This window comes from Hibiscus syriacus, unplaced genomic scaffold (assembly GCF_006381635.1).
Source record: "Hibiscus syriacus cultivar Baekdansim isolate YM2019G1 unplaced genomic scaffold, ASM638163v2 tig00110445_pilon, whole genome shotgun sequence".
Taxonomy (NCBI): domain Eukaryota; kingdom Viridiplantae; phylum Streptophyta; class Magnoliopsida; order Malvales; family Malvaceae; genus Hibiscus; species Hibiscus syriacus.
In genome coordinates this window covers 3-72,091 of record NW_024062740.1, presented here as the reverse complement: position 1 = coordinate 72,091, position 72,089 = coordinate 3, and the positions used below count along the sequence as shown (strand labels likewise).

The 72,089-nt window shown below is 34.7% G+C and overlaps 4 protein-coding genes, 3 long non-coding RNA genes and 2 pseudogenes across 7 annotated transcripts in view; 2 read left to right on the top strand and 7 right to left on the bottom strand.

The window, feature by feature from the left end:
* LOC120125847 (receptor-like protein 9DC3) overlaps nt 1-398 on the bottom strand; it is a 2,285-nt gene extending 1,887 nt beyond the window's left edge. Inside the window, exon 1 of the mRNA XM_039144182.1 lies at nt 1-398. This exon is cut by the window's left edge and continues 606 nt beyond it. Coding sequence (XP_039000113.1) covers nt 1-398 — 398 coding nt within the window.
* A 5,274-nt stretch (nt 399-5,672) lies between these two features.
* LOC120125846 (leucine-rich repeat receptor-like serine/threonine-protein kinase BAM2) lies at nt 5,673-6,367 on the bottom strand. The gene has a single exon (XM_039144180.1). It carries the CDS (start codon nt 6,348-6,350, stop codon nt 5,673-5,675), a length of 678 nt encoding a protein of 225 aa, XP_039000111.1. The 5' UTR covers nt 6,351-6,367.
* A 13,599-nt stretch (nt 6,368-19,966) lies between these two features.
* LOC120125836 lies at nt 19,967-21,425 on the bottom strand. The gene is made up of 5 exons (XR_005516403.1): nt 21,283-21,425; nt 21,100-21,166; nt 20,866-21,024; nt 20,341-20,402; nt 19,967-20,253 (listed from the first exon to the last, which is right to left on the bottom strand). It is a non-coding gene; the product is annotated as an uncharacterized LOC120125836 (long non-coding RNA).
* Nucleotides 21,424-22,934, bottom strand: LOC120125845 (annotated as a pseudogene).
* Nucleotides 22,935-27,793: 4,859 nt separating this feature from the next.
* On the top strand, nt 27,794-28,423 carry LOC120125844 (rust resistance kinase Lr10-like). Its single transcript, XM_039144179.1, has one exon. It carries the CDS (start codon nt 27,794-27,796, stop codon nt 28,421-28,423), a length of 630 nt encoding a protein of 209 aa, XP_039000110.1.
* Nucleotides 28,424-31,325: 2,902 nt separating this feature from the next.
* On the bottom strand, nt 31,326-31,733 carry LOC120125843 (receptor-like protein 43). Its single transcript, XM_039144178.1, has one exon. It carries the CDS (start codon nt 31,731-31,733, stop codon nt 31,326-31,328), a length of 408 nt encoding a protein of 135 aa, XP_039000109.1.
* Nucleotides 31,734-41,487: 9,754 nt separating this feature from the next.
* Nucleotides 41,488-42,274, bottom strand: LOC120125841. Its single transcript, XR_005516404.1, has 2 exons — nt 42,234-42,274; nt 41,488-41,644 (listed from the first exon to the last, which is right to left on the bottom strand). It is a non-coding gene; the product is annotated as an uncharacterized LOC120125841 (long non-coding RNA).
* A 1,153-nt stretch (nt 42,275-43,427) lies between these two features.
* Nucleotides 43,428-45,211, bottom strand: LOC120125842 (annotated as a pseudogene).
* A 973-nt stretch (nt 45,212-46,184) lies between these two features.
* On the top strand, nt 46,185-47,141 carry LOC120125865. Its single transcript, XR_005516405.1, has 3 exons — nt 46,185-46,255; nt 46,942-47,003; nt 47,091-47,141. It is a non-coding gene; the product is annotated as an uncharacterized LOC120125865 (long non-coding RNA).
* Nucleotides 47,142-72,089: the final 24,948 nt, after the last annotated feature.

The following is a 72,089-nucleotide window of genomic DNA, read 5'->3' as shown; positions in this document are numbered from 1 at the left end:
CCACCGAAGTTATTATGAGAGAGATCAATGACACGTAAACGAGTGAAGGTAACATCAGAGCTATCCAACTTACCATAGAATCTATTTTCTCTCAAGTCTAGCACTTGTAACTGATCCAAATTTCCTAACCAATTTGGGAAAGTGTCACTTAAATAGTTGTTCCCAACATCAAGAAACTCCAGTTCTTTACAGTTACCCAAAGATCGTGGCAGTGACCCTTCGAATTGGTTGTTGCTGATTAGAAAACTTTTTAAGCTGCAACCTTCAACAAAATTTTCAGGTATTTTACCATGAAAATTATTCATCCGTAGGTCAAGGGATAAAAGGGAAGAACTCAAGTTTCCAATGCACTCTGGAATTGTTCCATCCAAACCATTATTCCCCAAAGTGAGATCCATAAGGGAACTCAAATTGCATAATGAGGAATGTTTGTTAATTTACTTAACAACATCAGGCCTTTCTTACAATACCATTTATGGAGCCTGAATTGTAGTGAATATATAACTGTTTTTAAAACGATTTTAAATATTCTTCTCATTAAACAAAAAGATGACAATTGCAAATCGATACACTTTCCAATAGTTAGGAAATATCACATCACACGCAAAAAATTACCAAATTTTGGAAATATCAAGGAAATTTGGTTTAGTTCATTTCGAGTTGAAAAAACAAGATATTTTAAATTTAAATCATGGATTTATTTGAATTTAATATTTAAATGATTTATTTTTTAATACAAAAGGACACGTTAAATGAAAAAAATTCTTATAAATAATTAATAAATATATAACAAAATAACAACAAAAAGATGAAGGAAAATTATATTATACCTGTCAAGTTGTTATTCGAAAAATCAATAACTTCTAGATAAATTATATTTTCGATAACCGATGGAATTGTACCTGAAATGTAAAATTAAATTTGTCAAAATAATTTGACGAAATAACTATATTATGTCTATAGTAGTGTGATTGAGTATCTTTATGTTTATAATTTTGAATTTAGGTAATTTTAGAAATATGTACAATTGGTTTAGTGATCTGCACATCCAATTACAAGACATGAATGCGTTTTATTATTTTCATCAATTCAAGACATTATATATGTTGCACAAGTTAGGCCTAATAAAAAGTTAAAAGATGTACTATTTTTGTTTTATTTATTCTAAATTAACCCCTGTTTTGTTGTCATTTTAATTTGGTCACTGATTTATGCATTTTATATTTCGAATTAACTACTAACTTTCATCTAATGAAAATAAAAGAGAAAGGAATGCAAATGAGAAATTTTTTACCTTTGAAGTTATTGCGACCAAGATACAACTGTTCCAGCATAGTCAAATTTCCGATTCCTATAGGTATACTTCCTTCCATAGAGTTGTTCCACAGTGATAAATACCTCAACTCTTTGCACTTGTATAAACTACTGGGAATGATACCAGAAATTTGATTCTCGGTCAAGCTTAATGCTTGTAATTTAGACATGTTATCAAATATTTTCGACTCTAGATGGCCTGCGGTGAAATTGTTAGTTATATAAATCTTTTAACTAATGAAATATATTCAATATCGAGAAAGATATAAAACCTAAAAAACATGATATTATATCTTTAAAGTTGTTAAAAGAAAGACTAATATTCTCAAGATAAGTAAAGTTTGTAATAACTTATGGAATTTCACGTCAAACATATAAGTAAACCGATCAAAATTTATTAATAAATTTTCTAACAAACCCCTAATTTCTATGTTGAGCACTAGAGGCATTTGTTCTCCATTTCTTTCCCTTTTTATTTTCTTAAACTTGAAAATTTTATTCAAATTTTTTTCACTGCTTAAGAAAGCTGCAAATAGTTGAAAATATTCAATCCAAACACATCTTTACCCAAGAAATCGTTATTAGAAAATTTTATGTACGCGAGAGAATTCAAATTTTCATTTACCGATGAAATTTATCTAAAATATATAATTAAATCTGTCAAAAACTATTAATATTTTTTTATAGAAGATCCTTATATTTTTGTTGAGCGCTTTAGTTATATGTTCTGTATTTATTTCCCGTTTTAAAAATAAAAATAAAAATAAAAATTTGTTAAATTGTTTTAGTACTTTTGAAAGCTCCAAATAGTTGGAAGTACAGGTCCAAAAATAAATCAAACAGTAAACATGAAAATATTACATACAATTTTTTATGTATCATATTCAAGTAGTTAGAAGTATGAAATGTAAAACTAATTTATTTTTTCATAGCCAGAAGTATTACTATATTAAGAGACTAAAAATTTTAAAAACTACAGAAATATAAAAATAGTTCTAAGGTATTTGATTCAGAGAAGACTAATGATACAACTTATTTCAATATGTAGGTTATAACTTATTCATTTAGTCTGCCCTAATTTAATATTAAATAATTGGTTGATGGTTCAATTGTATATAAAAATTAGATAACAAAAAATGAAGAAAAAAATTGGAATTGTTCAAGTGAGAGTAGATGGCCTGCAATGACAACGTTAGTTATAAAATAAACTTTTTACTACTGAAAATAAAGTCATGATTGAGAAAAATATGGAACCTGAAAGAGAATTATGACCCAGAGATAACCATTCCAAGTTTGAAAAGTTTCCGATAACCGATGGAATTGTACCTGAAATGTAAAATTAAATTTGTTAAAATAATTTGACGAAAAAAATAAGATATTTTAAATTTAAATCATTTTAGAATAGATTTATCTGAGTTTAATATTTAAATGATTTATGTTTGAATACAAAAGGACAAGTCAAATGACAAAAATTCTCATAACTAATTAATAAATATATAACAAAATAACAAAAAAAAGAGGAAGAAAAGTTATATTATACATGTCAAGTTGTTATTCGAAAAATAAATAATTTTTAGAGATATTATATTTCCGATAACCGGTAGAATTGTACCTAAAAAGTAAAATTAAAATTTTCAAAATAATTTGTCAAAATAACTTCTGAAAAGTAAAATTAAATTTGATATTAAATAATTGGTTGATGGTTCAATTGTATATAAAAATTAGATAACAAAAAATGAAGAAAAAAATTGGAATTGTTCAAGTGAGAGTAGATGGCATGCAATGCAACGTTATAAAATAATTTTTTACTAGTAAAAATAAAGTCATGATTGAAAAAAGTGTAATACCTTAATTTTATCCGAAAATTAAAATTGGATTCAAGACACTTGAGAATTAGTTTGAAGATGGTCGTCCATCGATTAACTCAAGTGCCACTGATGACATGAACGAAAAAGAATTCGTGAAATTCTACATTTAAGGTGTGTAGAGACTTTGACCATGAATTTTTAGCAAATATTTAAGTTGCTTTAGTGGCCATATATTTATTCAAGGAATTTAAAAATTCCAAATTGTAAATTTGGTGATGACTAAGAACCAAACTCTTATTTGTACTATTTGTAATTTTGAGAGGGGTATAAAATCCAAACAAAAGCAACCCCCGTTTTGGTATGCTAAAAAAGGCTTGGTCTTTCCTTCAATGGGTTTTCTACTTTCTTTATTTCTCAAACCATATAGAAGTAAAGTTAATAAGAGGGCAGGATGTTTGCCTTGGTTGGTGGTCGGTCGCCGTGTGTCAGGAAGGAGCGTGAGTAGTTGTTGGTCGCCGGTTTAGGTTGGTTCAAACGGTGATCGAGCCATTTTGGAGCTCTCGGTCTAGTGAATAGAAAAGGGGTTCTTTATTTTGGCTTAGGTATAAGGCCCGATGGGGTGGCTTTGGGTTGAGGTTTTGTTGAAGATAGGAGAAAGTTAAGAACTTGAGTTGGTTTAGGTCTTTACCCGGCCGTTGTATAGCCGAGTTACATCGAATACGGTGGTTAAGTGGCGGTTGAGCGGGGCCGGCAACATTTGGGTTGGATGCTTGGAGGAGCGCCGCACGCTGAAGAAGAAGAAAGGAAGCTGGTAACATTTCACGTGTTTTTCTGTTTAGTTTAGGTGGGGTTGTCTATTTTAAAATTTTGGATTAACCACGCGTCAAGTCCCCTAGTATTACATGTTATCACTTTTGGTAGCTATTTTAGGGGCTAATCACCTATAGTTCCCTCCATTTCTGTCGTATTTTTGCACTATGGTCACTATAAATTTTTTTTATTTATTCTAAATTAACCCCCTATTCGCTGTCATTTTAATTTGATCACTGATTTATACATTTTATAATTCGAATTAACTACTAACTTTCATCTAATAAAAATAAAAGAGAAAGGAATGCAAATGAGGAATTTTTTACCTTTGAAGTTGTTGTAACCAAGAATCAAAGATTGGAGCATAGTCAAATTTCCGATTTCTATAGGTATACTTCCTTCCATAGAGTTGTTCTACAGTGATAAATACCTCAACTCTTTGCACTTGTATAAACTATTGGGAATGCTACCAGAAATATGGTTCCCATCCAAGCTTAATTCTTGCAATTTAGAAAGGTTATAAAATATTCTCGACTCTAGATGACCTGCGGTGAGATTGTTAGTTATAAAACAGCTTTAAACTATTGAAAATATATTCAAGATCGAGAAAGATATAAAATCTAAAAAACATGATATTATATCTTTAAAGTTGTTAAAAGAAAGACTAATATTCTCAAGATAAGTAAAGTTTGTAATAACTAATGGAATTTCACCACAAACATATAAGTAAACCGATCAAAATTTATTAATAAATTTTCTAACAAACCCATATCTTCTATGTTGAGCACTAGAGGCATTTGTTCTCCATTTCTTTCCCTTTTTATTTTCTTAAACTTGAAAATTTTGTTCAAATTTTTTTCACTGCTTAAGAAAGCTGCAAATAGTTGAAAATATTCAATCCAAACACATCTTTACCCAAGAAATCGTTATTAGAAAAAAATTATGTACGCGAGAGAATTCAAATTTTCATTCACTAGTGAAATTTTATCTAAAATATATAATAAATCTGTAAAAAAAATATTAATATTTTAATAGAAGATCCTTATATTTTTGTTGAGCCCTATATGTATAAGTTTTGCATTTCTTTCCCGTTTTAAAAATAAAATAAATTTTTTGGTAAATTGTTTTAGTACTTATGAAAGCACCAAATAATTGGAAGTATCAGGTCCAAAAAAACTGAAGCATCCAAAAAAAATAAATCAAGTAGTAAATGTGACAATATTACATACAATTTTTTAAGTAACATATTCAAGTAGTAGAAGTATGAAATGTGAAACTAATTTATTTTTTCATAGCCAAAAGTATTTCTATATTAAGAGATTAAAAATTTTAAAAACTACAGAAATATAAAAATAGTTCTAAGGTATTTGATCAAGAGAAGACTAACAATACAACTTATTTCAATATGTAGGTTATAACTTATTCATTTAGTCTGACCTAATTTGATATTAAATAATTGGTTGATGGTTCAATTGTATATAAAAATTAGGTATCAAAAAATGAAGAAAAAAATTGGAATTGTTCAAGTGAGAGTAGATGGCCTGCAATGACAACGTTAGTTATAAAATAATTGGTATTAAATAATTGGAATATGTAGGTTATAACTTATTCATTTAATATGCCATAATTTGATAGTAAATAATTGGTTGATGATTCAATTGTATATAAAAATTAGATAACAAAAAATGAAGAAAAAATTGAAATTGTTCAAGTGAGAGTAGATGGCTTTCAATGACAACGTCAGTTATAAAATAAACTTTTTAATAGTGAAAATAAAGTTATGGTTGAGAAAAGTATGGGACCTGAAAGAGAATTATCTTCCAGATATAACCATTCCAAGTTTGAAAGGTTTCCCAGAGTCATGGGGATTTGCCCTTGGAGGCTGTTGTTAAACAAGCTCAACTTTCCAAGTTTTGACAAATTTCCAAGAGTGGACGGGATAACACCAGTGAAGTTGTTCATGTACAAAAACAAGCCTTGAAGTTTAGCAAAAGAACCAAACCATGATGGGATTTCTCCACTGAAGCTGTTGTTACCAAAGTTCAAATATTTCAGACGATGCAAATTAGTTAACTCAATAGGTAAAGAGCCATGGAAACTATTATGACAAATGCTGAGGGAGGCGAGGAAAGATAAATTTCCCAATTGAGATGGGATGGTGCCTGTAAGATCCATGCTTGACAAATTCAGAGCAGTGACTCTGTGGTGTCTGGATCCACAGGTGACACCAATCCAATCACAAAGAGAGGTAGAAGTGGACCAGTTGGTTGCTAGAAGATTGTGCGGATCGTGCGTGATATGGGATTTTAAGGCTAAAAGGGTAGATTGATCAGTGGTGATGTTGGCAGAGAAAGTAGCACTAAAGGTTGCAAATAGCAGCAGAAACATAAGAGGAGGGAGGAAGGGAGTTTTTTCCATAAGGTTGGGTGTGGGTATAATGCTTCTCTATTGTTAGTTCATTGTCTTTAAATAACATGGATTTAGGCAGGGTATCCTTTGAGTCATAATTTGGAAAAGAATTAACATGCAAGACTTAGTCTCAAGTTGAAGAGCAGAACTAATATACTTGTTTTAAGACTTCATGTCTGGACCAATATTTCACGATTCAATGACTTTTTCTCTATATCGTTTTCTACTTCATGTCGTATGTAACTTACCATCTTAATTTTTATTTTGTTATTCCAATTATTCAAACCATGTACTACAAACCTTGTTTCTTAACGTATTATTTGAGTAATTTGAATATTTAAATTATTACAAGAATTAGATTTAAATACTTTAATATGCAATACGAATAGTTTATGATTTTTTAATATATACTTTATTATTTTCAATTAGTTCTAAGAAAATCTCAATTCAAATTATAAATTGAATTTGATCATAATAATCTAACTTGAAATTGATTTTCTCTTTTTCTATCTTTTTCCTCAACCGTAAGCCGTCGTTAGTTTCTTTTCTTCTTCATCTTTGCGTTGACACTAATCTTGGTATTGGGTGTCGACCGTCGGTATTCATTATTTTTCTTTTGCCTTTTTAATTTCTTTGTTTTATTCTTAATAATTCTGCCTTTTTGGCTCATATTCTTTTTCCTTTATGGCATGTTTTTCACTGCCTTTATGGCATGTTTTCTGTTGCTTGGCTGTTGTTTTTTTTCAGGGTTGGATATGACATCATCACAACTGATCAATGTGACACTTATTTGTTATCATGGTGATCTTCCATACTTTGGACCATCAAATTTAATTTGGATATATGATTTGCGTTTGTGAATAGCATTTTCACATAGCATGATTTTGATTTACGATTTATTGTTGGTCTTTCAATAGTTTTATTCTCTTTTGTGGTTCGTTTGTCGATGCGGTCAGATCTGTTAGTATTTTCCTCTTGTTCGAGTTTATTTGGTTAGGTTTTTAACATTTTCCTTATATGGTCCTTGTGTGATCTTAAGTGGCTAGTTTTCTTGTGTTTAATAAAACATTCTTATTATATGTTTAGTTTACGATTGTGGTTTACAAACTTTTATTATAATTTAGATATTTTCTATTTTTAATAAAATTAGAGGACTCTATAAAAAACCCCTTAGAAACCGCTTTTACTAAATAAACAAGCTACGGGATAACATTAAAATTGTTTTGTTTTCTTAATCAATAAAAGCAAATTCTACCCAAGTCCGCGTTAAGAGTCTTCGCATACCGTGGAAAGCAAGTCATATTCAAATGAAAATACAATAACTTTTAATCTAAGATTTCTTATAGCCCCGCCAAATGTGAGGATACATCCAAGTACAACATAAAGAAAAAGCCAAAATACAATGGAATACGAAAAAGAGACAGCAGAAGAGGGTTAAGACACTAAACAACAAGTATTTGGAAATTATTGAAGACAAATTTTACATAAAACAACCATCGAGAAGGACCTGCCAACCATCGTACAATGAAGTCTTCTGTTCTGTCCACCGCTTGTTTTGCAACAAAAATCTGTCGAAGAGACCGCTTCTCTACCATTTTGCAAATCTTTGTTCAACTCTCGCGTAGATCCTAACGAACCACTATGGTTTCCCAATTGTGAATACGATGTATGTTGGAAAAGAGTGAATTTCATTGATAGATTTAATATCTAAATTAAACTCATGTTCCTTTTGAATATTACAAATTAAAAGATATTTTTAATTTGAATATTAGTAAGATAATTATTCTTTGAATATGTCAAATTAAAAGTTATTTGTTACCTATTTAACTTTGAATATGAAAGATTATTATATCCTTTAGAATATTTCAAATTAAAATAATATTTATTTACGTTTGAATAGTAAAAGTTGACTTTAACCAATCTTTAGCCAAGGCGGCTAAAGAGAAAGGGAAAGCTCTCAATTTAATTTGATCTTCGGTAACTCCATGTGGTTTCATGCTAGTGCAAACCATGTGGAATTCTAGTAAGTGTTTGTGCGGATTTTCATTGGGAAGGTCGTGGAAAGTGCTAAAAAGATGAATAAGTCTCGTCTTTAACTAAAATAGAGTCTCGCCATTAGGAAAATTGATGCATAATGACATCTGAGTGACAGGAGTTGCGACTAGCTCTCGGATCATTTTTTCTTCTTCTATTGGCATCAGGATTTAATCTTCGTTATATGTGTCTGCTTCAAAGTCTGTCTACGAATTTGATTCCGTTTTTGAACTATGCTCTTGTTCTTCTTGTCTTTTTGTTTTTTCCTGAAGAGTTTGTACGTGGATTCTTCGTGCTCGTTCTTCGATCTCCAGGTCAAGATCTACTAATTATCTCGGGTTTCTTCTGGTCATAAATCAAAAACAAAGAAAAATAAATCAGTACTTTTTGTTAGTCCCCAGCAACAGCGCCAATTTGACACGTGGTCAAAATAATTCCTTAATCCCAAAAGAAATAAAAGAAAATATAGCAAGTGGAAAGTAAGAGTCGATCCCAAAGAGACTCTACAGTTTCTGATTTAATTATCTTCTTGTTTTTGAACGGTAGAGTTTGAATAGGGATGAAATTTAAGATAAAAAAATAAATAAAAATATAAAAATAAAAGATGAGATAAAAATAAGATAAATAGGGGGTTTAAGTTAATTAAAATTATTTGAAGATAAGATAAAGATAAAGTAGAAAAAATAATAAATAGAATAAAATAATAATTAGAGTTTGAAAAGAAGACTTATTGTAAAAAGTAGCCTCAGACTTTCAGCTTTGACTCAGTTTCCTCGGATCATCGAAATAGTGTGTTGAACTATTTGATAATATTTTTTTAAAAGACGTTATGTGGTTTGAGATAAGAACACATCTTTATGAATAATGAATTAGTGTTGTTTAAATCATAATTTTGTTTATTTGACACGTGTACTCAATTATGCAGATTTGTCAAATTCATCGTCTTTGCCTAGCAAATATTGGAATACATTGTGTTGTACAAATTAAAAACATGAGATGAAACATAAGAGGATTTGGATTGTCTGCTCGGCCGGTAATACTCTATAGCTCAACTGCAAGTTGAGGTGTTGACGCCGTGTAGATTGGTTTTGAACTGAATTTATATAAAATATTAATTTATATCATGTTTATTTAAGTAATTATAAAGTGTTGCTCTTCCTAGAGATTTTAGGTTTGGACAGTTGCATCTATAGAGTGTACGCACTCCATGCTACCATGGAATCGATTGAAATGCATCTAACATCTAATTCAGACATATGCAAGCAGTTTTGTCACAATTCATTCGTTGGTAGCTGCCGAACTCTTTAAGATCATTAAACAAATCGCAATGGAAGCCATTTTTGTCTGCATTAACTTCAATTACAAAACATAGAATTGCCGCCCATGGCAACTCCCTCTTGTTTCGTCTTGTGCTCTTCCCATTGTCGTCAAAGTACAGCATTATTCTGGATTCCAGTAAAATCCGCAGCAACTCTTCCCAAATTTCTTAATCTTACCTTCAACGGCAGCCATAGTGAATTCCAGCTGCTTATGTGAATTACATTGATTTGGACGTGTGATGGAATTGATCGACACTAATGTACCATCGGTAGATGCAGTAGAGGTTGCTCGAGTATGGGATGAAAAATATTTTTTGAATAATTACGATAGACTGATGAAAGCTAAGACATTGATCGATCCGAATAACGTTTTCAAACACCAACAGGGGATTCCTCCGACCACCACCATGATCGGTTCCAAGGCACATAGCTTCTGATCATGGTAAAAACTGGAATTGAATTATTGATTTCTCAAAGGTTAGAGTGTACTTTTATCATTGGTTGAATTACAATGTACAATTTTCGAAAGGATTAAAGAGAAATTATACTATTAGAGAGTGTGATTCGAATTCCATCTGATCCGATTTAAAAGAATTATCATACCACAAGTCTAATGAAAAATTAAAATATATAGAAAATTAGAATTTGTGATGGAAATAAAAATATATATTTATATTAAAATCATAATTTTTAAAAACCAACCTATCACAATGTAACACCCCAATTTAGGGGCTAAATTTTAGGAATTTTAAAGTGGTAAATTTAATTTGATATTTTGGAAGAAATTGAAGATTAAATTGTAAAATCGTAAAGTTGGTAGACAATTTTAAGAAGTGCAGGAAATTCAGTGACTAAACTCATGGTTTACCCATTTTTCTTTAAGAGAAAATACAAACCCTTTCTCCTTGCGTTTCTGCAGAAAATGTTTTCATTTTCTCTTTTCCTCAACCCTCCTTTAAACTCCGATTTACTCACCGTTCGACGTCCGTTTGATAAACCGAAACCACCATCGTGTTCGTTGTCGACCGATGAACAAAACCCCTCAAACCTTTCATCGTGAATCGTTTACGTTCGTCGTTAATTTCAGTCGGAAGTATCGTCGGTATTAACTCGATTTCAGTTGGTTTTTCGTCGATTCACGACGATCCGACCATCCGTTTTTGACACCTCCCGCACCATTGTGTTCCTTGCATTGTTCCGAGTCCACTGTTGTTTTTTTTTCTTTTTCAGGGTTGGATATGACATAATCACAACTGATCAAGATGACACTTATTTATTATCATGGTGATCTTCCCTACTTTGGACCATCAAATTAAATTTGGATATATGATTTGCATTTGTGGATAGCATTTTCACATCGCTCGATTTTGATTTGCGGTTTATTGGTGGTCTTTCAATAGTTTTATTCCCTTTTGTGGTTCGTTTGCCAATGCGATAAGATCTATTAGTATTTTCCTCTTGTTCGAGTTTATTTGGTTAGATTTTTTAACCTTTTCCTTATATGGTCCTTGTGTGATCTTAAGTGGTTAGTTTTATTGTGTTTAAGAAAATATTCTTATTATGTGTTTAGTTTACAATTGTGGTTATAAACTTTTATTATAATTTAGATATTTTCTATTTTTAATAAAATTAGAGGACTCTATAAAAAAACCCTTAGAAACCGCTTTTACTAAATAAACAAGCTACGGGATAACATTAAAATTGTTTTGTTTTCTTAATCAATAAAAGCAAATTCTACCCAAGTCCGCGTTAAGAGTCTTCGCATACCGTGGAAAGCAAGTCATATTCAAATGAAAATACAATAACTTTTAATCTAAGATTTCTTATAACCCCGCCAAATGTGAGGATACATCCAAGTACAACATAAAGAAAAAGCCAAAATACAATGGAATAAGAAAAAGAGACAGCAGAAGAGGGTTAAGACAATAAACCACAATTATTTGGAAATTATTGAAGACAAATTTTACATAAAACAACTATCGAGAAGGACCTGCCAACCATCGTACAATGAAGTCTTCTGCTCTGTCCACCGCTTGTTTTGCAACAAAAATATGTCGAAGAGACCGGTTCTCTACCATTTTGCAAATATTTGTTCAACTCTCGCGTAGATCCTAACGAACCACTATAGTTTCCCAGTTGTGAATACGATGTAGGTTGGAAAAAGAGTGAATTTCATTGATAGATTTAATATTTAAATTAAATTCATGTTCCTTTTGAATATTACAAATTAAAAGATATTTTTAATTTAAATATTAGTAAGATAACTATTCTTTGAATACGTCAAATTAAAAGGTATTTGTTACCTATTTAACTTTGAATATTAAAGATTATTATATCATTTAGAATATTTTAAATTAAAATAATATCTATTTAAGTTTGAATAGTAAAATATGACTTTAACCAATCTTTAGCCAAGTCGGCTAAAGAGAAAGGGAAAGCTCTCAATTTAATTTGATCTTCGATAACTCCATGTGGTTTCATGCTAGTGCATAGTGGAGTTTCAATAAGTGTTTGTGCGGATTTTCACTGGGAAGGCCCTGGAAAGTGGGAAGAAGATGAATAAGTCCCGTCTTTGAGTAAAATGGAGTCCCGCCATTAAGAAAAGTGATGCATAATGGAGTCTGAGTGACAAGAGTTTCGGCTAGCTCTCGGATCGTTTTTTCTTCTTCTTCTTCTGGCATCAGGATTTAATCTTCGTTATATGCGTCTGCTTCAAAGTCTGTCTCCGGATTTGATTCCGTTTTTGAACTCTGCTCTTGTTCTTCTTGTCTTTTTGTTTTTTCCTGAAGCGTTTGTGCGTGGATTCTTCGTGCTCGTGCTTCGATCTCCAGGTCAAGATCTACTAATTCTCTCAGGTTTCTTTTGGTCATAAATCAAAAACAAAGAAAAATAAATCAGTACTTCCCGTTAGTCCCGACAACGGCGCAAATTTGGCATGTGTCGTGTTCGCGTCAAAATAATTTCTTAATCCCAAAAGAAATAAAAGAAAATATAGCAAGTGAAAAGTAAGGGTCGATCCCACAGAGACTCTACAGTTTCTGATTCAGTTATCTTCTTGTTTTTGAACGGTAGAGTTTGAATAGAGATGAAATTTAAGGTAAAAAAATAAATAAAAATATAAAGATAAGATAAGAATAATATAAATAGGGGGTTTAAGTTAATTAAAACTGTTTGAAGATAAGATAAAGATAAAGTAGAAAAAATAATAAATAGAATAAAATAATAATTAGAGTTTGAAAAGAAGACTTATTGTAAAAAGTAGCCCCAGACTTTCATCTTTGATTCAGTTTCCTTGTATCATCGAAATAGTATGTTGAACTATTTGATAATAAATTTTTAAAAGACGTAATGTGGTTTGAGAAAAGAACACATCTTTATGAATAATGAATTAGTGTTGTTTAAATCTTAATTTTATTTATTTGACACGTGTACTCAATTATGCAGATTTGTCAAATTCATTGTCTTTGCCTAACAAATATTGGAATACATTGTGTTGTCAAAATTAAAAAAATTAGATGAAACATAAGACGCTTTGGATTGTCTGCTCGGCCGGTAATACTTTATAGCTCAACTGTAAGTTGAGGTGTTGACATCGCGTAGATTGGTTTTGAACTGAATTTATATAAAATATTAATTTATATCATGTTCATTTAAGTAATTATAAAATGTTGCTCTTCCTAGAGATTTTGGGTCCGGACAGTTGTATCTGTAGAGTGTACGCATTCTATGCTACCATGGAATCGATTGAAATGCATCTAACATCGTATTCAGACATATGCAAGCAGTTTTGTCACAATTCATTCGTTGGTAGCTGCCGAACTCTTTAAGATCATTAAACAAATCGCAATGCAAACCATTTTTGTCTGTATTAACTTCAATTACAAAACATAGAATTGCCGGCCATGGCAACTCCCTCTTGTTTCGCCTTGTGTTCTTCCCATTGTCGTCAACGTACAGCATTATTCTGGATTCCAATAAAATCCGCAGCACCTCTTCCCAGATTTCTTAATCTTACCTTCAACGGGAGCTATGGTGAATTCGGCTGCTTATGTGAATTACATTGACTAGGACCTTTGTGTGATGGAATTGATCGACACTAATGTACCATCGGTAAACGCAGTCGAGGTTGCTCGAGTATGGGGTGAAAAATATTTTTTGAATAATTACGATAGATTGGTGAAAGCTAAGACATTGATCGATCCGAATAACGTTTTCAAACACCAACAGGGGATTCCTCCGACCACCGCCATGATCAGTTCCAAGGCACATAGCTTCTGATCATGGTAAAAACTGGAATTGAATTATTGATTTTTAAAAGGTTAGAGTGTACTTTTATCATTGGCTGAATTACAATGTACAATTTTTGAAAGGATTAAAGAGAAATTATACTATTAGAGAGTGTGATTCGAATTCCATCTGATCCGGTTTAAAAGAATTATCATACCACGAGTCTAATGAAGAATTAAAATATATAGAAAATTAGAATTTGTGATGGAAAAAAATATATATATATTTATATTAAAATCATAATTTTTAAAAATCACAAAATTATAAATTGTTTTAAAATTTATGATTAAAATATGTTTTCAATTCAAGTACTTCAATTAACTAAAATTAAATTATTTATTTTTTTCAGTTTCAAAATCATAGCTTAATCGTTGGCACTAATAGTTTCGAATTTAAAGAAAGGATTGCAAATGTCGAGATTCGAATCTCAAACTTATTGAATGCTTATTCGAATCTCAAAACCCAGCAAGACAACATTGTCAAAACAAAGGGATGAAATAAGGTTAAAAGTTCTCAAGGTTTCTGAATCCGAAACATGGTGACGACATCTTTGAGCAAAGATAAAAGAAAAACAAAACGAAATGGTTGCGTCCGGAAAGATGGAAAGAAAGAAACCGATGAAAGTTTTTACCATCCTTTCGACACAACAGAGTTGCGATCGGGAAGTCACCCAATTCCATCCATATGTTTTAAATGGCTAGGTCGATTGGTTAACCCGACGTTGGTCGGGTAACTCGTGGCCTCACTGGTGTTTTTGAAGGACTTACCCTGAATGCTAAGAACGAAACATAATTAAACTTAATCGATGACGAATTTGACAAGCATAGAATTTAGAACGAAAACATATCCCCAACTTCGAGCCTCATTAAAACCCCCCCTAATCCTAAATGGGAGAAAAGAGTGCTCCAAAGTTGAGGAAACAAGCCAAAGTACAGAAATGAATTACACAAAATGAAGGGAAAACACGCCTTAAAACAAAGCTACCCCACCCTAACAAGAATAAAATGCAAAACTCCACACTAAAATCTTCACAGAACCATCTTAAAAGAGAGTCGCCCTGATAACCAGTATACCAAACAAAAAAACATCCGATCTGGGTATGCAATAAACACTGCATAATTAAATTCTTTTGTTATCATATCACCAGCTTGTCTTAAACATAACTTTTCTAATCGATCCCATCTTTTCCAAATAATCTGCCATATTATTGGTAGTTCTAGGCGAGAACACAAACTTAATTTCACTTAACTTCAGTACATTTGCATCCATTTCCTGAAAAGTTGCTCCCCACCTCCATGGTCGAGTAGAGGCATTTTTGAACCCAATTCCTCACTACTTAAGAATCAGATTCTACAATCAGTACAGCCTTACCACACCAGCAGGATTCAGTGAACACATATAATGCAATTTTGATTGCTACGAGCTCCGCATAATCTGAATTTACCTCTGTTACTGGCCCAAAGAACATTACTACTATGTGACTGTCTATTGTCCTCAATACTCCCCCACAACTTTGTTGTCTTGTTCGACGCTGAGCCATCCACATTGAACTTCAACTGACCCGATGCAGGCGGCTGCCAGACGTTCTTGAAACTTTGATATGCGCTTGAACCAGCTGACTCCCCTGGCCAGTCCCACCAGCGTTTCTCATCTAAAACACTGAATTCCTTCAACGCCTTACACCAAGCATAGGCTCTCATCTTTACATATACAATCAGGTCTTTAAGTTTAATGCCTTTATTCCTAAAACAAAAATCATTCCTAGCCAGCCATATGCTCCATAGCGCCACAGCAAAGCTTACAAACCAAGCCAAGGCTATAGATCATGACCATCTAAACTGATAACAAAACTCAAAAACTTCATCCACTGTCTGCATGTTGAATCCTGGGATATGCCACCACCTGCTAAAAGCGTTCCAAAAACATACCATAAAAATACATGACACAAACAAATGGTTCGCATCCTCTTCAGCATCTCCACACCAAGGGCATAAGTGTTGAGCATCGGACAGCTTAATCCCTCTTTTATAAGGAATGCCTTAGTTGACACTCTGCTCAATTTAAGCATCCAAAGTAAATATTTCACCTTGGGGGGAACTTTTAAACTCCATATTTTGTCGAAGTTAAACGAGACTGCATCTTCGAAATTCCCATCACTGAGCAATAATTCAGTCAATTTTTTGACCTTGAACAATCCATCAGTTTCATGCACCCATACAATCCGATCAACCACAGACGAATTTAAACTCACTTTGTCCGCTTCTCGTTTAATAGTTCGTACAGTGATTAATTCCCTATCCAGCAAGTGCCTCTCGAACAGAGCTGTTGTATCTAGGCTTTGCCAATCACCTGCAGTAATCATATCACTCACCGTAATATATTTCCTAGACCATAAACCAAGTGAATTTTCTCCAAGATAAAGGCATGTCAAAAAGATTACAGTCTTCTATGAACGTATTGAACACTGCAATCTCCGTTTGTCTGTAGGAGCACCCGCTTCTCTCACTGTGATTTCGTATTGCATTAAAATCGCCAGCCATAAACCATCTATTATTGTTTTTCCTCCTGACTTACACAATCGCATTCCATAATGTAACTTGTTCATAAACTTCACAAGGTGCATAAACGTTCATAACATAACATATCGAATCGTCTGCAGTGTACTTCCCTTCTATCAAAATAAATATGTTTGTAATTAAGCTATCAAGAACCTGTAATCTACTCTTATCCCACACAGACAAAATACCCCCAGATTAACCCATTGCTTTCAAAAATCTAAATTCAAAGTCATCATCACACCAGAAGCTACTTATTTCTGTATCCTTAAAATTCTCATTCTTAGTTTCTTGTAACAACACAATTTTAATTCTATGAATCCGAATAACCCTCCTAAGTTCTGAAATTTTCACATTAGAGCCCATACCTCTTGTGTTCCAAGACAAAAACCGCATCTGGACTCCTCCCCCTCTGCTTAACGGCTAGAATTCGATGGATTGGGATTGGGACTCTCCTTCAAAATCATCTGCAGCTAAAATTTCTCCAACTGAAGCCTCCTCTGAACCTTTAAACTGTATACCCAGCTCTCTGTCGATCTTTAGAGTTTTCTTCGCTTCCAACTTTTACCTCTGCCATCGTTCTTGAAGATCCGAGTCAGAAAGGGACCTGCCTTCGAGTTTAGTGGACTCTTCCTCTCTTTGCACCTTCTTATGGATTTTCTTCACACGATAATTTCTATTTCTTCTCTGGGAATCACCATAATTTTCTTGTATTCTTTGAAGGGATTTGTATTTCTTATTTTTTTCCTACCTTTAGACTAGCTTGTTGCTTGGGTTTGGGCATAAAAGTATCCTCGCTCAAATTTGTAATCATACCCGTCCCCTACTCCTGTGCTTCCTCCTCTCGCCCCAAACTGGGCTTACTTCCCTTCGGTTCTACCAAAATCACATCCAATTGGTCTTCTATTCCATTGGATCCTTCTTTAGGTAAGATGTTTGTAAGGCCCATATAGTCCGTATCCTCAACCGCCTTTGACCCTAAACACCCTTCCCATAGAGACAAGTCCTTTAAATTTTCGCTTATTCCTTCATTATCATCCACCGCCTTTATTAATAATCTATTGTCATCTTCTGCCACTTCCCCTCGTGTTCCACCTCCACCTCATATTGCTTTTGTGATTTCCCAGAACTAACATCATTCACCCTCTGACCCAATATAGCTTCCTCCCCTATATTTCTCTCTTCCCCATCCAGCCCCGACAATAAGCCATCTTTTGATATGTTCCCCATGCAACATAAATGATTATCATCTACCTCTTGCCACCTCTCCGAGTTCTTCTCCTCCGATGAATTTGTGCTCCTTCCTGCCGACGAGCTCGAGTCAATAGTGGCTAAATTAACTTCTACTTCTTGCGTACGGCTTCTTGTTTCGCTTCTATTAGTGGATTGTTCCACAATTCTAATTTTAAAAACATCCCTTCCTGCTTCCAAATCAAACACTTCATCTATCAAATCCTTTTTGCTTGTTGCTATCAGGATCATCATCTCCTCACATCCCAATTCCTGAAGAGTATTTTCACCCATCGCTGAAACATCTCCCCATTGCTCAGCTATCCTTTTGAATGTGTTATGATTCCAGCAATGTAACGGCACACCGATTAATTTAATCCAGGTTACTCTTTCGAACGCTCTGTAAGATTCTGTCCATGGATCAACTTCCAAAAATACTTCAAGTAAGAACGACCATTTATTCCCCTTCATGATCCTATATAGCTCATCATCAACAATTTCTATTAGGAAATCTCTCCCTCCCAGAAACTTGGTCTTGACATCTACCAAACCTCCGGCACTTAATCGTTCTTCCACCTGAGTCGAAGAACAGACTGTCGCCATAGTATCTACCATACATTTCTGAAGTTTTCGAACGACATCATCATCAATAACCCCCTGTATAGTCCTGCTCCTCCTACTTGCGTGTGCCTCAGAGCCTTCTTCACCAATGCTTTTATCTTTAGGAATCCTTGCGGCTGTATTAGAGGTTGAAAGACTATTCTGATCCCCACTTAAATTCTTTGCTCTATATCGTGCTTCCTTCACTTATAGTCGATATCCGAATAACCAAAATCCATTTAGTCTTTGCATTACTCTAACTGTATCCTCTTTGTTTGAGAATCTAACAAATCTAAATCGCTTCCCCGTTTTGTCATTCTTCCTTGCAATGTAAGAACTAACCACGTCTCCATGCCTACCGAATAATTGTCTCAATCCACTCCAATGATATCTAGGAGGAATGTTTTGAACAAACAAAGTTTGATTCTCGCCTTCCTTTCCTGAAACCTTCACCGTCGTTTGAGCTTCCTTTCCTGACGCCATTGTGGAGCCACATACAGTTTTGTTCTTAACTGATGAAGTTTTAGTTTGTAATTTTTCTTTTCTTTTCTTAAAGCTCTCAATTTAATTTGATCTTCGGTAACTCCATGTGGTTTCATGCTAATGCAAAGTGGAGTTTCAATAAGTGTTTGTGCAGATTTTCATTGGGAAGGCCCTGGAAAGTGGGAAGAAGATGAATAAGTCCTGTCTTTGAGTAAAATGGAGTCCCGCCATTAAGAAAAGTGATGCATAATGACGTCTGAGTGACAAGAGTTTTGGCTAGTTCTCGGATCGTTTTTCTTCTTCTTCTTCTGGCATCAGGATTTAATCTTCGTTATATGCGTCTGCTTCAAAGTCTGTCTCCGGATTTAATTCCGTTTTTGAACTATGCTCTTGTTCTTCTTGTCTTTTTGTTTTTTTCCTGAAGCGTTTGTGCGTGGATTCTTCGTGCTGGTGCTTCGATCTCCAGGTCAAGATCTACTAATTCTCTCGGGTTTCTTCTGGTCATAAATCAAAAACAAAGAAAAATAAATCAATACTTCCCATTAGTCCCCGACAACGGCGCAAATTTGACATGTGTCGTTTTCGCGTCAAAATAATTTTTTAATCCCAAAAGAAATAAAAGAAAATATAGCAAGTGAAAAGTAAGGGTCGATCCCACAGAGACTCTACAGTTTCTGATTCAGTTATCTTCCTGCAAGTCTAATGAAGAATTAAAATATATATAAAATTAGAATTTGTGATGGAAATAAAAATATATATTTATATTAAAATCATAATTTTTAAAAATAACAAAATTATAAATTGTTTTAAAATTTATGATTAAAATATGTTTTCAATTCAAGTACTTCAATTAACTAAAATTAAATTATTTATTTTTTTCAGTTTCAAAATCATAGCTTAATCGTTGGCACTAATAGTTTCGAATTTAAAGAAAGGATTGCAAATGTCGAGATTCGAATCTCAAACTTATTAAATGCTATCTCTTAAAAGATACGGCTTAAACCGACTACTCTAAGTCGTGAATCCGCGAGTTCGGTCGTACTATATGATCATGCTTATAACCATCATTAGAACACGAAATGGTAGCAAAAAAAAACCCAGCAAGACAACATTGTAAAAAACAAAGGGATGAAATAAGGTTAAAAGTTCTCGAGGTTTCTGAATCCGAAACATGGTGACGACATCTTTGAGCAAAGATAAAAGAAAAACAAAACGAAATGGTTGCGTCCGGAAAGATGGAAAGAAAGAAACCGATGAAAGTTTTTACCATCCTTTCGACACAACAGAGTTGCGATCGGGAAGTCACCCAATTCCATCCATATGTTTTAAATGGCTAGGTCGATTGGTTAACCCGACGTTGGTCGGGTAACTCGTGGCCTCACTGGTGTTTTTGAAGGACTTACCCTGAATGCTAAGAACGAAACATAATTAAACTTAATCGATGACGAATTTGACAAGCATAGAATTTAGAACGAAAAATCGAGAACACACCTGATCGGCTGAGTTCCTAGCACCAATCCACTACAACTCAATGCAACAATGGCACTTTCCGCCTGTCCAAAAACAGGAGTTCAGTCAAAGCACAAAGCCAATTTAATTCATCGATTTTATGTGCATGCAAAAAGAACTCCGGATGATGATTGATTTGGTGCACAAGCATGCATGTACGACCGATTTAATGTAAAAGTATATGAAGCAACATGTCGTAGTGGGAGAAAAAGCCGTAGTGTCGGAAAAGAATAAACAAATAGTCAGTCTGATCATGAAACCTGATCTGGTAGGATTCCATAAATGACATAGTAGAATAAAAATGAAAAGAAAGTTAAGGTTAGAAGCTTCTCCAGCATTTAGCTGATCTGTGAAAAATCGAAGAGGTTTAAGAATCACATAATCGAATTACCAAGTGTCTTGCAGTTACATACGTCAAAAGTTGGGCAGAGACTAGACATGGAAAGCTAAATTACAAAGAATATGACCTTTTAAACCATTTGTCGAAATGGCTGCAAGCTGGCTTACATGTAAATCAGGCCGGCTTTCACAATAATCTCACACAAAACACTTGCTAAAATCGAGCCACTTGATTTTAGTCAAGCATATCACCTAACTTAAAGCGTCTAGATTTGCAGTGATACGAGTTGAATGCACATTGTCCCCTAAAATCCTCAAGCGAGTGACCTGAGAATTAAAAGAAAATCGCATTAACCAAACCATTTACAAAAAAGGCATGCATGATATTGATATTGTACTAACCTCACCGCACGCGGACTCAAAAAATTCTTCACATCAGCTTGAGGAACCTTCCGTCAAAGAGAAAAACCTTGCGAGGATTAGATAAACTAAGTTGAATCAATTACTGCAGTGATAAAGCTAAAAACTCGGACACAAGAGAGATTTTGAGACACAAGTATGTTCATATTTTCAAAGTTCTTTTACCATATATTTGAGGGACCTTCGAGGGTCATATAGCCATACCCATGTCCAGATATCAGTCAGACATGTGTGCCTCAATAAAAACGAAGAGTTGTTTGAGTAACTTAGGATAAAAGACAAGAACTCGAATATTCATGTTAGCAATTAAGGGGCTACCTCCTTGTCAATATTTGTACAATAAACTGTTCTGGTACACATTTCCCTTTCATCTTCGGACTACAATTGTAGTGAATATGGTTATCAAGAGTGAGGCTCGAAAGTAATATAAAGAGAAACTACAAGAGCTATTCGTAACACGACAAAATGGCATAGAGCAAAATGAAGCCTTATGCAAAACCAAAACAACTGAGAGCCAGAAAGTTATTCATCCATACCCTAGGGAGAAATGTAGGGTTCACAGGCAGGATGGCAGTTTTTGATGGCAAGACCTTAACTGGATAAAACCCGAGCATCGTACCATCAAGGCTAGAGCAGCTCTCGCACCTTCTGTTAAAAGGAAGTTCATGAAGAATGTAACATGTTAATTAAATGTAAATATCAATGAAAGAAAAGTTTTAAGTTCATTCCTTATCAGCTGCTTACCTTCATCTGCAAATTCCACAAATGCAAAGCGAAGAACTGAATGCGGATCACCACAAACTCGGCAATCAACAACCTTCAATGGTAATTCTCAAAGAGCTTCAGAAATATTATATATACAGTAATCTGTCACATAAGCTATCAAGTAAAAATAAATCCTATCAAGTAGTATCAACCAAAGCCCCAAAATCCGTATTTTTATCAAGGAGAAACGGGATTCTAAACACTCAAAATGAAGAACGAAAATAAAAAAGGTGAACTTGGAGTCCTTATGCATGTATTATGCACACACACACAAAGCTTTAAAGATAGAAATGATATAGCTCAAACATTATTGTCAATTACTCCACATCAAAATGCAGGGTTAGCCAAAAACGAACGAAATTACGAAAAAAGCTTTAAAGCCAGCATTTTTAACTTACTTGTCCACAATTACTAAATAAGCCAGCAAGTTGTTCTTCAGTGGTCTAGAACAAAGAAATTATTTCCACAAGTGACTTCACGAAATCATAATGAAACAATAAAAAATATCAAAAAATGATGCCATTGTTTACACTTGCACTCTGTTCAATATGAGAAACATATACAGTTCGCCTAATGCTATCATCTCTTTGAGCTTGAAAAACTTGACCATTAAGCTTCCTTTTTCCTTTTTCCCTGGTTGTTGTTTCTTCCCTGAAACAAAAACAACCATTTACCAAATTGAACAAAGGAGAAGAAAAACAAAGATATACAAGATCGTTACATGTCGATGTTTAGCATAACATTATCCCATATTCGACAAGTAGATCGAGCAAAGCTAACTACAATAACATCAAAGTCCAACAAGTCAATCAATTTAATAATTAAACAACCATTAGACCAATTGAAAACCTTAAAATCATAAATGCCAGCAAAACACAACAATTTTATCAATCCAAAGGAGAAACAACCAAAAACTAGTATAAAATGCAGAATTGAATCATCCAAAACTCAAGAACCAAATGCCCAGTTTATATACAGTAGTTACCAAATGCAGAATTGCTGTTACCATTAGCTACTGCTGCCTCGCCTGGCTTATCAGCAATTGCAGCCATAGAATCAAAACCTCAAACCCCAAAGAGTAAAAGAAAAACAGAAAACCCAAATGATCAAATGAAAATGGGAATTTGTTTTTGCAAATTTATGCTCTTTTTGTTTCTCCTTTCTAAGGAGCAAAAAAGTTCAGAACTTTAAAAAAATGGGATGCCTGATAATAGATAGGCTTTTGGAAAGAAAAAAAATTGTCTAGAATGGAAATAAAGCGAGAATGCAGATTGGTTTCTTTATTTGAAAATAAAATATCTAAAAGAAATAAAAGAATTAGGGTTTTGGAGGAACTGAAAGTCTGAAATGGATGATCAAAGAAAAAGAAAAACAGAGACGAAGATGAAGGAAGGAACAACAGCTTCTTTTAATTTTCTTCTATTTTATTTTTGGGTATTTTTAAATTTTATTTTATTGGGCAAAGAACGCCATATACCCTTGAACTTTTGACGTTATATCATTTATATTATTGAACTTTAAATTTTGTTAATTATAATATTAACTTTGATTTTCACTTCAACTATGTCATTGGGCAAACAATATCGTTTTAGATACTAAATTTTATAGTATATCGATTTTGCAATTAAAATTTTAAAAATATCCATTTTCGAACCTATATATTTTCAGTTGCCATCAGTAAGAACAGACTCAAAATTTTATGTTATGCGCGAACTTCTAAAATTTTAGAAAAGGTAGACTAATAAAATTTCAGAGATAAAAATATATTTTCAATAGAAAATATATAAAAAATCTAAAATATATGATAATTTTAAATTTTCGAAGAGGGCGATTACACTCGTCGCCCCTCCCCCAATGCATTCTTGACCGTCAGTAACCAATCATTTATCATAATCAGTCATCTTTCTTCTCCTCTTACTTCTCTTACGATTATTTTTTTATAAGACTCACTCAAAATTGACGAAATTAAACAAAAAAATGTTGATTTTTAAATTTTGGAGGTTTTCTTAGATTTACGGGATTTGGGGTATTTGTTCAAAAAATCAAACAATGAGAAGTATTATTTCGAGAAGATTAACAACATACCTCAAAACTAGCTTCGTCATTGAAAGATATCAAATTATTAATATGTTGAACTTTTAAATTAATTTTCGTCGATTTTAAGTGAATTTCGTAGAAAATCAATCATAGGAAAAGAAAGGGGAGTGAAATGTGAATTTTTTTGTACCGAACTTGTTCAAACGATGACCAACGAAAGACAATGATTGGTTACCAACAACGGCCAGAAAGAACAATACCAAAAAGTAAGTTGTTTTAAAGTTTAAAAAAATCGATACACACCTAAAATTTAATGTCTAAAACGACATCACTTTGGGCATCAGTAGTAGTCGTTAAAATTATATAATTTTGTCCATGTCATCAAAGTGATAGAAAGATATGTCCACGCCACTATATCGTTAAAATTTAACAGCTCATTGGCATAATTGAAGCAAAAAAAATTAAAGCTCGGTGCTATAATTGATAAAATTAAAAGTTCAATGGTACATAGTATAATTTACCCTATTTTATTTTTAATAAATAAATGATAAAATGCATTAGTCGTCATTGAACTATACTCAAATGAACATTTAGGTTAGTGAACTTTCAATAATTATAAAAAATTGTCAATAATTTATCATATAGTGACAAAATGGTTATTAGATTTTATTGAACTGTTAAAAGTGATCATCAAATTTTTATTGAAATTTTATAAAATGTTTATTAAATTTATTAAAATTTTATATTTATTATAATGTCACAATGATTCTTTTATAAAAAATTTAATAAATTTAATAATATTTTTTAAAATTTTTAAAAGTTTGAATATAAAAATAATTATTTGATTATAGTTTAATAATTTGTGAGATATTTTATCATAAATAAAACAAGTTGGATATATAAGAAATAGCAATAAATAACAAATAATAATAAGGGTTAATTTCTTTCAATATCACTTGATTATGAGTTTGATAATAAATATGTCATTTTCTTATAAAAGTTATAAACAAGTCACTCAATTAAAAAATTATTACAAACATGTCACTCTATCACTAAAATTGAAAAAAAAGTGTAATTTGACCTGGTATAATAACATTTTTAATCCCTACAATTTATACATTCTATGAATTATGTTATAATTTGAAATAATTCAATAAACTTAAACCTTTATATTTAAAAACTCTATCCACAATATTTTTTGTGATACTGTCAAAGCAAACGAGCCCATCAGATCAAAACAATAGTTGGATAACTGCAGTAGGTACAAGTTACTGTTAAACTATTATTATACCAAGAAAATAATTTAATATTTTTAGAAGAACAAGAAATTTAGGAGAAAAACAAAAAGACTAAAATGATAAAAAAAATAAAAGATTAAATTTATTGAATTATTTCGAATTAAAACCAAATTCATAGATTGTATAAGTTTTGAGGGCTAAAACTATTATTATATAAGGCACGTCATTACTCTCGTCTAATATTTAACGAGTGGTAATGTATTTGTAATAATATTTTAATTAAATGATATGTTTGTAACTTGAAGTGTACTTTCTTTCTTGAATATTGATACATGACATTCGTTCATCTTCTTTCTTTCTTGTTTCTTTTTATACCCAAGTCCTAAAATGTATTATAAAATACTCTAACTCATTCAAACTCCTCCAGACATAATTAAACAAACGGAATAAACTTCGAAAATAAAGCACAACAAAATTCGATATAACATTCATTGAATTATGACATGCAATTTTATAGCATTTCTTATACACAAAATTACATAATAAAAGCTATAAGCATAAACGTTTACGAAAAGGGTCATTTTGTTCTCTATTCTATTTTTTGGAGTATTTTGGCCCCTCAACGTTTCATTTTAAGGCAAAAAGACTCCCAACATTTGACAGAGTAATCACTTTATCTCTTATTCTTTTTTTTTCTTAGGCATTTTAGCCCTCAACGTTTCATTTTAAGTTTAAAAAGATTCTTATTTTGGAGCATTAATAGTTTGTTAACTAGTAGTTTTCATCTATGGAGGGAGCTTTTTGCCTCAAAGTGAAACGTTGGGAGTCCCAATGCTCGCAAAAAAAAAAGGGACCAAAATGATCATTTTGATCAACGTTGGGGCTCTTTTTGACACTATGCCAAAAAACTAATCTTCCGCTCATCAAATCATTCTGATTCTCTAGCAGTCTAAGGACTGCAACATCAGGACAAGCTCTCCCACAGTGCGCCTTCGATCACCGGAGGATAAGCTTTCCCGTAATGCATCTACGATCACCGGGATATGATGTCATAAGATCCATTAGAACCCGGCGCCGAGGCAGCCGTCCATGTTGCCGATATCTGTAACAGGAAGGGGTTGGAGGAGCAAATGACCCCGCTTTCCGAGTATGAAGACAAGTCGTAAGCTAGAGAACAATAATGAAGTTATGATTTCTGCAACATTTATAGTTTGCTTCGAAGGTGTGTTCTTTTTTTTTTCTTTACAATGAACTGGATGATCTTTATAGGATGTTCCAATTTTCATTATTAGTCGAACATTCATATATCGATTTATTTTACGATGAAGGAAATGATATTTTTTCCGATCATAATCTCGAACCCGGAGTAAACGACTAATAAATCCGAAAATTTCATTCAATTCGTCAAAATCAAAGGATCCATCCTATTTCTCCTCAGAATGAACACCAACCATGGAGAAAACTATACATAAAAAGAAAGAGTGGAAAAGAAAAATAAATAAATAACCTTAAAAGACCAGAGTGAATTTTCCTAAAAAATCATTTACAGACAACATACTCATTCGTTTACAAACATGTATGGTGACTTGTGTTCTGAATCATACTTCAACGGTGAAATCCAGTTCAGTTTCCAAGGAAGCGGGATTCGACAAAACAGCTTATGCTGGTTTGATAATCTTGGCATCATGTACGGTTACGACATTAAAGAAAATCTCATCTCAAAGAAAGGTCGAGGCAAATTATGATTGCAACACATTGAATCAGTGGACAAACGAATTGTGAAGAAAAGGAAAATTCCCTGAATGAAAGCACCGAATAATGCCACTACTTCATATGAGATCAACATTATTGTCAATGAACATCCAATGCTCGAAAGCATTATGCTGTAAGCATGCAATCATGTCGATGCAAAATCAATTTACACTAATCAGTGCGGCCAAAAAAACACCAGGATAAATGCAGCAAACTTTTCATGGTGTTAGGCTTAATTTGCACTTTGATGAATGCTTGTGAAAGAGCAATGAAACATAAACGAGCGTACAGTTACAGTTGCCGACTGTTGACTGGCCTGTCCGGGTTCTGTTAGGCTTAATTCCATATCATGAGTTGCTGTGCAACCCGGTTCATACGCTTCGAGAAAACCAATCTTTGCCTTATTAGGTAGATCGTGAGGATGAACAAACGGAACTCCATGAGGCCACCCGATTTCCATTCTAATATTGGCACAAGGGCTATGGAGTGCATGAATGTGATTCTCACACTCTCTTAGGGTACAAAACCTTAGTTTGATGCCCTTCTTATCCGCAATCTCCTGAACCCTTTCCTTAAGCACTCTTTGTGCCTCAAGCCTTAATCTCTTGGAAGGAGGCAGAGGTTTGCATCTCGTATCATTCTTCCGTCTTCTCATCAAGGGCTTCATAGATCCTGTACCAGCATTTCATTGATCCAAGGACCTGTTGTTAAAAACTTCTCACTAAGGCTATTCGGACAAAAGAATAACACGGATAAGCAAACATCAAGATGACTTCGCAACATTTGGGTCAAACCGTTATAAACCCTATCGTCTCGACTTTTGAAGTTTTGATATTGCGCTCGGGATAGCTCGAGGGATCAAGTACTTGCATCGAGGATGTGATATGCAGATTCTACATTTCGATATCAAGCCACACAATATTCTTTTGGGCGAGAACTTCACATCAAAATTTGCAGATTTTGGTCTTGTTAAATTGTTTTTGGTGGATGATAGTATTGTATCTATAACCGTAGCACGAGGTACAATAGGATACATTGCTCCTGAACTGATCAACAAAAACCTCGGAGGCATCTCGTATAAAGCCGATGTTTATAGTTTCGGAATGTTGTTAATGGAAATTATCGGAAGGAGGAAGAACATGAATACATCTGTTGAGCACGAAAGTCAGAAATACTTCCCATCGTGGATTTATGATCGGTATTATCACAGTGATGATGTAGATTTGGGGGATGTTACGGATGACGAAAAGATCATGGTGAAGAAGATGGTGATAATAGCTTCTTGGTGTGTACAAATAAAGTACGGTCATCCTTCGATGAGCAAAGTGTTGGAGATGTTGGAAACCGATGTCAAATTCCTCCGAATGCCGCCGCAACCTTTTCAACTTCCCTTTGAAGTTCCAACAGATCAATCTCATGGTTCTAACACAGATCTATCCCATGACTATAGTTCAACTTGCGAGACATCTACATTACTTTATTCCTCAAATGAAATTAGCATAGACATATTGTAAGCCATCTAGCCTTTTAAATATAAATTGAACATGGATGGTTTAACTCAATGTCCTAGTTTTGCTTTTGTATTTTGAGTTTTGTTAATGAGTTCCGACCAGACAAATTCATATATTCATGTTACGTTTGTATTTTATATTATGATCAATGACGAAGTCATGATTTTATGTTTTAGGATAAATTTTAAAAGAATTTAGAAGAGCAGAAATATATTATTAATAACAAATATAAAAATATGTCAATTATATAAAATTATTTTTTTAAGGGGCTACCGTCCCTGCCAATCCTAATTTTATTAAATTTTAATGTTTATATTGATTTTATCATTGAACTTTAAAACACTTCAATTCTAATATTAAATTTTGATTTCAGCTTTAACTAAACATTGAGATATTAACTCATTAATAATTGGATGGTGTGACATTTTAATGTTGATGTGAAAGTTAAAAATGATTTTTATTTTTTTATTTTATTTATTAAATTTAGGTTTTTATTTTGCACAAACTAAGTTACCTTAACAGTTAAAGGAATGATTGTTATTTCTAGAGCATGTTCGAGCACCAGTGATTACATAGTATTTGAGTATTCATTGTCAAATGATTAAACTGGACTGTAGTTTAGAAAACTGTTTAGTTCTCCTACTCAAGCTTAAATTGGACCGGTCCAATAGATAATTAAATTATTTAAACATAAAAATTTTATATTAGTATTAAATATTTTATAATTAAATTAAGGGTACAATATATAAATAGTCCCCAAACTTCTAGGGAACTTACATTTTGGTCACCCAACTTTTAAAACTTATAATACAGTTACTGAACTTTTATTTCGGTTTCAGTAAGGTCCCTAACTTTACCCGCCCGTTAGTTTTATCTGACGTGGCATGTTAACTCCGTTAAACCACCCCGGTCTTTTTCTTCTTTCTTCTTTCTTCTTCTTTCTTCTTTCTTCTTCTTTCTTCTTTCGTCTTCTTTCTTCTTCTTCTAGGTTTTAAGATAAAAAACGATTATAAACACAAACAAAAGACACCCGATATTCTTCTTTTATTTATCCAATGCTTTGAAAAGCCATTGCCATCCTTTTAAAACTTCTTCTGCTCTTGAAATATTTTTTTCTAAAAGCTTTGACATCCATATCAGCTTTTGAAGTTTTGCAAACCACGAAAAACATGGTTCAACCTCCACATTTATGTTTATCACCCTATAATCCAACGAGAGCTTTTATGTGGGTATGTATGATAAAGTCTCATAACAAAAGTTAATGGGAAGTTAACTGGTAAGAACTCGAGTTGTGAGTGCAGTAAGAGTACCTCCACTCTCTACTCTTATCCCAGGTATTGCCACCGCTCTACCTTTTCACATTCATTGTTTTTTTTCTCATGAGAATTCATTTCGCCGCCACAAATTAATGCAACCACGATTCCGAAAGAAACTGAGACTATTAAATACTCAAAGAATCCATTCTAGTAAGGTGACTATTTATTGATAAGTTGTATAGAGTATAATATACTATAGCAGTAGTTGTTGAAGAACATGAATAGAGATGAAGAGCAAAATGATTTCAAAAAGCCTTTAGTTTTTTTTTGGGTTGTGAGCTTCAAGAGATATGTTTCATTTGAGAAGAAGAAGAAGAAGAATGGAGTTTAACAGAGTTAATGTGCCACGTTAGATAAAACTAATAGCGAGTAACATCAGAGACCTTATTGAAAATGAACTAAAAGTTCAGTGATTATATTGTAAGTTTTAGAAGTTAGGTGATCAAAATGAAAGCGCCTAAAAGCTTGGGGACTATTTATATACTTTACCCTTAAATTAAAAAGATTATATGATTTTATAATTTATTGATTCGTAAATAAAATTGTTTACGTGGCCTAATGGATAAGGCGCTTGCCTCCAGAGCAAGAGACTCTTGGTTTGAGTTCCACTGTGAACAATTTACTCATAATTTGCTATTCAATTAAAATTATTATTTAAGAATAATAAATTGATAATATAAATATTTAATAATTTCATAATAAATAACAAAAGATAGAAAATTTTCCATTAAAAAACCATTACATTAACCAATAGGGGTTAGTTCAAGTCTTGATATCGTTTAAGCAATGTATATTAAAATGTAATTCATTTAATAAAAAATTATAGCTTAGAAATAGAGAAATGAGTTGAGCTTTCTGTATCTACAGTCAGAGTTTAATTCTACTATAGAGTCAAAATGAGTATTTAGATCAAATGAATCATTAATAATAACAAAATTATTTCAATATTTTAACTAATGAATGAATCAATTTAAAATTCAAGTTAGATTATAAATAATTATTATAAAATTATAATTAATAAAATATAATTATATTCTCTTACTATCATCACAAATTAAAAATAAACAAAAACAATTTAATCTAAAATTTCTTAAAACTCCACAAAATGCAGGGATTCATTCAAGTACAATATAAAAGAAATTCCAAAATGCAATAGAAGTAGAAAAGAGACAACAGAAGAGGGTCAATACATGAAACCATACTTGTAGTTTTGGGGTTAATTATTTAGAAATTATTGAAGACAAACTACATATGAAACAACTATAGAAAAGGGCCTGCCTACCATCATGGAATGAAATTTTCTGCTATCTCCACTGCTCGGTCTGCAACAAAAATCCGTCAAAGAGTTCTCTTTTTTACCTTTTTTACAAATCTCTGTTGAACTCTCACGTAGATCTTAATGAACCACCATGGTTTTCTAGTTGTGAATACAATGTATCCCATGCTCAATCCCAACACCAACCCACATCCATACCCTATATAGAAAATTTCCAATTCAATCCATCATCATCATCTCTATCAAATTTGGCTGGAGTTCCCTCATCATTATCACAACTTTTTGATAATGACAATCTACATAAACCCAAGTTTCATATGCAGGAATCATTACTGAAAGTATCCAATTGTTTGTCCTTAGGAATGGGTCCTTCTAGATTTTTATGAGAAAGGTTTAACATCTCTAGGAATCCAAGATTTGTAAACTCTATTGGAATTCTTCCATGAAGCTTGTTTGATGAGAGATCTAATGATTCAAGTTCTGAGAAATCACCTAATGATGATAGGATATGACCTGTTAAACAATTATTAGAGAGATTTAGGACAATTAGTGAATGAAGCTCTCCAATTGTTTTAGGAATTTCTCCTGAGAATTGGTTGCCGGAGAAGTCAATAGCTGTCCATATGGTTAATAGTTTCTCAAACTCTGTTTCCAACCCTTTTGTTGTAAAAGACAAACCTGGAACATTATATACTGGTCCACCAGCTATTACATCTTCCATGTACTCTAGTTTAACTTTCTTTCCATTCCATTCTCTAATGGCATGCAAATTTTTTTAAAAAATTACAGGTAGGTAGCCACTGAAGTTATTACGAGACAGATCAATGACATGCAAACGAGTGAAGGCAACATTAGAGCTATCTGTTGAGTTAATCGATCAACGGAATCGGCCAAGAGGGGTGAATTGACAATAAAAATTTTGGTGGAAGCTTTTACAGAAAATTGAAAATATTTGCACAGCGATTTAGAGTGGTTTGACTTTCTCAACCAAAGTCTACGTCCACTACCTTAGCTATCCACACTAAGGATTTTCCACAAATTCACTAATTTGTCTTTCTTTTGAGTACAAAGAGTAACCTTACAAATCCCTCAAGAATTATACCCCAAATTCTTGAGAACACTCTCTCCAAAAGAGAAATACACAAATTTGCAAACTTACAAGAAAAACCTCACAAGGCAAAGTGTTTGCACAATTCTAGAACAAAGAAAGAACACTCAAGAATAATACAATTGAGCACAATAAGTGTTCTTGAAAGCAAAAATGAATATTGAATGAAATAGGCTTAAAAATGAATATTGAATGAAATAGGCTTGAAAATGCTCAAACTTGAGATTTGATGCTTTCTCTTTGATTCTCTGGCTTCTCTTCTAAATTGTTGTTGATCAATGGCTCCTAAGCTTGTTTAAATACTCCTTGGATCACTTCTAAACGTTGGGGATCATTGGTGGAGTCAATAGAGCCATTATTGTGTGAAAACAATTAAATAAAACAGTTGGGAGCGTGTGTGCATCGATGCATAGGGATAGTGCATCGGTACACTATGTGTAAAATTCAAATATTTCGACCGTTATAAGATTTAGTGCATCGGTACACTAGTGTTGCATCGGTACACTAATTTCATTCGATGTTTCAAAAGAGCCAGGAGTGCATCGATGCATGGTCTGTGCATCGGTACACTAAAATCATTCGATGTTTCAATAACACATGGAGTGCATCGATGCATGGTATGTGCATCGGTACACAAAAGCCATTCGAAGTTCAATTAATTAAAGGGTGCATCGATGCATTAAATGGTGCATCAGAACACTACTTTGAAAAATTGATTTTTGGCTCGTTTTTGGTTCGAAATACTTTGTGAAAATTGTTTCAAAAATATTTTAAGATTAAAACTCAATTTTACACTTTAGTAAGGATTGAAATTGATCTTTGAAAGACTTGGGGTAATATTTTGATATTCGAGTAATTAAATCGAATATACTTAGAAAGTCATTTGTAAAATCTTAAAATTCATTTATACTTAATTTGTTATATCGAAACATCAAAATGTTTTCAACAATCTCCCCCTTTTTGATATAACAAAACATTTTAGTAATTTTAAGATTTTCATTTGAAAAACAATTTTGTAAATTACTCCCCTTACTATATTCTCCCCATTTTTGTTAAATCAAAAAGACTCTAAAACATTTGTAAACAAGGTTTTTTTTAATACTTTAGCCAATTGATTTAGAAATTTAAAGCTTAAGATGCTAAGATCACAAGAAAGAGAAAGGCTAGCCATTAGTTTCATAAATCAATATTCATAAACAAATGTGTAATGGTAATTGGTCATATTCTAATATTATGTAAATGATGCAAAACTAATAAACATTAAGCTCAAAATGAAAATTCAAACCAAACCAAATATATATATATAAGCATGTAATTTCAAATATCCAAAACATCCACATCCAAAATAATAATCCATAATCATCCAAGCATATCAATCCAAAAACATTCAAAATGTTAAGACAATAAGTTCTAAATCCAAGAGAACAAAGCAAGGTAAGGCCTAATCATCCAAAGGTGGATCGGGAGGAGGAGGATAATGTGCTCACATCTCGAGTGTGAGCGCATCTAAACGTTCACGCATCTCTCGTTGAAATTCCAATTGTTGAGCCCCCATAGCAGTAAGATGGGAATCAATGGATGCAAACCTTAGATCAAATGACTCCAAAAATGATCGAAAGTAGGGAGGCATTTGATCCTCTTACTGAGCTTGTTCTCCTTGCTGCGCCGACTCATTGTCGCGTATGACATCGACAATATCTTGCATAAGCTGTTGAAGTTCTGGATCATCGTCCGCAGCTGGTGCCGATGGAGGTGGAGCTCGTGAAGAGCTAGCTCCTGATGTTTTCTCAACGGATCGAACCCATTGACTATTTTTCTCGGTCCATCCCGATTTCTTTAAAGATGTGAGATTAATTTGGTTATGGAGAGGGATGGGAATATCAAGCGAAACCTCTATCCCGAGTTTGATAAACAGGTTACTAAGGAGACAACCGTAAACTAAAGTTTTGATATTTTTGGATGGAACGACGTTTACGGTATCTACTAGTTCACCGAAGATGATTTGGGGTAAATTTATTTTCCGGTTATGTTGGATACAATGTATCCACCATAAATCTAAGACCCGAAATGAGGAGTACCTACCTCCGGATGGTCTAAACCACCAAGAGATCATCAAATGAAGAAATCGCTCATGGTGAGTTCTTAAGGTACTTACACTATCCTTAGACTAATAGGGTGTACCCACCATCTCTTTCTTATTATCAAGACCCTCGTTATCTAAACTAAAAGCATTAGCGATTGTGTCTGAGTCAATAAAAATGAATTTACCTAAAAGATAGGATCGAATTCCTATGGTTGCGGTTTGACGATCATTTTGGACACAGACCGCATTTGAGTAGAAAATACAAACTAATTGGTGATAAACGATGGGTTGAATTTGACACAGTTTATCAAACTTCCAAGAACAAAGGATAGGAAGATATCAGAAGTTCATATCGACCATAGCTTGAATAGATGGAATACGTTCTTCCCGGATTTTGTATGATTGGAAAGAATCAATGTATCTATGATAGAGTTCTTCTCTACGACGACCAGGTTGGTTAAAACAAGAATTGAGAATGGTTAATTCGGGTGCATTGAGATTTGGATTTTGCGGTGCAAGAGGAATGGGAGGTCGGTTTTGACTCGAAAGACTCAATGACGACCTAGGGCATTTAGGATTGGACATGGTTCAAGAAATTGAAATAGATATGGTAACCTGCAAATATGAAACACATGTACGCAATTTCAATTAATCACAAAACTCAAATGAGTCCGCAATATTCAAGGTTCTCTAAACCGAATCCTAACGGGCAATTTTTGAAAAACTATTTTGAAAATAATGTTTGAAAAAGCATAATACATATAGTTTTCATGAAAACAACATAATTAAATAAAAAAATCAATGAAAACAATAATTTCCGAAATATAATAATTTTTTTATTTCGAACTTGTTTTTGAAAATTGTCTGTTTTTGATGAAATTAGTTGTAAAATCTAGTTTCTAAACATTATACAATCAATTCCCGATACTTACTTCAACCTAGAACTAATTAAAACTAGTCCTAAGTTCAAAAATCAATAAAATAAGGTTTTTAGAAAAATACCTTGAGAAATTCGGATTTTGTGAGAATGTGATGATTTTTGCACTAATTTGATGATTCCAACAGGTTTAGAAGTTGAAGAACAGTTGGATTCCGACTTTAAATCGAAGATTTTGAGAAAATGGAGATTTTAGGGTTGAGAGAGGCTTACGACAATAAGAGAGTGTTTTTTAAAGGTTTTGAGAGAATGAAGAATTTTAGGGATTTAATACCCAAAACCCGACGGGTGTATCGATGCACGGTAGAGTGCATCGATGCATATTCAAGGAATGCATCGGTGCATCAACATGAAGTATCGATGCACACTCAAGGGATGCATCGGTACGCTGTCTAGTGTATCGATGCACAATGTACGAAAATGTCAAAAATCCGTTTTAAACACTTCAAATGCTAAATTAATTAGCTCTAGTGGTATTGGCAACTCATAGATCGAAAATTAACTATGTTCAATCAATCAAATATATCCTTAAACATTATTTGAACATTTAATTAATTTTCACTAAGAATCATAAACTCCCCGTAACTAATAGCAAAGAATGCAATCAAAAGTGTTATTTTTATAAGCATTTTTCATCTTTTATTTAAAAATGCTAAAATTATTTTAAACACTAAGTGAAGATAGGTCAGTTAAACCTAATTCTCTCCTAAGTGTCCAAAATCTTTCTTTATCTAAAGGTTTTGTAAAAATATCCGCTAATTGGTGCAAAGTATCAACAAATTCTAGAACTACATATTCTTTAGTGACATGGTCTCTATTGAAATGATGTCTAATTTCAATGTGCTTAGTTCTAGAGTGTTGGATGGGATTATTAGTGAGACAAATAGCACTAGTATTGTCACACTTGATAGGTATGGTATCTACTTCAATTCCATAATTAAAAAGTTGTTGTTTCATCCATAAAACTTGTGCACAACAACTACCGGCTGAAATGTATTCAGCTTCAGTGGTAAATAATGCAACATAATTTTGTTTCTTTGAAAACCACAAAATCAACATATTTCCTAGGAATTGGCAAGTACCGGAGGTGCTTTTTCCTATCTATTTTGCATCCTCCATAATCCGCATCAGAGAAGGCATGCAAGCTAAAACTAGAGTCTCTAGGATACAAAAGTCCTAAACTAGGAGTGTCCTTAAGGTATCTAAAGATTCTCTTAACAGCTAGTAAATGTGTGTCCTTAAGGTATCTAAAGAGTCTCTAGGATACCAAAGTCCTAAACTAGGAGTCTCTAGCATATAAGCAAACACTAAACATAATGTCCGGTCTAGTTGCGATTAGATAAAGAAAAGAGCCATTCACTGACCTATACAATTTAACATCCACACATTTACCTCCTTCATCTTTGTCAAGCTTTGTAGAAGAACTCATTGGAGTGGCATGAGGTTTCCCATTTTCCAATCCAAACTTCTTGAGCATATCCTTGACGTACTTAGCTTGATTGATGAAGATGCCATCTTTTCTTTGCTTGATTTGGAGTCCCAAGAAAAATGAGAGCTCCCCCATCATGTTCATCTCGAATTCACTCTGCATTAGCTTAGAAAATTCTTTGCAAAGAGCATCATTAGTAGAGCCAAATATTATATCGTCAACATAAATTTGAACTACTAATAAATCTTTACCTTTATGCTTTAAAAACAATGTAGTGTCAACCTTCCCTTTTGAAAAACCTTTTTCAATTAAAAAAAATTGACAGTCTTTCATACCAAGCTCTAAGAGCTTGTTTTAAACCATAAAGCATTTTTGTCAATTTAAAAACATGATCTGGAAATTTTGAATCTTCAAAACCAGGAGGTTGTTCCACATACACTTCTTCTTTTATAAAACCATTTAAAAATGCACTTTTAACATCCATTTGATATAATTTAAATTAATTGAAACATGCAAATGCTAATAACATTCGAATTGCTTCCATCCTTGCTACGGGAGCGTATGTTTCATCATAGTCTATGCCTTCTTCTTGAGTATAGCCTTGAGCAACAAGTCTAGCCTTGTTCCTCACTATATTACCACTTTCATTAAGCTTATTCCTAAATACCCATCTAGTACCTACAATAGATTTATTACTAGGCCTTTCAACTAATGTCCATACTTTACTTCTCTCGAATTGATTCAATTATTCTTGCATAGCCATAATCCAATGTTAATCATTTAATGCTTCTTTAATGTTCTTAGGCTCTATGCATGAAATTAATGCAACATAATTACAAATATTTCTAAGAGAAGATCGAGTTGTTACCCCTTTGATGGATCACCTATAATTTCACCATCCTTGACATAGTTGTACTCTCTTGGATAAGAGACTTCCCTTTCTTCAATGTTTGGATTCTCGAGAGGGTCGTGAGTTTCCTCATCTTTCGTTTCTTTCTTTGATGATGGTTCTCCAATGTCATGTCTAACGTCATTTACTTTTATAATACCTACGTCATCATCAACACAAGAATCCTTCCTCGGAATGGGATTATCATCGAAAACAACATGTATAGACTCTTCTACCACTAAAGTTCTTTTATTAAATACCCGATAAGCTTTAGAATTTAAGGAATAACCTAGAAACATTCGTTCATCACTTTTAGCATCAAATTTGCCAAGGTTTTCTTTACCGTTGTTTAAAACAAAACATTTACATCCAAAAGGATGAAAATAACTAATGTTAGGCTTTTTATTTTTGAAAATTTCATATGGAGTTTTCTTTAAAATTGACCTAATCATTACTCGACTTACAACATAACAAGCGGTATTTGTGGCTTCCGTCCAAAAATATTTTGGCAAATTATTTTCACAAAGCATGGTTCTAGCCATTTCTTCTAAAGTTCGATTTTTTCTCTCAACAAATCCATTTTGTTGAGGGGTTCTAGGTGCTGAAACATTATGGCTAATGCCATTAGAATTACAAAACTTAGTAAATCCAAGATTTTCAAATTCAGTTCCATGATCACTCCTAACACTAATGATGGAGTAACCTTTTTCGTTTTAGATTACTTTTGAAAATGTGATGAAATGATCTAATGATTCATATTTAGTACTTAAGAATAGAACCCAAGTATATCTAGAATAGTCATCTACCAAGACAAATGCATATTGTTTTCCACCCAAGCTATTAGTTCTAGTTGGCCCAAAAAGATCTATATGGATCAATTGTAATACTCTACTGGTGGATACGTCATTAATAGATTTAAAAGGAACTCGCTTTTGTTTTCCTTTATCACAAGCATCACATATTTTATCATTATCAAATTTTAGTTTTGGCAACCCTCTAACTAAATCTCCTTGAATTAGTCATTGTAAAACACTCATGCTAGCATGTCTTAGTCTCCTATGTTATAACCAACAATCATGTTCATCCTTAGCAACTAGGCATAAATTAATAGAGTCTAAATGCACCATGTATATGTTTCCTATTCTATGACCAACAAGCATAATGCGATTAGATATAATGTCAACGACTTTACAACCATTAGTTTCAAACATGACATTGTATCCCTTATCGCATAATTGACTAATACTCAATAGATTATGCTTTAAGCCATTCACATATAAAACATTTTTAATTTGTATGGTAAAGGTATTACCTATAGTACCTATACCTTCAATGTGACCTTTTGGATTATCACCAAAAGGCACCTCTCCTCCATTTTTGTCGTTAAGCTCTATGAACCAGCTCTTGTCTCCGATCATGTATCTTGAGCATCCACTATCAAGGTACCATGAGTTTGAATTTGTTTCCTGTGCCTTGTAGCAATGCTCCTTTTTCTTAGAGCTTTCCCTGATGACCATCAAGCACAAGTTTGCCACTTCTTGTTCCTCTTCATTGGAACCTTCTTCATTACTCCATGTAGCCACATGAGCCTTGTGCTTCTTATTAGATTGACATTTTTTCTTTAATTGTGGGCAATAATATTTGACATGTCCCGACTTTTTGCACTCATAGCAAATGATAGGGTCCTTCTCCTTTGGTTCATTTTTGAATTTTCTTCCTCGGTTGGGCCTTATTAATTTTCTGAACCGTTTGAAAAATAATGCCATTTCCTCGTCATCGTCATCTTCATCCGAATCACTCTCATCTCTTGTAGATTTGAGAGCAACTCCAACGTTCTTCTTCTTCTCTGTCTCCTTCTTTGTCTCAACAATCTTCTCGAGGTCTACCTCATCTTGAAGCATCATTTCATGAGTGAGGAGTGAACCAATTAACTCTTCGAGAGTTAAAGACTTTAAGTTTTTAGCCTCGATGATTATCGTTTTCTTTGATTGCCAAGCTTTCGGAAGAGAGTAAACTAACTTCCTTACAAGCTTATTGTTTGGAATGATCTCTCCATATGATTTGAGACCATTGATAATCGTTGAAAATCTATTCGTCACAGCTTTGATATCTTCATCCGGTTTCATCCTGAAATTTTCATAGCTATGAGTTAAGAAACTAATTTTAGATTCTTTTACCTCGTCTGTGCCTTCATGAGTGACTTGTAGTTTATCTCATATCTCCTTGGTGGTTGTAAAAGATGAAACTCTCCCGTATTCATCTGATCCAAGAGCACAAAATATAATATGGATAACTTTGGAGTTGAGCTGGAACATTCTTGTCTCTCATTCACTCCACAATCTTGGATGAGTGGAAGGTTTGATGTATCCGTCTTCTATGATATTCCATGCTCCCATGTCACTTGCTTGAATGAAGTATATCATTATATTCTTCCAATAAACATAATTAGATCTATTGAAGAAAGGAGTCTTGTTGACGGTCATTGAATCAAGAACGACGTCGAAGTTTGAAGTACCGGCCATTGATGACTTGAATATCGATGTAACTCTTCCCGAATCGACTCAAGAGGCGATTAAACCTTCAAATGAGTGAGGCTCTGATACCAATTGTTGAGTTAATCGATCAACGAAATCGGCCAAGAGGGGGTGAATTGGCAATAAAAATTTTGGTGGAAGCTTTTGCAGAAAATTGAAAATATTTGCACAACGATTTAGAGTGGTTCGACTTTCTCAACCAAAGTCTACGTCCACTACCTTAGCTATCCACACTAAAGATTTTCCACAAATTCACTAATTTGTCTTTCTTTTGAGTACAAAGAGTAACCTTACAAATCCCTCAAGAATTATACCCCAAATTCTTGAGAACACTCTCTCCAAAAGAGAAATACACAAATTTGCAAACTTACAAGAAAAACCTCACAAGGCAAAGTGTTTGCACAATTATAGAACAAAGAAAGAACACTCAAGAATAATACAATTGAGCACAATAAGTGTTCTTGAAAGCAAAAATGAATATTGAATGAAATAGGCTTAAAAATGAATATTGAATGAAATAGGCTTAAAAATGAATATTGAATGAAATAGGCTTGAAAATGCTCAAACTTGAGATTTGATGCTTTCTCTTTGATTCTCTGGCTTCTCTTCTAAATTGTTGTTGATCAATGGCTCCTAAGCTTGTTTAAATACTCCTTGGATCACTTCTAAACATTGGGGATCATTGGTGGAGTCAATAGAGCCATTATTGTGTGAAAACAATTAAATAAAACAGTTGGGAGCGTGTGCATCGATGCATAGGGATAGTGCATCGGTACACTATGTGTAAAATTCAAATATTTCGACCGTTATAAGACTTAGTGCATCGGTACATTAATTTCATTCGATGTTTCAAAAGAGCCAAGAGTGCATCGATGCATGGTCTGTGCATCGGTACACTAAAATTATTCGATGTTTCAATAACACATGGAGTGCATCGATGCATGGTATGTGCATCGGTACACAAAAGCCATTCGAAGTTCAATTAATTAAAGGGTGCATCGATGCATTAAATGGTGCATCGGTACACTACTTTGAAAAATTGATTTTTGGCTCGTTTTTTGTTCGAAATACTTTGTGAAAATTGTTTCAAAATTTTTTTAAGATTAAAACTCAATTTTACACTTTAGTAAGGATTGAAATTGATCTTTAAAAGACTTGGAGTAATATTTTGATATTCGAGTAATTAAATCGAATATACTTAGAAAATCATTTGTAAAATCTTAAAATTCATTTATACTTAATTTGTTATATCGAAGGATCAAAATGTTTTCAACACTATCCACCTTACCATAGAATCTGTTCTATCTCAAGTCAAGCACTTGTAACTGATCCAAATTTCCTAACTAATTTGGGAAAGTGTCATTTAAATAGTTGTTCCCAACATCAAGAAGCTTCAAATCTTTACAATTACCCAAAGATCGTGGTAGTGACCCTTCGACTTGGTTGTTGCTTATTAGAAAAAAAAATTAAACTGCAACCTTCAGCAAAATTTTCAGGTATTTTACCATGAAAATTATTCATCCGTAGATCAAGGTATGAAAGGGAAGAACTCAAGTTTCCAATGCATTCCGGATTTGTTCCATCCAAACTATTGTTCGATAAAAAGAGAACCATAAGGGAACTCAAATTGCATAATGAGGAAGGAATTTGGCCTCGCAAAAAATTTGAAATAGAGTTTGAATCAGAAGTTTGAATAATCTTTGAAACAAATAAAAAAAATGCTTGTTAATTTACTTAACAACATCACGCCTTTTCTTACAATACCATTTATGGAGCCTGAATTGTAGTAAAATATATAATTGTTTTTAAAATGATTTTAAATATTTTTCTCATTAAACAAAAAGATGACAATTGCAAATCGGTACACTTTCCAACAGTTAGGTATGTAAAACAAATATCATTTTTGCTTGAGAATCAGCAAATATATTTTTGAAAAATTCACTTGGATATCACATGACATTCAACAAATTACCAAATTTTGGACAGAAAATTTTCCAACTAAATAAAAAAAAGTTGATATTGAAAAGGATTTTGATCATTTCTTTTGATGTATCATAACTTAATGATTTAGATCATTAAGATATTTTAAATTTAAATAATTTTAGAATGGATTTATCTAAGTTTAATATTTAAATGATTTATGTTTGAATACAAAAGGATACGTCAAATGACAAATTTTTTATGACTAATTAATGAATATATTAGAAAAGAACAAAAAGAGGAAGGAAAATCATATTATACTTGTCAAGTTGTTATTTGAAAAATCAATAATTTTTAGAGAAATTATATTTCCGATAACCGATGGAATTGTATCTAAAATGTAAAATTAATTTTGTCAAAATAATTTGACGTTATGTCTATAGTAGTGTGATTATCTTTATGTTTATATTTTTAGAATTTAGGTAATTTTGAACTAGAACTTGTATACTCTATTTGTCTCATATTAAATAATATGACTTGAGAAATGTGTACAATTGGTTTAGTGATCTCCACATCCAATTGCATGACATGAATGCGTTTTATTATTTTCATCAATTCGACATTATATATCTTGCACAAGTTTGGCCTAATAAAAAGTTAAAAAATGTATTATTTTCTTACCAAAACTGGTGATTTTAATCAGGTCCCTGTTAACAAGCAAGGGAGTGAGAATTACTCCAATAGAAGGGTATTCTTTTTTTCCCCACTCATCATTTACATTTTTCAATTGCATTTTCCTATTTTTTTCTTCTGGTTTTGACTGATGAGTGTTTGATAGTTTTTAGTTGTATAGTATTTGTTTTCCGAACCTAATAATTGTGCCTTAAGCACAATATAGTTTACCCCAATGACGTTTTCCAACCGTAAGTTCATCCACTGCAGCTGATTGTACTTCTTCTCCCTATGTTTGTCAAACTTCATAGCAGATTGGACCTTCAATTGTCCTTTATGTCCAAACTTGAAAGGATCCAATGAGGTAATGTGTTGATCCCCAGATTCCTTTTTCAACAAACTATCATAATTCACTGTTTGCACCTTCGAGGACTCATATAACAAGTTATATGCTACTAACCCCATGCAATGTAAAGCGATGTAGGTACCATAGACCATTGCTGTCAGCCTTAATCCTTTTCGAAGAGCAAGTGAGGTTTGATGGTAAGACCAAAACTTCAGGTAAATTCTGTCCTCTGTTTTTATACCTCTGTCTGTCAATTAAATTTTAGCAAAAAATTTCAACCTTGCTTGAGTCTTCTGAAAAAATTTCAGATTCAAAAGTTGTTGTTTTAGTAATCGATTCCTGCTGCTTTCTTTGTTGACTTCCCATATAGTTATGACATTCCCCTTCCCTTGAAATGATCCTTGTCCCCAAAGATCAAACAATTTCTTCCTTATAATGATGTGCATCCCATTTTGTTCAATCTCTGTGAAAAAAATTTGCATACAAAACTCACCTTTCTAGAGCAATGCCCTTGCCAGTGTAAGCACCCACTTGGTACCAGTTTGATTTGCTACCCCAAATTCTAAAGCTAAATCACTTGGCTTCTTGAAACCATGATTAATCCCAATAAACCTTGAATCAAGCTTTGAATAAGGAAACTTGTTCAAAGCATGAACTTCAATGCATGCTGCTCCAATATCATCCAAGTCTCTTCTCACATCACCATTTGGAAGCACATCTCCAGAAAACCTAGGAAGTGTGATCTCTAACAAGGCCTCGATAATCTGATCTGAATAGACATCTCTAGATGCATAATGACGGGCCATTATGCTAGAGAGTAAAGTAAATTCGACGACAACAGCAGTAGCAAAATCTGACATGGCAAGAGATGCAACCTCCTTAACAATCAGAAGCATATCTTCTTCAACTCCAAATTCCACGCTTAGTTTGCAAACCATGTTTTCAACTCGCATCATCTTGTCCAGCATTGTTCCTAACTTTTCATGGAAAAGATTCCCCTTCAGTTGACTACAAAAATCCTTAAATTTTTTATTTGTATCTAGCTCATAGAAAATTTTGGCATCTTCATATCAAGCTCTAAGAACAACTTCATTTCCTTTTATCACCACCATCTCATTGATTGCTCCATTTGCCACTGCAATGAAATAGGGCAACAACTTTCTATTATCATCAGTAATAGCAAAATACTTTTGGTGTTTCTGTATAACCATAGTTAATTGATCACCCAGAAGCTCTAGAAAGGCTTTTTAAACTTTCCAAGCACTGGAATAAGTGCTTCAACAAGATTTACAACCTCGTTGAACAAGCTTTCTTGAAAAACTATGTTCCCTTTGACACTGTTTGTTAATAAATGTGAGCGCTCCAAAATTGTTTTCTTTCCATCCTTAATATCAATATCAATTCCAGCACTCTTTATTATACTAGGATAAGATTCCGCACTTTCTACTATAATAGCAACTTTTGGAATATTAAAAAGACCATAAGATAAGTTTCCACTCAAAATCCCAGCAAGTGCAAATGGAACCACTGCATCTCCTTGGAGGGACATGATCCAACGAATATGTCTGCTGAAAAAGACCTGCGAGTTCCAACGCATGGACTTCAGGAAAGATATTTTAGCAAGCATTCCAGGTAACTCGTCAGATAAAACCTCCAAAGCAATTCGGGAAAATTCTTTTACACAAGCATAAATATACTCTGTTTTACCATCTACCATTCTGAACATAGAGTCCAGTGGAACAACATATCTGCGAAAAAAACCTTCAGCAACCTTTGTAGGATTTCCCTGTAGGTCAAAGGCTTTTGAAACCGGAGGTTCCGGAACCTCAAGTTCATTCTCGACTTGCTTAGGAAAGAGATTTTCAAAAGATATCACTACTCTCCGAGGAGTGCCAAAATAATGTATGCCACCGTGATTCAATCTACGCTTATCCAGAAGTTGTGACACTAAATATTTAAATTGCTGACTCGCACTAGCTATAACATAAGGTGGCATCTCTTCAGTCCCAATTTCAAGTACAAATGATCTTGGATCATGGTGTACATTTCTCAATTGATGATGGTTTCTCCTCCACCCCGTATCATAGTAAATGGTAGTTCTCTTTCCCCATTCTTCTCGAATCTTCATTTGATTTTGAAGTTGATGTCCCTGTTCAAAATTTAACTCAGCTCTCATAATAGCCTTGTCATCTTCCGTGGTTTGTTTTTGTTGTAGCCGTGAATCAACCTTCATGGAACCGGTGATGGATAGGAATACCACATGTTCTACTATTGCTGACATTTTATCAAACACTTGTGAAACATCATATGTTTATTCTATTGTCATTGATAATATTTTTTTAGGAGTAAAGAAGAAGGGTTTAGACTCACCAAGTGAAACCTGACCCATTTTTCTCTCTCCATGAATTAGTTCAGTTTCCGAGTGGTTCCTGATCATCTGTCCTTCTTGTCAAGTCCCTTAGAATCTGCTCCAAACGACCCTTATTCATTGCAATCCTTGTCTCCAGGTACTGATCTTGCTTCACTAGCTCTGATAAGTCTTCAATCTGATGTTGAATCGCAAAAAAAAAAAAAAAAAAACAGAGGATGCAACCATTGCTTTGTCAGGAGTTGTGACTTTGGATACCAATTTGTTATGATCTTAAGAGAAATAGAGAATTATTGAAGGAAAATAGAGAAAAGAAGAGAGAATTCAGAAAAGAAACGTTCATTCAATACTTTCATAAAAATCATCTCCTTAGTACATGGTCTTATTTGTTTACAATGTGTTGTACTGGGTATAACAACCTGGACAACTAAGCAAGCTGTTTCCTATCATTAATGGGCTATAGAACGTGTAGCCCATTCCCAATTCCAAATCCCTAACTCTTTCTCTGATTTCCCCAATTCTCTTGCTACGAGTCTTATCTTTTCTCCTCTGTGCATGAAAGTAAGCAGCTGATAAGGAATGAACTTAAAACTTTTCTTTCATTGATTTGTACATTTAATTAACATGTTACATTCTTCACGAACTTCCTTTTAACAGAAGGTGCGAGAGCTGCTCTGAGCCTTGATGGTACGATGCTTGGGTTTTATCCAGTTAAGGTCTTGTCATCAAAAATTGCCATCCTGCCTGTGAACCCTACATTTCTCCCTAGGGTATGGATGAATAACTTTCTGGCTCTCAGTTGTTTTGGTTTTGCATAAGGCTTCATTTTTCTCATGCCATTTTGTCGTGTTACGAAGAGCTCTTGTTGTTTCTCTTCATTTTGTTCAGATCACTCGCTTGAGGATTTTATGGGACAATGTGCATTCAACTCGTATTTCTTTTGTTGAATTTGCCATGGTAAGTTCGTGTTTCCTGGATTGATGTTGAAAATGTTCGGTTCAAAATGTAAAACTATGTTTCCGCCACTGGTTCTAATTAGTGTAGATATATATATTTATTTGTAATATGTCATCCATGTCGCTTTGCAAACTATTACTGCAAATCTAGACGCTTTAAGTAAGGTGATATGCTTGACTAAAATCAAGTGGCTCGATTTTAGTGTTTTGTGTGAGATTATTGTGAAAGCCGGCCTGATTTACATGTAAGCGAGCTTGCAGCCATTACGACAAATGGTTTAAAACGAGGTCATATTCTTTGTAATTTAGCTTTCCTTGTCTAGTCTCTGCCCAACTTTTAACGTATGTGACTGCAAGACACTCGATAAAGTTATGTGATTCTTAAACCTCTTCGATTTTTCACAGATCAGCTAAATGCTGGAGAAGCTTCTAACCTTAACTTTCTTTTCATTTTTATACTACTATGTCATTTATGGAATCCTACAAGATCAGGTTGCATGATCAGACTGACTGTTTGTTTATCTCAAGAGTTCTTTACCGACACTACGGCTTTTTTTTCCACTGCGACATGTTACTTCATACACTTTTACATTAAATCAGTCATCATCCGGATTTGTTTTTGCATGCACATAAAATCGATGAATTAAATTGGCTTTGTGCCTTGACTGAACTCCTGTTTTTGGACAGGCGGAAAGTGCCATTGTTGCATTGAGTTGTAGTGGATTGGTGCTAGGAACTCAGCCGATCAGGTGTGCTCTCGAGTTTTCGTTCTAAATTCTATGCTTGTCAAATTCACCATCGATTAAGTTTAATTATGTTTCGTTCTTAACATTCAGGGTAAGTTCTTCAAAAACACCAGTGAGGTCACGATTACCCGACCAACATCGGGTTAAGCAATCGACCTAGCCATTTAAGACATATGGATGGAATTGGGTGACTTCCCGATCGCAACTCTGTTGTGACGAAGGGATGGTAAAAACTTTCATCGGTTTCTTTCTTTCCATCTTTCCGGACGCAACCATTTTGTCTTGTTTTTCTTTTATCTTTGCTCAAAGATGTCGTCACCATGTTTCGGATTCAGAAACCTTGAGAACTTTTAACCTTATTTCATCCCTTTGTTTTGACAATGTTGTCTTGCTGGGGTTTTTTTTTGCTACCATTTTTGGTGTTCTAATGATGGTTATAAGCATGATCATATAGTACAACCGGACTCGCGGATTCACGACTTTGAGTAGTCGGTTTAAGCCGTATCTTTTAGGAGATAGCATTCAATAAATTTGAGATTCGAATCTCGACATTTTCAATCCTTTCTTTAAGTAGCTGATATACGTATATACGTGATGTGAAAATTCGAAACTATTAGCGCCAACGATTAAGCTATGATTTTGAAACTGGAAAAAATAAATAATTTAATTTTAGTTAATTGAAGTACTTGAATTGAAAACATATTTTAATCATAAATTTTAAAACACAATTTATAATTTTGTGATTTTTAAAAATTATGATTTTAATATAAATATATATTTTTTATTTCCATCACAAATTCTAATTTTACATATATTTTAATTCTTCATTAGACTTGCAGGATGATAATTCTTTTAAACCGGATCAGATGGAATTCGAATCACACTCTCTAATAGTATAATTTCTCTTTAATCCTTTCAAAAAATTGTACATTGTAATTCAGCCAATGATAAAAGTACACTCCAACCTTTCAGAAATCAATAATTCAATTCCAGTTTTTACCATGATTAGAAGCTATGTGCCTTGTAACCGATCATGGCGGTGGTCGGAGGAATCCCCTGTTGGTGTTTGAAAATGTTATTCGGATTGATCGATGTCTTAGCTTTCACCAATCTATCGTAATTATTCAAAAAATATTTTTCATTCCAAACTCGAGCAATTTCGACTGCATCTACCGATGATACATTAGTGTCTATCAATTCCATCACACCAAGGTCCAAGTCAATGTAATTCATATAAGCAGCCCTCGAACCACATGAAACGTGGTCCGACCTTGCATCAAGAAATCCTCGTATCCATTCTATATATTCATTGCTTCTGTTTTTATCTTCATGGTGCCACTCGACGAGGTATTGGATCGTGTAGACACTCATTTTCGTCCGACCTTATACATTATTTTTATTATTTTATATACATTGCATAATACGTATATTATATTATTATATTACTATTATTATTTTTTTTATTAAACTAATATTTTTTCATTTGTTTGTTAGGTACAACCCAATTGCAAATACACCCAGTTGGCCTAGCAGTACACTCAAAACCCCAAATATAGCAATAACCTGATTACATTACAGACTCGGATTCAATCTGGAGCCCGACCCGAACCGACCCGGGATCCAAGAAGCCCGACTCGAACTGGTTAGGGTTTCGAAACCCTAACCCTCTCTTTCTCATCAACGCCGCATCTTCCCCCTTCGAGGAGTCCTCGTGCCTCACGTAATCAACCAACCACGTTTCTCTCGGCACCGACCTCACCAAAAACAATGAGAAGTTAGCCCCCATAAAACTCTCAACAAACCGATGTATTTTACTTCCAATAGGAGACAAAAATCGAGCTAAAATAGCAATATTGGGACTATAAATACATGTACAAGGGTTACACAGAAAAAAGGACACGAATACACAAGAAATACGACGGGGGAAATCTTACGAAAATAGAGAGATTCGGGTGAGGGGGGATTCGAATGAAAATCAGAAAACACCAAAGAAAAATAAAGGGAAAACAACAAAAAGCCGAAAGGAGAGAACCCTTACCTTGATCGGAGGAACGCTGGGAAGCTGAGGGGTCACCGATTTCCTAAAATTTTGAAAGGAAATATTGTAGATCTAGTAGGTTTTGGGTGTTTTCAGGCTTATTGAGGGTGGTTTTCTGGTAGAGGATGCTGAGAGGAATCGTTTGGAGTGGTTTACCCTCTCCTTCGGCCTTCGGCACCGCCGTGAGCCGCCTTCACCGTCGTGAGCTTATATAGTTAGCCCCAAACGACGTCGTTTTCGCCAGGGGCCTTCTGCGTATTTTCTCATTAGGGGTAAATAGCATCCCAAGTCCTTTTATGTTGTAATTTGTTTATTTTAGTTCTAAAATAAAATGGGTTATTATCGTATTAGATCCTTGTTATTTTGCTTATATTTTATTTTAGCCATTGTGTTGATATAAAATTATTTATTTTGGTTTATTTACATGTTCGGTCCTCACTGAATATTATTTCTTCTAATTTAGTTATATTATTTTATGCATGTTTATTTTGGTCCAGTAACTTTCTGATTTTTCTTTTTTAGTCACTTAAATTTCTATTTTTTATAATTTTAGCTCTTTAAATGTCTGGTTTTGTTGTTTAATCCTTTAAATGTCTGTTTTTGCTTTTTTAAGTCCCCAACCTTTATTTTATTTTTATTTTTATTTTTCTTTACCTTTTTGTTTCATTTTTGTTTTGTTTTTTTATTATTTTTTCTCTTTTAACATTTTATTATATCTTTTCTTTTTATTTTTTTGTGTTTTTTTATTTTATTTTTTTCTTGAAACTTAACATTTTCTTTTTTTTGTTACGTTTTTTTCTTTTAACAATTTTTATATATAACATTTTTAATATACTTTTTTTCTTCTTCTTTGATTTATTTATTTATTTATTCTTTTTATTTAATTAATTTTCATTCGATATTTCTTTTATTCTACCATCTAACATATTTTTTACTTTTTTCAGTAATATTTTCAACCCATCAACAATAAGTAATTTGAGTCGAATGTTTTAAATTTTAATTTTCGCAATTAAGACAACCGACGAATTAAATGGTACCGAAAGGGCAATTCAAGGGTGCTAATCCTTCATTGACTGTAATCGACTCCCGAACCCGACACATTTCTGGTAAAACGCAGATCAGGTAAGATGGTGTCCGATCCACCTAAATGTTTTTAAAATGATTGGTGGCGACTCTAACCCATTATTTCAAGTCGAAGCCCAATTTCGGGCCCAATCGAAAGACGGCCGTGACAGATCGTATACAAATTGCCTCACCTATGCGGAAAAGCAATCGAGTCGCTGCTTATGTTGCTCATCATGGCACCGTAAGAGTCCATGATGATGTACCCTTTCGATTCATTGTCGAGAATGTCGAGGGCAATTTTTATGCCGGTGATGGAGATCAGATTCCTTACGTAGTCCTATTTGGCCTTGAAGTAATACATGTCTTGGAGATACCTAGTTTGAGGTCCGAGACCATGGCTCCGTTAGGTAGTCCGGAGAAGAATAAGACCGATTTGATCCAACTTATTTCATTGCAATCTTTTTGTGTGATTCCTAATTCGGGGAATTCACTTCGGAGGATGGAGATGACTTCTTGTTTTCGACCTAGGAAGAAGCCTTTGAATGTTGCTGATATGCCAGTGGATTTAGTCTCAGGCATATCGGCTCCGACGAAGCATGATAAATATATGTCGCCTTGTAAGTTCGGAGCAACGTATTGCCACTTGTTTACTAAATCCGCTACGTGCGCCTTTGTGTCTGGTCTCGACACGACGAAGCTCGTGACGATCTACAGCATTTTCAGCAATCGGATTTTCCATGTAAAAACGACTCCCCACACACCGTCTCCGCCATATCTTATTTCCCAAAACACATCTTCTCTCATGGCTCTCCAGTCTAATAATTCACCTTTCGCGTTGATCAGGAGAGCATCGATCGTATTATTAGCTGCCAGCCCGTAATTCCTTGATAACAACCCAAAGCCACCACCTGCGATATGACCACCAGCCCCGATTGTCGGACAAGATCCCGGCGAGAATCCATGAATGCCACTAGACTCGGCAATGGCATGGAATGTCTCACCTAGTGTCGCACCGCCTTCCACCCATGCCGTCTCAGTAGCCATATCCACCGAAACATGGTTCAGGTTCATCATGTCTATAATAATGAATGGAGCTCCGTCGCTAGTGACCCACAAAGTACCCTCGTAGCTAGGCCACCACACCGCACTCTAATCTCCCATGACCCTTGTGAACAACACAACACACTGCCGATAAGCTGCTCTTTACTCTCCGGTAAGATAATGGCCATTGGCTTCGAAATCATGGGGTCGGAAAACCGAAGGTTTTGAATTGAAAAGCTGAGAAGATTATCCTAGTCATGGTTGTGAACGTCGAAGGAAGTGGTGTAGTTGTTGATATAATGACGATTGAGACACGACACTATATTTCTCCAATCAATGGGTGCCGAGAAAGATGAGATAAAGAAGTATAGGAGGAGGAGGAAGAAGAAGAGTAGAGGATAGAAGCTCAAATTCACCATTTCTGTCGTTGAAGGTAAGATTAAGAAATCTGGGAAGAGGTGATGCAGATTTTATTAGAATCCAGAATAATATTGTACGTTGACGACCATAGTACTAAATTGAGGTCGTAACGCGACGTAACGTCCGCGTCGTAACGGTTTTGGAGGTCACCGCGACGTAATATTAGCGCAACGAGATAAGGGAACTGCATCAGAACTTTTGCGGTCTAAAACCGTTACGTAACATTGCAATAGGCAAAAATTACGCCGCAACACCGTAACAATGCTGCAATGAACATCCAAATTACCCGAAATATAAAATTACATAGATAAAATACTCGAATATTTTGATTTAACAAAAAAATGATATTAAATATTACCATAGATAAAATTCCATGGATAGAGCAAAAGTGCAAAGGTGATCATGTATTGATTCTATATGATGAGGTTATGGTTAGGGAAGACAATAATTATGAGAAAGCATGGTTTAAATTCTACTTCAAACATAACACATTCAATTATGAAGAATATATCGAGGTGAAGAAATATGGAGTTCATGTACTTTACGTGCTTGCACAAGGCCATTACCATTCAGCTACAAACGCAGGTTCTAGCTAGTCATCCAAAATAGGGCATTGAGCATGCTATTGCTGGTGATTATGTGGAAGATTTCAAGAAGCAGTGTTAGAAGAAACCTAATCAGTCATGGATAGGATTGACAAAAGTGAGAAAGGGGTCTACATGCAGGAATAAGTTGTTGGTTTTTGGCAAAAGTCCCACATTGGTTGTGTATAAGGAGGAGGGGAAATTCTTTTGTTATAAATAAAGCTCTCCTCCTCCTTAGTTAATCATCCCACAAATATAAGTATTCTTCTATATTAAAGGCTATTTGTATTCTTTCTCTCTTTGTAATATTTCCTCTATTAGTGAAATATTTTGGTGTTCTCTTTTATGTCTATTTAATAGCTATTGTCGGGTATAGTTGTTGTTAATTATTGTCCTATTAAAATTACTTGTCTTGGTAGTTCTATCTAAGGAAAGTGGGTTTTAAGAGGGACCATTGTGACCCCTCCTCTTTCCTGGGAATCTACCTTGGGGTGATTTTTAGTACAATCATTTTCACACTAGTCATCTAGATAATAGCTTTGAAGGTGAATCTGTTATAGGTGGAAATTAACCTGAATTTCCAACAATTGGTATCAGCGCTCTTGGTTTATTTTAGTATGCTCTGTGGTTGCGACTTAGGCTGATCTTCCACATCAGAAAAATTTCCTTGGGATAATTGACATTCCGCATTGACAGCTATTAAATAGAATTTGTAGCAGAAATGGCAGACGCTTCTTCATCTTCAATTTTGGCAAGAAATGCTGTGACAAATGTTAGATTTGCAGTGGAGATTTTTGATGGCACCGGTCATTTCGGCATGTGGCAAAGCGAGGTTCTAGATGCCCTATTTCAGCAGGGTCTAGACATTGCTATTGAAGGAGAGAAACCAGATGATGTTGAGGAGAAAGAATGGAAGAGGATCAATAGAATGACATGTGGTACTATTCGATCGTGTCTTTCTAGAGAGCAGAAGTATGCATTTTCTAAGGAAACTTCTGCAAGTAAATTGTGGAAGGCACTGGAGGAGAAATTTTTGAAAAAAAGCGGTCAGAACAAACTCTACATGAAAAAGAGATTGTTCCGCTTCAACTATGTACCAGGTACCACTATGAATGATCACATTACTAGCTTTAATCAGCTGGTGACTGATCTGATGAATATGGACGTGACTTTTGAAGACGAAGATCTGGCTCTGATGTTGATGGGATCACTTCCTGATGAGTTTGAGTATCTTGAAACTACTCTGCTTCATGGGAAGGTTGATGTGTCTCTCAGTGAAGTAACTGCTGCCTTGTATAGTTATGAATTGAGAAAGAAAGACAAACAAGAAAACACAAGTGTCGAAGCAGAAGCTCTTGTTGTTAGAGGCCGTTCCAAGAGTCAGAATAAAGGAAGCAGAGGGAGATCGAAGTCAAAGTCCAGATTGAGCAAAGATGAATGTGCCTTTTGTCGAGAAAAAGGGCACTGGAAGAAAGAATGTCCCAGGCTAAAGAATAAAGTCAAACCTGAAAGGGGGAAGGCTGTCTTAGAATCAAATGTGGTCGAGTATGATGATGGAGATTCAGATTTCGCATTCGCTGCTACGCCATCAACCAGCTGTTCCAGTTCATGGCTGTTAGATTCAGCTTGTAGCCACCATATGACCCCCAATAGAGAATGGTTCTTTGATTTTAAAGAACTAAAAGGTGGAATTATCTACACAGCAAATAATTCCCCTCTTTACACACTTGGGATTGGTTCAATTCGCTTGAAGAATCAGGATGGATCAATCAGAACCTTAACAGGTGTCCATTATGTACCAGATTTAATGAGAAATCTCATCTTTGTGGGAACCTTAGAGTCAAAAGGTTTAGAAGTAATTGAAAAAGATGGGATTATGAGGATTATCTCTGGTGCACTGGTGATAATGAAGGGAATCTGAAAAAGAAACAATGTGTATTACTTTCTGGGTAGTACAATTGTTGGGACAACAGCAGTGGCAGCTTCTACTGATGAACAGGAGTCAGAAGCAACCAGGTTATGGCATATGCGCTTGGGGCATGTTGGTGAAAAATCCTTGAAATTACTGATAGATCAAGGATTATTGAAGGGTGCTCGGGCTTGCAAATTAGCTTTTTGTGAGCATTGCATCAAAGGGAAGAAGACGAGGGTGAAATTTGGAACAACAATCCATGATACTAAAGGTATTTTGGATTATGTTCATTCAGATGTATGGGGGCCTTCCAAGACAACTTCATTGGGAGGAACACACTATTATGCCACCTTTGTTGATGATTTTTCCCGGAGAGTTTGGGTGTATCCAATGAAGACAAAGGATGAGGTGCTAGGATTTTTCCTTAAATGGAAAAAGAGATGGAGACTCAAACAAGCAGAAAAATCAAACGTCTCCGTACAGACAATGGTGGAGAGTACAAAAATGATCCATTTCTGAAAGTCTGTGAAGAGGAAGGTTAGGCACTTCACTGTCAGAGGTACACCACAACAGAATGGGGTGGCAGAGCGTATGAACCGGACATTAGTGGAGAAGGTTCGGTGTATGTTGTCTAATGTTGGGTTAGGCAAAGAATTTTGGGCTGAGGCTTTGGTCTATGCTTATCACCTTGTCAACCGCTTACCATCGACTGCTATTGATGGTAAAACACCATTAGAGAAATGGTTTGGAGTACCTGCTACGGATTATGATTCCTTACATGTGTTTGGTTCCACTGCATACTACCATGTTAAGGAGTCAAAGTTGGATCCAAGAGCAAAGAAGGCGATCTTTATGGGGATCACCTCTGGTGTGAAAGGCTATCGTCTTTGGTGTCCAGAAACAAAGAAAATAATCTTCAGCAAGGATGTTACCTTTGATAAATCTACCATGTTGAGAAAGGTGACTTCAAAAAAATTGGAGCAGACAGATGGAACTCCCAAACAGGTGGAGTTTGAAGGAAGCAAATTTGTCCCAACCAGTAAAGAAACTGATGTTGACTCTCCTATGGTAGAAGAAGAGTCAGATGAAGAAGAGGTTCAGACCCAAGAACCTCCAAAGCAACATGAATCAATTGCACTCAGAAAGGGAAAGAGGACCATTAGACAACCTGCTCGTTATGCTGATATGGTCTCTTTTGCATCACCAATTGCAATTGATGACGTTCCTGCCACTTTTAATGAAGCAGTTCAAAGTTCAGAACATAAAAAGTGGAGGATCGCCATGAATGAAGAAATGCAATCCCTTCAAAAGAATCAGACGTGGAAACTAACTAGTCTTCCGAAGAGAAAGAAGGCAATTGGGTGCAAATGGGTATATACAAAGAAAGATGGATTTCCTGACAAGAATAACATCCGCTACAAAGCAAGATTGGTGGCTAAAGGCTACGCTCAAACGGAGGGAGTTGATTATAATGAAGTATTTTCTCCAGTTGTAAAACGTTCCTCCATCAGAATTTTGTTGGCTTTGGTAGCGTAGTTGGATTTGGAACTAGTTCAAATGGATGTAAAAGCTGCATTTTTACATGGAGACTTGGATGAGGAAATCTACATGACTCAGCCAGATGGATTCAAAGTTGCTGAAAAAGAAGAGATGGTGTGCAAATTAGAAAAATCGCTGTACGGATTGAAGCAATCTCCAAGGCAGTGGTACAAGCGATTTGACAAGTTTATGATAGGGCAGAAGTACACAAGAAGCAAATATGATCATTGTGTGTATTTACGCGAGCTAGAAGACGAATCCTATATATATCTTCTTCTTTATGTTGATGATATGTTGATAGCTTCCAGGAGTCAGACAGAAATTGCGAAACTAAAGACTCAATTGAACAGGGAGTTTGAGATGAAGGATCTTGGTGAAGCGAAGAAGATTCTAGGCATGGAGATATCAAGGGATAAGAAATTGGGGAGGCTTTGTTTGTCTCAGAAAGAATATCTGAGGAAGATACTGAAACGTTTTGGCATAAATGAGATGTCAAAACCAGTTAGTACACCTCTTGCTCCTCATTTCAAGCTCGGTGCATCCATGTCACCTAAGGATGATGCAGAACGGGAATACATGTCAAAGGTTCCGTATGAAAGTGCTGTTGGTAGCTTGATGTATGCAATGGTGTGTACGAGACCCGATATTTCATAGGCAATTGGGGTTGTGAGCAGGTATATGCATGATACTGGAAAGGAGCATTGGCAAGCTGTGAAATGGATTCTGCGGTATATTCTGAACACCGTAGATGTTGGTTTGGTCTTTCAGCAAGACAAAGAAGATGGTCAGTGTGTAGTTGGGTATTGTGATTCAGACTATGCAGGTGATTTGGACAAGCGTCGATCAACTACTGGTTATGTGTTTACATTTGCAAAGGCACCAGTCAGTTGGAAGTCCACCTTACAGTCAACAGTGGCTTTGTCTACTACAGAGGCAGAGTATATGGCAGTTACAGAGGCTGTGAAGGAGGTAATTTAGCTTCAAGGGTTGCTTGGTGAATTGGGAATGGAACAAAAGCACATTAAAGTGCACTGTGACAGTCAGAGTGCTATTCATTTAGCAAAGAACCAGGTTTACCATGCAAGGACGAAGCACATCGATGTTCGATATCACTTTGTACGAGAGATTCTAGAAGAAGGTGGAGTCATAATCTAGAAGATTCGGACCACTGAGAATCCTGCTGATATGTTGACAAAAGTGGTAACTGCGGTCAAGTATAAACATTGTTTAGACTTGGTCAATATTGTTACAAATTAAAAGATTGTTTTTTTAGAGATGTGTGTGTGGAATTTGCCAAGGTGGAGATTTGTTGGTTTTTGGCAAAAGTCCCACATTGGTTGTGTATAAGGAGGAGGGGAAATTCTTTTGTTATAAATAAAGCCCTCCTCCTCCTTAGTTAATCATCCCACAAATATAAGTCTTCTTCTATATTAAAGGCTATTTGTATTCTTTCTCTCTTTGTAATATTTCCTCTATTAGTGAAATATTTTGGTGTTCTCTTTTATGTCTATTTAATAGCTATTGTCGGGTATAGTTGTTGTTAATTATTGTCCTATTAAAATTACTTGTCTTGGTAGTTCTGTCTAAGGAAAGTGGGTTTTAAGAGGGACCATTGTGACCCCCTCCTCTTTCATGGGAATCTACCTTGGGGTGATTTTTAGTACAATCGTTTTCACACTAGTCACCTAGATAATAGCTTTGAAGGTGAATCTGTTATAGGTGGAAATTAACCCGAATTTCCAACATAAGTCTGTGGCGTTTCGTCTTGGGTTTGTCATTGCCTTAGTTGTCCCAGTTGGTTTTGGTTCTTTGGTGACGTTGTTGGTCTCGCTCAATCAAACTTGGACTCACAGCGTGCTTTCAATCTGATCCAGTTTGTGACTCCCACAAATTCAAGTAATGGTTTGACAGGAGTTTCTTCCAAGTTTTCTGTAGCAGTTAATGGTTAGGTGAGCATTCAATTTGGATTATCGTGTTCTTGGGTGCTTTCTTTGTATTAGGAGTGATAGTGCTAGGTTGGGATGTTATTTGATTGGTCGATCTTGTTGTTTCGTGTTGACTATGTTATGTTGTGTCGGGAAGAATGTACTATTTTCCTCCATTTAGGCCTAGGGAGATTTTTAACGAGGCATTCTCCTTTGACTTGGCTCTTTGACCTTTATAATAAAAATTATAATTGCCGAGAAAAAAAATTAACAAACATTTAACTTATGATGCATATCTATATAATAATTGAAGATTGACTATAAGAATATGCCATTAAACAATAGTTAAACAATAGTTAATATTAAAATATTAAAATATTAAAATATTAAAATATGAATGTAAAATGTATAAATATAATGTTTTAGAAATAATGTGATTTTTTTGGAAACAAATCACGCCCGCAACAGCCGTTACGCGTTACGTAACGTCCGCAACCGCAATTTAATACTATGTTGATGACAATCGCAACCGCTACCAACGAATGAATTGTGACAAAACTGCTTGCATATGTCTGAATACGATGTTAGATGCATTTCAATCGATTCCATGGTAGCATGAAGTGCGTACACTCTATAGATGCAACTATTCAATCTACACGGCGTCAACACCTCAACTTGCAGTTGAGATACAAAGTATTACCGGCCGAGCAGACAATCCAAAGCCTCTTATGTTTCATCTCATGTTTTTAATTTGTACAACACAATGTATTCCAATATTTGTTAGGCAAAGACGATGAATTTGACAAATCTGCATAATTGAGTACACGTGTCAAATAAACAAAATTAAGATTTAAACAACACTAATTCATTATCCATAAATGAGTTTATTTGTGTAATATTCTTGTTGGTTCCTTGCATTCCTTAGGATCTAAAATCTCACTGCAGGCTATTTACGGTCTTTATATCTTGATTACAACAACCTTGAAGGTAAACAATTGTTTTAAATATTAAAGGTCTATAGTACTTAACAATGGTCTAATAACTTCTCAAATAAAGATGTGTTTGAATTGAATAATTAAAACTATTTGTAGCTTTCATAAATAATAAATAAAATAATTTTTCATGTTTAAGGAAAAAAACAAATGGAAAACAAATGCCTATAGTGCTCAACAAAGAAACTAAGGATATGCTAGAAAATCATATATATATATATATATATATATTTACAAATTTAGTTATAGGTTTCTTTTATCAACTTAACACTCTTTTCTTGTTCAATTATTTTTTACAAATATATTTGCTATCTCATTTTCACCACGATATCTAAAGCATTTTAGATTAAATGAAAGGTAGAAGAAAGAGTTCTGAATCATCTCAAATTTAAAGAGAAATATTAAAATTTTACCTACCTAATTGACTTTATCATTGTCAATGAAAAACTTGAACTATCAAAATTCAATGTGTGCCCCCACAAACACCTTGCAAAGATTTTAAAATCCAATTATTAGAATTCATACCCACAAATTGGTGGAACCATGTCTTGCATAAAAAATGTAAAATCTTTACAAAAGATTTTAGAATTCATAATTCAGAATTGAAGGAAATTTATCATTAGCGTAAATTCCTCTTGATTTTCGCTCAATATTTGTTTTGCTGAATTTTTAGCACTTCCCTTGTACACAACAAGGATTAAACTCAAAAGAACCTATTTCATCTCGGGAAAAAAATCTATCTTAAGATTGTTGGACAAAAGTGTTAAATCCGAGAATAATATAGATAATAAAATAATGATAAATAATATTTAAATATCATTATACATAATAATAAAGAATGAATTTACTTGTCTTAGGATTGTAAGAATTATAACAATTCGAGACCATAATCACACTTGAGAAGATAAAACAATCCATATTAAACTTCTTAATAAATAAATTAAAAATAACTTGTGTCATGACGACTTTTTTCTCGAAAAGCGCGGATATTCAGAATAAATCAGAAATTAAGAATCGGAATTTTAAAAAAGAATTATGAATTCTTACACGTTATGAGTCTTCACTATAAGTTGCAGTCCATGAGGAAGGGAAATGACAGTATGCACGTTTATCCTACGTGTATTAAGGAGGTATGTGATGCTCTTGCTTCTTGTGGAAGTGTTGTTCCTCCAGTCGATCATATTGTGAACATTTTGAAGGGGTTTCCTCATGAATATCGCACGTTCATTGATTTTATCTCTACCATGAAAGAGGCTCTCTCCTTAGATAACATATATACTATGTTAATGGATGCTGAGGTACAGCTGGCCGGATTTTATGAACAACATGAGACTTTGCCCATGGTTGCTAATTTTGCTCGGAGTTATGTTGATTGTGGTTTTGTCTAACCATCAGGATCACAGATCCGGTCATGCATCTTTCGAATTTGGTACAAGAAATGGTGGTCGAGGGCGTGGTCGAACGCGTGTGCAGTGTCAGCTTTGCGGGAAGCTTGGTTACTTGATTGATCGTTGTTGGCATCGATTTGATGAAGATTTCACTTGTGTTTTGGCCAACAATCGTGCTCCTTCCAAGGATAAATAAACCAGTATGTACTCTTGCCTGGTTCAGTCTCTAATAGTGGCAGTCAAGGTTGTGCGTGTTTCTCTCGTGGGAGATTGAACTCTTAAGGGAATATACGGTCTCAAGTGAATGTTGTTGCTGCATCTCCTGAGCGTTGGGTGGTGAACTTAGGTGCCACTCATCACGTAACTCCAGATACAACAAACCTAAGGAATTCTTCTGATTTCCATGGTCCAGGTAAACTTACGGTTGGTAATGGTGTTTCACTAGATATTCGAATGGTTGGTGATTCGGTTTTACCTACTTTATCTAGATTGTTGTTGTTGCATGATTTATTACATGTTTCTCACATAACAAAGAACTTTCTTTTGGTCTCTAACCTTTCTAGGGACAAAATTATATTCTTTGAATTTCATTCCAGTAGTTTCTGTGTGCGTAATGAGGTTACTAGACAAGTGCTCTTGACTGGTGAGGAAGCTAGAGGACTTTACTCTTTTGTGATAAATAAATCTGGAAGAGAAAGTTGGTGTGCTGGTGCTGATGTGAACTTTACTTCCAAGTCATTGCCTAGTGAGATAGATGAGTTATGGCATCGAAGGCTTGATCATCCCTCTAGTGAAACTTGAGTTCATATTGCTAGAGAACTTGATGTAAAGATTACTACATATGTAAATAAAACTTGTACTGCTTGTCATATGGGCAAAAGTCACAAATTATCTTTTGTGCAACCGAATACAATTTATGATACTACTTTCCAACTTATTTATACTGATTTTTAGGGATATCCACATGTCTCATCTAATGGATTTTGATTTTATGTTTCCTTTGTTGATGCGTGTACTCGACATATATGGATCTATATTCTTAAAAATAAGTCTTAGGCCACTGCAACATTTCAGTTGTTTCATAAAATGATGGCTACTCAGTTTGGTGCTTCGGTTAAAGTAGTTCAGAGTGACTGAGGTGGTGAATTTCATAGCCTGTAGTCATTGCTAACTAGGGCATGTATTATTCACAGGGTGTCATGCCCTCACACGTCCGAGTAGAACGGCGTTGTTGAGCGGAAACATCGACACCTGGTTGAATTGGCTCTTTTGTTGTTGGCATAGGCGTCTCTACCAGTTGAGTACTAGTCCTATGCTATTGTTGTTGCGGTTTAGTTGATCAATAAGATGCCCACCAAGGTGTTGCAAGGGGTCTCTCCTATTGAGAAATTATTGGGGAAGAAACTGAATTATAGTGACATAAAGGTTTTTGGTTGTCAGTGTTTTTGTGACCTTTTCAAGCTCACAAGTTTGCATTTCGGTCTCAACCATGCATGTATCTAGGTGTTAGTCCTTAACACAAGGGGTTTCAGTGCTTGGCAGCTGATGGGAGAGTCTATATTTCCTTTTGCAGGGAAAACGTCTTCAGTCAAGTCACAAGCTCTTGAGATTGTGACTAATATTCAACAGCTACCTGGTCTTGGTATTCAGTGCAGTTCTGGGGAAGATTCATCGATGCATTCTAATAGTATTGCTATTCCGTCTATGGCCAGTGGTAATACTATTACACCTACACGAAATAATAGTGTCAATTTCTTAGAAGAAGCTGCAGTTGAGTCTTTTAGTTTACATGCTCCTACCAGTGTTGATGCTGAACCTATTGTCAATACTGAAGGTTTGCATACGGTTGATGCACCTCGTACGAACTTTCATCCGATGCGCACAAGGATCAAGTGTGGTATTTTTAAGCCTAAAGCTTACTCAAGTTTTTTTGATGAAGATGTTCCTTCAAAAGTTAGTGAAGCATTGCAGTCTCCAAACTAGGCTGCTACAATTTAAGATGGGTTTGATGCTCTGAAGAAAAATGGAACTTGGACGTTTGTTAAGTTGTCACCAGGATGAGTTACAGTGGGTTGTACGTGGTTGTTGAAGCTGAAGTGTAATCCAGATGGCTCGGTTCATAGATATAAGGCACGACTTGTTGCGAAGGGGTTCTCACAGGTTCCTGGACATGACTATCTCGATACATTTAGTCATGTTGTAAAGTTTACAACTCTTAATGTTGTTCTCTTTCTTGTTGTGTCTAATAACTGGGAATTGAGGCATGTTGATATCAATAATACCTTTCTTAATGGAGATTTGAAGGAAGCAATTTTCATGCACCAACCTCCAAGTTTTTAACAGATGGCAGTTGATGGTATACCTCTCATGTGTAAGCTGTAGAAAGCATTGTACAGGTTGAAGCAAGCTCCCCGTAATTGGCATGCCAAGTTGAAAGATCTGTTGCTTCAAATAGGGTTTCAAGTTTCTCGAGCTGATGCTTCTTTGTTTTTTACCAATACCGATGCTGAACATGTTTATCTTCTAGTATACATTGATGACATTGCTATTTCGAGTTCGTCTTCTACTTAAATTGCTGATGTTGTGCGCAAGTTGCATGACATGTTTTCTCTTAAGGATTTAAGGTCTCTCAGTTACTTATTAGGGATTGAAGTAAAATGATTTAATGGCTCGTTGATGCTTAGTCAAAAGAAGTTTATTTTGGAGCTATTGGAGAAGGCGGACATGAAGAATTATGCACCATGTGCTACGCCTATGGTTTTTGCATCTAAATTGGCTGAGGATGGTGAGTAACTTGCTGATCCTAGTATGTATCGAAGCATTGTTGGGTCATTATTATATTTGAGTCATAGCAGACTTGATGTAGAATTTAGTGTTGGAAAGGTTGCTCATTTTATGCATTTACCTTGCAAAAGCCATTTAGTTGCAATGAAACGTATTTTTCGTTATCTTGCTGGTACTGTGGATTATGGCTTGGTGTTCTCGCTGTCTGATTCAAGGTTGATAGTTTTGAAATTTGCAGATACTGATTGGGGTGCAAGTGTCACTGATCGGCGATTAATTTCTGGTTATGGTGTGTTTCTTGTTAATCATTTGGTTGCATGGAGTTCCAATAAACAAAAATCTGTTTCATGATCAATAATGGAGGCCGAATATAAGATTTTAGCTGATTTTACAGCATAAATCACTTGGGTGAGTCATTGTTAGCTAATCTCGGGTTGAAGCAGCATGGGAAATCAGTGATCTGGTGTGATAATACAGGAGCAGTGGCGATGAGTGTCAATCCAGTTTATCATGCACAATCGAAACACATAGATCTTGTTGTGCATTTTATTCGTGAAAAAGTGGCTGCTGAGCAGTTTATGTGAATTATATGCCTGCATCTCATCAAGTTGCAGATGGTTTTACTAAGACCTTACCCATAGCAGCATTTAAAGTGTTTCGAGAGAGAATCAGGGTGCAATTGTGTTCAAGACCATAATACTGGATGAAGTAGAGGGAATATTAGTAGTATTATGCACGTGTTGCATTGCATTGCATATGACTATTGAGGTCGTTGAGGTTGTTAATGGTAGTTGAGTTTGTTAGAATGGTTAAGGAGTTTGTTAAACTTATAACTGATTCTAAGAGCTGTATATAAATAACTAAGTCTTTGTATTTATTGAAAACTGTATACTATGAACTGTATATTGAAATTCATGTGTTTTACATTTACAATCATACTAGCTTTATAGCTAGAGTCAAGCTAACAACTACTCTAACAGCTTAACAACCTTTGGCGCCTAAACTAACTAACTACTACTAGCCATGCTATAATACATGTATGTTCACAGCAAGCTATAGCCTAACATTCTCCCTACTCTTTTCATTTTTTTCTTTAAGCAACTCTACACCCCTGGCATCACACATATACTATGACGAAACTCCTCAAACGCAGATTTTGAGAGAGGTTTTGTAAAACCATCTGTTATTTGATGTGTAGCTAGTATGTAGTTAATCTTCAACAGACCTGCAGCCACCTTCTCTCGGACAAAGTGAATGTCAAGATCTATATGCTTCGACTGTGCATGGTACACGGGATTAGCACTCATAGCCACTACTCATATGTTGTCACACTAAACCACCGGCTCCCTCCGTTGTTGAATCCCTAGGTCTGCAAGCAAATAACTCGTCCATGTAACTTCAGTAGCTACATCAGCAAGACATTTGTATTTTACCTCCATCGTGAACTGAGACACAATTTTCTATTTCTTTGAACTCCATGCAACAAGGCATTTTCCAACGAACACACCATAACCAGAAATTGACCGTCGATCATCAATGTTTGCTCCCCAATCTTCATATGAAAAAGCTGACACAGACAATTCTGCCTCATTTGCTCGAAATAGTAACCCATAATTCACAATTCCAACTACGTATTGAAGTATACGCTTGATTGCAAGCCAATGTGTTTCTCATGGTGCATGCATGAATTGTGCCACATTTCCAACACTGTATGCTAAGTCAAGACGTGTATGGCATAAATAGAACAAAGATCCAACTATGCTGCGATATTCACTTGCGTTTGGCAGCAACTCCCCAGTATCTTTTGACAATTTTGATGCCAGTATCATTGGTGTGGAACATGCAGCTGCACCTGTCATACTAGTTTTCTCAAACAGTTCCAACATAAATTTTTCCTGACTTAGAAACCGAGAACCACGAGAGCGATGCACTTCAATCCCCAAGAAAAAACGAAGTGCACCAAGGTCCTTGAGAGAAAACCTTTCACTACCTCACTACTTCTTGAATATCACAAGACGAGTGTCCAGTGATGACTATGTCATCAACATAGACCAATACATACATGTTATCAGCACATCGTTTATAGACAAACAACGAAGAATCTGCTCGAGATCCTATAAACTCAATCTGCACGAGATTATCCCTGAGCTTAGCATGCTAGTTCCTAGGTGCTTAGCGCAATCCATATAAAGCCTTCTGAAGCTTGCAGACAAGAACATATCCACCTTCAGCAAGTTGCACAAACCCTGGCGGCTGTTGCATGAACACATCTTCAGTGAGGGCTCCATTGAGGAACGCATTATTAATGTCAATATGCCTCAACTCCCAGACATTATATATCGCTAGTGTCAAAACAACATTAAGCAAAGAGAACTTAACAACTGGGTTAAACGTATCAAGGAAATCATACCCTGGAACTTACGAGTAGCCTTTTGCAATCAGTCGCGCCTTATAACGATGTATGGAGCCATCTGGATTTCATTTCAATTTAAACAACCACTTACACCCAATTGGAGTACGCCCTTCTGGTAATTTCAACAACCTCCACGTGCCGTTTCTTTGAAGAGCATCTACCTCAGCTTGAACTGCTTCATTCCAATTAGTCGACTGCAACGCCTCTTGAACTGTGGAAGGTATGTCATTGTCGAAATGAGTGGAGTATGCCTTAGGTTTGAAGACTCCACATTTGTTGCGTGTCATCATTGGGTGATGATTCTCCATAGTCCTTATAAAGAAAGTCTCGTTGCGGGGTTACGAATTATGTGGGTTGGGGGTGCGGGGGCTGTGGCCCCGCGGTACGGTACAGGGTTGATTTTGTAATTATGTAATATTGCTTGGACTTTGCGCATTATTGTGGGCATGTATGGCTCCATGATTATTATAATACACGTTGGACCCATACTCATTATCATGCGCATTGTGGGTAGGTATTATTCCAAATGGTGTGACTCCATGATTAACACACACATTGGACCCATGCGTATTATTGTAACCCACTCAGACCGATACAGATAGTCTGATCTGGAATGTCATATTAGGGCCACCGGAGTGACCCACTGTAAAATCTTGGAAAATTTAAAACTTTTTATCAGAACATGCAAACTCATAAAATCATTTATCAGTATTCAGAAATAAAATGGATTTTTAGACTCGTATATAAAACAAAATACAATTACATGCCCCCTAATCATATGTATCATACTCTGCAAGCAACGCCGGAAGAACTCCCTTACTGAAATCGATAGCTGCACTGGTACAATTATTTTAACCTGCAACGGTGAGTAATAGAGTGAGCTTCGGAAAGCTCAGTAATACAAAACTACCAATTGATGCTACAGGACAAGCATATAATTGGAAAGCCATATAATTTCCTTATTGAATCAGACGTATACCTATTTTTAGAATAATCCAAGGTTCCATTAGTAATTCATCGAGTAAAAGCCATGAAGATCACAGTTCATAGGAAACATTTTATACTATCACATTTTCATGAGGTAGAATAAGATGTCTAGTGTGTTCCAATCAAAACCAGTGAAAATATATAAATCTTTTAAAACCATAGTGGAACCCTCCAACCAAACTCCATTATGCAGTTCCCCATAACGGAATCCGTAGGGCTTACCCTCACTACACACCAAAAGGGGAGCCAACCTAAGGATATACCTTGGGGCCTATGAGACTACCCAAGGATATCCTTAGATCTGTAGGGTTACCCTAAGCACATAACAAAGGGAACCAACCTAAGGATATACCTTGGGGCCTATGGGCCTACCCAAGGATATCCTTAGATCCGTAGGGTTACCTTAAGCACACATCAAAGGAAACCAACCTAAGGAAATACCTTGGGCCTACCCAAGGATATTCTTAGATCCGTAGGGTTACCTTAAGCACACAGCAAAGGTAATCAACCTAAGGATATGCCTTGGGGCCTATGGGCCTACCCAAGGGTATCATTAGATCCGTATGATCTTACCAGCTGGATCAGAGCTGAGCCTCAATACTTCAGAATCCTATCCATATAAAAATCCAGTAGAAATCAGTTTAGCCGTAAATCGTAATACCTGGATCGTGATCCAGTAATATGTCACAATCTTGATAATGAAATAAATCGTATAACCAATTTCCACCTGTACACCATAAGTAGTAAAATGATTAACCCAAGGAAGTACCTTGGGGTCTGAGAGCCTACCCAAGGATTCCCTTAGGTCCGTAAGAAATTCCAGCTTGCTCAGAGCTGTTCATCCAATCTACCCATATAATATCCCAGTAAAACAGCGAGTAAAACCAGTGAAACAAAAACCATAGTTTCCATGATTCCATAAATCATGAAAAGTTTATATTTTTCAATAAACACCATAATCGAAAATCATATACCCTGTTGCCATGGTTTACAAACCAGTAAATCAATACTTTCGTTAAAACTTATTTTTAAAACATATAAAACCATCATGTAGTACATATGGAACACACTAGAGAATCCAAATATTCTTTTCCAGAGGTATTTTAGTTATCGGTATGGATAACATGAAACTTGTACAATTTGATCAGATTCCAGGAACAAGGTCCTATTGAAGAGAATCAATTACTAACTGACCTAATCGGACATTTAAGGTTGATACTTTAGAATCCCACTATGATTTCATGTGCATCTGGAAGGCGTTTAGAAATGTCCGGAGTGATTGGAGCTAATCAAGGAGAAATGAATATTCAAGACATTTACAATCCATGTTGATCGATCGGTTTATCGAACAATTCAAACTGAACCACTCTCAGAACTAATGCATCGACCCGTCAATTTACCGCCTTTCTAGAGTATTCACTCTTAAGTACTAAAAATTCTTGTTCATAATCATCTTCGTAATCATCGCTGAATAGATCTTCTAACGATCTTTATTTCATTTCCATGTTTTAATGATATCAAGAAATATGGATGTACTTGATTCACAGTTCATGACCCATAAGGACAATTCATCATATAAGTTAAACAATGTTTCTAGACTCATCCAAATCACTTATTTAATCGTCAGTCATTGAGGTAATTTAGTGCATTCAACAATCAATTCTATCTTAGTTACTTCAGAGTTTTCCATAGCAATTCAGACATTTCTGAATTTCAAATACATATGGTATTTCCATTCAATTCAAATTGGTCATATAATAAAGTTATTCTCGTATTCATGGTTGATTTGTCTCACGAATATCCATTTCTTAGTACCGAATGCGCTATAGAGTTGAGCTGAGCTAAGTACTTACAGAATTATCATCGATCCAAACTTGAGAAGACGAATACGCATTCAATTGATATCTATGCCATTCAAGTACTGACATAACAGTAACGTTGGTCAGCTCACTTAAGCTGAGTTCCATAACTTGTAAGAGTAGTACAACACCCATGCTTATTTGGATCCTTAATTAATCAAAGATATTTACTCAGTTTAATACATAAGGGTATTTTGGTCATTTTGGTGCTCGATGTTATTCCAGTCATTTCATAACTTGAGGTTATCCATTCATTCCTGGATTTGGTGATATTTTGGGTTATTTCCATTCTAGGGTATTTTGGTCATTTTAGATCTAGAGTATTTCCATCATTTCCTTCCGTCCGATCTTATTATTTAATTCAAACTTATCATCTACTTCAAGCCTTTCAACAATTCTGATAAAAGAGAACCATCGATAAATTATTCTTCATGTACTTACTCAAGTTGAAGATTACCAGGTTAAATGCCTTATCAGATGTTACTAACGGATTATCAGGAATTTTCCATACAAAAATAGCATCTCAATAATCAAATCAGTAATTTATCGGTTTAAATACAAATTCTCATGTTACTTTCTCATTCAGAGTCAACTTGGAATATTTATACCTCTCAAGGGCATTTTCATAATTTCTTAACCAGATAACTTCGGTATTAACTCTTAATGAAAATAATATAATTTAGAGATCTTATGGTTAATTTCTTTCCCGAACATTCTATGATCTTGAAATGATTCCCTTAACAGTCTTCTAGCATCTTGCACAAACCCTTTTGGGTTTAAAAAACAGTTATTCAAATTTTCTAAGCAAAACTATCATTTCTTATACACATCTGTAATTATATCGGATCAATATGTCTTTTCAGAGTTATTAACCAACTACCAGTGACAATTCTTTTCATCCTACAACATAAGGTATTTTCGTAATTTTACCGTATCGGAATATTCTCATAATTTCCCATCCAAATACCTTTGATGAAATAAATTTTATGATACATCTAAACTGATTCCTTTATCACTAAACACAGAACTTGAAATTTTAATTCTAACAATCCCTCAATTTCTTATAAAAGTCATCTAAACCATAATCAGTTACCATTTTTTATCGTATTTGGATCGAGTGTAGAAATTAATTAACTACACATATGAGACCAATATTATCTTATTCTGCATTTACCAATATCAACATATTCTAATAAGCATAAAGAGGTAGTAAGTATTACCTCATTTCCGTGTCATACTGATCAACCAAATAAATTCCATTCGAATGCCCTTGATTTTTAATTCAACTTCCAATAATTCCTCAAATATATAACAATAAACATTTCATAAAAAACAGAGCTTAATTCTGAAAAAACAGATCAAATCGGGTGATAAATTAGTGAAAACCAACTTACCAGGTTCGAATTTGGAGAAACGGGCCCCAAAAACGAATTCAGGACGTCGAAAAACGTCAGAATAGGTATTCCCGATCAAAGTCAACGGTTGTTAAATGCCACAATGCCGATCAAGTTGGTCAACTGTGGTCAACGGTCAACGCTGGTCAACGAGTCAACAGGGTTTACACAAATATCACCATAATAGAAATTAATTACAAATTAGGCACCATTTTAAAAATATTTACAAAACTAGCACCCGAGTTTTTTACACAAATATCACCATGTGGCTAAGACTTCCACACTCGCAGGGGGCGGCGCGTGGGGCGCGTGCGACATCTCCGAAGGCCCTAAAAATCCCAAAAAAAATGTCTAAAAATTATTTTATGACATTTTAAGACACTTTCCAAGCTCGGTTCACAATTTTGAACGGCAGAGATCTCGATTCTGGAACATCGAAAACTTTGACTTCCTCACCCCCTCCATTTACCGGCGATGATGGAGAAACGGAAATCATCGGTGAACTCAAAACGATGCAAGGAACACGATGGTGTGGAAGGTGTCGAAAACGGATGGCCGGATCGACGTGAATCGACGGAAAAATTAACGGAAATTAAGTTAAAACCGATGATACTTCCGACTGAAATTAACGATGAACTACGACGATTCACGATGAAAGGTTTGAGGGGTTTTGTTTATCGGCCGACAACGAACATTGGTGGTTTCAGTTCGTCAAATGGAGGCCGAACGGTTAGTAGATCGGAGATCAAAGTCATTGACAGGGGAGAGGAAAAACTGAGAATTTTCTACAGAAAACATATGGGAATGGGGGTTTATAATTCTTCCCAAAATAAAAATGGTTAAACTATGAGTTTAGCCACTGAATTTCCTGCACTTTATAAAACGGTCTGCCAACTTTGAAATTTTTTAATTTAATCCTCAATTTCTTCCAGAATTCCAATTAAATTCACCACTTTATAATTCTAAAATTTTAACCCCAAATTGGGATGTTACAATTCTCCCCTCCTTAAAAGAATTTCGTCCTCGAAATTCATTCATGTTACATAATTGCATACATGAAACTTTCATCAGTTCTTTCATATCTTCAGTAGCTTTACAGAATAACAGATACTCTAGTAATCCTTAACCAGTTGAGTATTCAAAACTCTCCCTCATTCCAATAATATAATCAAACAGATTTATCCTTATGGAATCAATTCAGCCTTGGTTACAAGAATAGGCTCATAGATCGGTAACATATCCCAATTTCATTTCTGGAGTCGGGTCAGAATTTCTCAGATTAGTAACTCTCACATAGTTCGTGACGTACTTTACAAATTCAAATAGACGTTACTGGTATTCCTATAAAACAATAGAGTCCTACCTGATGAAAAGGTTTGCTCATTACAGATAGGGATTCAACCTTAGAGTTCCAGCTCAGAGAGGTATGATTGTAGTCTAGGGGCATGTACTGATCAGACATCTTTGACATTCGACCGGTTGGTCTATCTTGAAAAATTTGACTCAACCATAGCTCTGATACCATTAAATGTAACCCCCTCAGACCGATGTAGATAGCCGATCCGATCTGGAGAGTCACATTAGGGACACCGGAGGACCCACTGTAAAATCTCAGAAAATTTAAAACTTTTTATCAAACATGTAAACTCATAAAATCATTTATCAGTATTTAGAAATAAACAGATTTCAGACTGTATATAAAACAAAATACAATTACATGCCCCCTAATCACATGTACCATACTCTGCAAGCAACGCCAGAATAACTCCCTTACTGAAATCGATAGCTGCACTGGTAGAATTCTTTTAACCTGCAATGGTGAGCAATAGAGTGAGCTTCTGAAGCTCAGTAATACAAAACTACCAATTGATGCTACATGACATGCAGCTAATTGGGAAAGCATATAATTTCCTTATTGAATCAGAGTATACGATTTCAGAATAATCCAAGGTTCCATTAATAATTCATCGAGTATAAGCCATGAAATCATAGTTCATGGAAACATTTCATACTATCACATTTGCACGAGGTAGAATAAGATTTCTAGTGTTCCAATCAAAACCAAATGAAAAGATATAAATTTTTAAAACTGTAATCCCTCAGACCGATGTGGGTAACCGATCCGATCTGGAGTGTCACCTTAGGGCCACCGAAGTGACCCACTGTAAAAAATAGCGGAAAATTTAAAACTTTTGTCAAAACATGTAACTTATAAAATGATTTATCAGTATGCAGAAAAAATTTTTTCAGACTCGTATATAAAACAAAATACAATTACATGCCCCTAATCACGTGTACCATACTCTGTAAACAACGCCGGAAGAATTCCCTTACTGAAGTAGATAGCTTCACTGGTATAATGTTTTAACCTGCAATGTTGAGTAATAGAGTGAGCTTCGGAAAGCTCAGTAATACAGAACTACCAGATGATGCTGAAAAACGTACAGATACAGAGATAAGCATATATTCCTTTGGTTCAGACATCTATAGATTTTTATGCTGAGCGGAGATCATACTAATATTTCACGTGGTAACGGACAATGAGTTTTCAATCAGATAAATATTTCGGATGTCTAGGTTCAGGAGATTTGAATAGGTTATCTAGTGTGTTCCGTAAAAACCAGTAAAAGGCACAGATTCTTTTAAAACATATATATATATACTCCCATCTGTCACGTACCAAATGGTGTAGGTTCCCAGAACCATACACCCAGCTACATTCCATTTAGACCCTGAGCACAAAGCCGA

What these genes read in the sequence shown, in the direction of transcription:
- LOC120125846 (XM_039144180.1), bottom strand. Translation starts at nt 6,350, where the DNA reads ATGGAAAAAACTCCCTTCCTCCCTCCTCTTATGTTTCTGCTGCTATTT.
- LOC120125844 (XM_039144179.1), top strand. Translation starts at nt 27,794, where the DNA reads ATGCAGATTCTACATTTCGATATCAAGCCACACAATATTCTTTTGGGC.
- LOC120125843 (XM_039144178.1), bottom strand. Translation starts at nt 31,733, where the DNA reads ATGGAAGATGTAATAGCTGGTGGACCAGTATATAATGTTCCAGGTTTG.